This window comes from Amaranthus tricolor, chromosome 9 (genome assembly GCF_026212465.1).
Source record: "Amaranthus tricolor cultivar Red isolate AtriRed21 chromosome 9, ASM2621246v1, whole genome shotgun sequence".
NCBI lineage: Eukaryota > Viridiplantae > Streptophyta > Magnoliopsida > Caryophyllales > Amaranthaceae > Amaranthus > Amaranthus tricolor.
The window spans coordinates 18,948,029-19,020,117 of record NC_080055.1 but is presented as its reverse complement, the minus strand read 5'-3'; the positions used below and the strand labels follow the sequence as shown (position 1 = coordinate 19,020,117).

At 33.1% G+C, this 72,089-nt stretch overlaps 4 protein-coding genes and 1 non-coding gene across 5 annotated transcripts; 3 read left to right on the top strand and 2 right to left on the bottom strand.

Moving 5' to 3' along the window:
* The first annotated feature begins 12,912 nt into the window (after positions 1-12,912).
* Positions 12,913-14,373, top strand: LOC130824589 (uncharacterized). Its single transcript, XM_057689651.1, has 2 exons — positions 12,913-13,637; positions 13,949-14,373. The coding sequence occupies exons 1-2, from the start codon at positions 13,584-13,586 to the stop codon at positions 14,264-14,266; spliced, it is 372 nt and encodes a 123-aa protein (XP_057545634.1). The 5' UTR covers positions 12,913-13,583; the 3' UTR covers positions 14,267-14,373.
* Positions 14,374-19,618: 5,245 nt separating this feature from the next.
* Positions 19,619-20,708, top strand: LOC130824588 (uncharacterized). Its single transcript, XM_057689650.1, has one exon. The coding sequence runs from the start codon at positions 19,813-19,815 to the stop codon at positions 20,512-20,514; it is 702 nt and encodes a 233-aa protein (XP_057545633.1). The 5' UTR covers positions 19,619-19,812; the 3' UTR covers positions 20,515-20,708.
* Positions 20,709-41,581: 20,873 nt separating this feature from the next.
* LOC130824587 (indole-3-pyruvate monooxygenase YUCCA2-like) lies at positions 41,582-52,763 on the bottom strand. Its single transcript, XM_057689649.1, has 4 exons — positions 51,827-52,763; positions 48,773-49,021; positions 43,901-44,023; positions 41,582-42,054 (listed from the first exon to the last, which is right to left on the bottom strand). Exons 1-4 carry the CDS (start codon positions 52,505-52,507, stop codon positions 41,809-41,811), a joined length of 1,299 nt encoding a protein of 432 aa, XP_057545632.1. The 5' UTR covers positions 52,508-52,763; the 3' UTR covers positions 41,582-41,808.
* A 6,563-nt stretch (positions 52,764-59,326) lies between these two features.
* LOC130823343 (uncharacterized) lies at positions 59,327-63,043 on the top strand. The gene is made up of 4 exons (XM_057687962.1): positions 59,327-60,623; positions 60,786-61,774; positions 62,753-62,815; positions 62,966-63,043. The coding sequence occupies exons 1-4, from the start codon at positions 59,327-59,329 to the stop codon at positions 63,041-63,043; spliced, it is 2,427 nt and encodes an 808-aa protein (XP_057543945.1).
* On the bottom strand, positions 59,829-59,934 carry LOC130824692 (small nucleolar RNA R71). The gene has a single exon (XR_009046783.1). It is a non-coding gene; the product is annotated as a small nucleolar RNA R71 (small nucleolar RNA).
* Positions 63,044-72,089: the final 9,046 nt, after the last annotated feature.

Below are 72,089 nucleotides of genomic sequence, written 5' to 3'. Positions count from 1 at the left end.
AAGTACTCTTCTCATAGCTTTTTGATGAGAAGGACCCGAGTTATGAGTAAACTTACTCAATTGTCCCAGTGCAAAAAGCGATATCTGGCCTTGTACAGGTCATTCCACACATCAAAGATTCCAATTGAAAAAAGCATCATTTATAATAAGGTACTAATTTCTCACATTGATCCATAGGAATGGAAACCGAAGGTTTCTCAAACATATGAAACCGTTTGAGAATCGTTTCCATATAATGAGATTGGTCTAGCATAAGTCCTCCATTGTGTTTTATTATCTTAATGCCTAAGATAACATCAGTCTCCCCGAAATCCTTCATAGAAAAGGATGATGACAAAAATATCTTAATCATCACTACTTGCTTTATACTGTACCAAATATGACCATTTCATCAACATAAAACAAATAATAACCCCATTCTCTTTATCATCGAAGTTGTTATCAACACACTTATCGACCTCATTCATTTTAAAACCAAAAGACAACACTGTGTCATCAAACTTATGATACCATTGCTTTGGTGCTTGTTTAAGTCCATAAAGGGACTTAACTAATTTACATACCTTCTTTGCTTTTCCTTTAACGACAAACCCTTTAGGTTTTTTTCTGTAAATTTCCTCTTTCGAATCACTATATAAAGGAATGTCGTTTTGACGTCTATTTGGTGAATCAACAAATTATGGATGGAAGCTAATGAAATCAAGAGCCGAATAGTTGTAGTATTGCAACCGGTGCATAAGTATCAAAATAATCAATACCTTTCTTTTGTCTTGATCCTTGCATTACTAATCTTGCTTTAAACTGAATAACAGACCCATTTGATCTAAGTCTGACAGTAAAATTCCATTTACACCCAAGAGGAGTGCAACTTGGAGGCAGGTCGAATAAGACCCAAGTGTTATTCCCCATGATTGAATCCATTTCATCATTAATGGCTTCTTCCCAAAAAGCCTTATCACGAGAAGTCATTGGTTCTTCAAATGTCGATAGGTTATCCTCCACATTTAAAAATAAAGTGTGGATGTATAAAGAGGATCTCTTACACCCTCTACTAAGTAGATTTTGAAATATGGACCAAAAGATTTGGCGATCCTTCTTCTCTTACTTTTCCTTAAAGAAGTCTCTGGTTGTTCATCATTTGATGGAACATCTTGAGATTCAAGATGATCATTTTCAACTTCTTGAATATTGGTATTAACTTGTAGATCATTAGGCCTGCCAATTGATGAAAAACAAGTTTCATCAAAAATCGCATCTCTAAACTCAATTATCGAATTGATTAATATATAGTCATTAATTCTATTAAATAAAACCTATTAACCATGACTATTATGTGCATAGCCAACAAAAATGCAATCGAAACCTATTTCACCAATTTTCTTCCTTTTAATACCGGACACTATTAAATTTGCCCTACATTCCCAAACTCAAAGATAATTCATTGGTTTTCTCTTGTAGAAAAGATTTTAAGGAATAATCTTTTTCCTTCTAGTGGAAACCCAGTTAAGGATGTGACGTGTGGGCAACATCGCTTCACCCCAAAATCCTTCAGTCAATCCCGAGTAGGATAACATGGAGTTAACCATTTCTTATAATGTCCTATTTTTCCTTTCGGCAACACCATTTGATTGTGGTGAATAACCCGTCGTAGTTTCATGGACAATTCCCATTTCTTAGAAATAACAAGTTATAATATTCCCCTCCTTTATCTGTTTTAAGAATTTGAATATTTAGTTCCCATATAGAGTAACACTTCACCATCACACTTACTAAAAGTCTTGAATCATCTCTTATCCATGCAAACGTGCCTAGAGGCACCTGAATTGATGTAATATGAGAGATCATCTTGCAAACAATAAATTTCATTATTTGTTCTATTTAAATCCAAACTACAATTAATTTAAACAGCTGTGAGGAAATACCTTCAATCATGGGGTCTTGGCTATTAGAAGCCTCCCCTTTGTTAGCATTCTTCTTCTTGAAGAGAAAATAATCCTTCTTGCGATGTCCCGGTTTTCGAAAAAATCAACACCCATCTATTGTAGGTTTCTTGGAAAAATTAGAAGATTTCCCTTTGAAATAACTAGAGCTATAACACCCCGACCCCTTGGACCGCTGGTGACTACTCATGGAGACTCTAGATTAGTCCCACAGACCAACACAAGTCTTTTTAGCGCACTTTGACCTCACTCGTGCGCACCTAGGAAAATCTCCTAGGAGGTCACCCATCCTAAAATTGCTCTCCACTAAGCACGCTTAACTATGGAGTTCTTAGTAAATGGGCTCCATGAAAATAAGATGCACCTTATCGATATGAGTAGTCTATCAATCCTTATTAAAGCTAAATCTGGGGTATCACACTCACCCCTACTTAGGAACACAACGTCCTTGTTGGACCATAGTTTCAAGATCTTTTCCTCGTTAGATGCAGTTAACACACAATCAGCCACAGTTGCAGGGCTGCTTTGGAACCATTTGTAAACATCCCCGCCCAATGGACCGCTGGTGACTACTCATAAAGACTGTAACTGGCCCCACAAATCAAAACAAGTCTTTCTAACACACTTTAGCCTCAGTCGTGCGCGCTCAAGAAAACTTCCCTAGAGGTCACCATCCTAAAATTACTCCTCACTAAGCACACTTAACTGTGGAGTTCTTAGTAGACGGGCTCCTATGAAAAGAAGATGCACCTTATTGATATGAGTAGTCAATCAATGATTATTAAAGCTAAATCTGGGGTTCACAAGAGCTCCTTTTCTTATTTTTCATAAACATAAGCTTGTTTGAGTTCTCTCCAACCATGTTAATGCACTAGTGGAAAAAACCTTATTTGCTGTGTTTTTTTGGCCATAATATACTGCGCTTTTGGCCCGCAGCAATAATGATAGCAGCAAATGGCCTATTTTTCATAAACTTAAGCTATTTGCTACGGTCTTCTTAAAAAACCGCAGCAAATAGTGTATAACTATTTGCTGCGGTTTTTAAGAAGCCCGCAACAAATAATAGACTTTTTTTTTTTTTTTTTGCTTTTTACGTTTAATAGTATTAAATAATCTAATAATCTACAATGTAATAAACATGATTAATCCAATGATAATCACCAATTAACACCAATAATCACCAATAATCTCTTTGTAAACTCTCGATCGTATATATAATATAATAATATGTACATATACAAATTAAAGTCCTAATAAATCAAAATGTGCTTTTAAACTTGACACAATTACTTTTAAACTTACTCTAGTCATAAAAATAATGAATACTTGACTCCAAAAAGAGTGACACATCAAAAGCTCTCGATTTTTGAGATTCAATCCTACATGTTTCACATAGAAAGCAGCTAGCGAAAGTGAATAGTGGATTCGAGTTGAGAATTTTTGTCCTTCGAATAAACATTGACATGGCAAACTATCAATCTGCAAATCCAACGAAACACAAATAAGCATTAAACTCATCCAAATAACATAATTAATTAACATCATAGAAGTACATTAGAATACCAACTTAATCCTAAAAATAGAAAATGAATAATACATTATCAACAATCAATCACCAAGGAACTTGATCATTCACAAACATCGCGTTCAATCTTAAATCTTTATAAACATAAAGATAATGACACAAAAGCAACAAACCTTTTGAACCTGATTGAAGCTAAAAGAATTTTTCATTAGCTAAAAGATATCTTCTTGTATTTTATAAGTAATGTATATAAATCTCATTTCATTCTGAGGTTCTTTAAATCTCTTCAGTTTCTTAGCCGATTTTCGATAAGCAAAATCCACTATCCTACTTCCAAATTTCTACTTCACACAGATAATAAGGCAAAGCAGGTTTAATACCAGCAAAAATTATCATCACCAAATAAAGATTGATAATTAAATCACATGATTATAATCTTACATGATGTCGTTTACAAGAAAAACTACCCATTGAACCCTTGATACCACAAACATAAGTAATTATTCACATTCAAATATACAACTACATATATACATAAGTAAATTATTCACATTCAATCTACCCTAAAAATCCTAATTAATTAAAATTATTAACATTCAAATATTTAAGTACATACATAAGTAAATTATTCACATTCAAATATAAAATACATACCTTGGTAATGAGATATGATAATTTTATTTCTACAATAAGATTATGTAACCTACAATGAAAAAAAAAATCAAAATTAGTATTAAAAAAGACTAAATCCTTATTAGAACACAATGACTTGAAAAAGAACAAGACTAGCCCTAATTTCGTGGCTTTTGAAAGAAAAGCAACAATGGTGGGTTGAAGAACTTAAACAAAAATGGAGAAGGAAATTCGTGCAATGGGTGGTTATTGAAGCAACAAATTTCAACAACACAGGAACTTGCAGAACTTAAACAAAGTCGTGGGGTTTGGAAGATGATGAACGAAATGAAGAGAAAACATAGTAGAGTCGTATGATTTGAAAAACTTGAAGAACTTGAAGAGATTTTTCGTGGGTTTTTGAAGAAATTTTCTGAAATTGAAGAGCTCGAAGAAGAAGACAGTTGTCGTCGTGGGTTTTTGAAGAAAGTTATTTTAGGGTTTTAAGCAATTGAACGTCAAAACGCGTTTTTATATTTTTTGAACTGACTATTTGCTGCGGGTTTCTTAAAACTACAGCAAATAAGTGCTTATTAAACGAAAAAAAAAATGACTATTTGCTGCGGTTTAGGAAGCCCGCAGCAAATAAAAAAAACAATTATTATTTGTTGCGCAGCAAATAGTCATTTATTTCGTTTAATAAGCACTTATTTGTTGCGGACTTAATAAAACCGCAGCAAATAATGCTTATTTGCTGCGGCCATCAGGTAGCCCGCAGCATTTGTACTATATATTTTTTTTTCTTTTTTTTTTTATTTAATGCTGCGTCTAAGGAAAACCGCAGCAAATGAGGTTTTTTCATGCTTCCCTTTCTCTTGTACCATGTTGGTAGAGACCAAGTATGGATCCTTCCCTTTCTCTTGCTCACGAATCCCAACTTAATAAGAAAATGGGTAGCATGTTGGGTAAGATCAATCTCCTCCTTACCTGCTTGAGGTTGCTCCTTACATCTATCCAAGTTTGGGCCAATTTATTAATAATACTAGAGACAAAAAAGAGTTCATTCATTTTTATGTCATGACGTTTCAAGCTATCATACATCCTTTATATTTCATGAAATTGTTCCATTATTGGTTGATTGTCATCAAACATAAAATTATTGAAATTATTTAAAAGAAACTTCCTACTAGACGCATCTTCCACCATATATATAGTTCAAATAATGACCACATCTCTTGAGTAGATTCAATGTTTTAATAAACATCAAAAAGAGTATTAGACATACCATTGAGAATATGATCCCTGCTGTAGACTGTTATAGAGATGGGAACGGCAACAAGAGGAGGGGTGAATTGTTGTTTTAATAAGATTAAGTATTTAAGCCCTTTTTTGCGGAATTAGATAAAAGAATTAAAACTTAAACTTAGAGCGAAATAATGAAAGAGACAACACAATTTACTAGGCCAACTTCTCCTTTCAATTACTTTACTCAAAGCAACTCTCTTAGCTTTACTCAAAGCTAATCTCTTCTCTAGCTTCACTAGAAGCTTTCTAATTCTTCCCTAGACTCACCGAAGTCTAGTTACAACAATTCACTCAAAAACCCTTTTACAAGGATAAATTCTCTAAACATAAAATCAACGAGTTGCACAAGAAAATATTATAAGCTAATTTGGCAAATTTTTAAACAAAATACTTCTTGTTGATTTTCCAAAAATAACGTATGAAATTAATTGCTCATACAAATACATGATTTGAGGAACAACCGAATCCTCTATTTATAGAGTTAAATTCCTTATTAAAAAGGAGATAACTACCCACTTTCCCTTATCCCTAATAATAAGGAGAATAATATGGATCTCAATTAGTAAGGTCATAACCCACGGTTATTGCCTTAACAAAAGGTAAAATAGGTGTACATTTGATTAAATCAAAGCCATAGTTTCCTTAACATTAGCTACCGTTCCCTTTTACTAACAATAGAAAAATTAGTTATCGTTTCCCTATACTAATAATAGCTTACGGTACCCTTTAACTAAAATTAGCTATGGTTTCCTTTTCCAATAATAGGCACGGTTCCTTTTTACTAATATTAGGGACACTAATAATACCTAAGGATCCCTTTACTAATATAAGCAGTTGTTCCCTTCACCATATTTATCCAATTTAGTTATTCACTAAATATAGATCCGAAACAAAAGCCTAAAAAAAAGGATTTAGAAAATCATACGTTAGGTGGTTATAAAAACATTTTGCCAATTAACGTAATAATTAAAGTTTGCAACAAATTAATTTTAACTAATACATCAACTAAAAAATCAAAAAATATAATAATCAGAATTTCAGCAAACGTATTCTCTTCAGACTCCAGTATGGAAACACTGCACTGTTTCCAAATTCCAGTAGCGTTAGACCATCAAACTTAGGAACAGTAGACCTCTTGTCTACATTTGACATCCTAAGCGATATACCTTTTCTAAGTTCTTTTGGATTCCTTTGACGAGTACATGTTCATAGACTAAGTCATAGGTATCATCAACGATCTTAATCACGACCGGATATGGACCTGCAAACAATCTCTAAAAATACATTTGTTCATATAAATTGTAGTTATCATCAAAACTTAAGAGAGTCAACAAATTCTCCCTTTTTGATGATGACAAACTTTTAAATAAACTTAAATAAAATAGAGTAAAACCAATATCATAGAGCATGCCAGAGATTTAAGCAACTCTACATAACTTAGTAAATTAACTCGTTACAATATAATTTACCAAGTATATATTAAAAACAGAACACTCTAACAATTAGAATTATTTAAAATATCCTAAGCATAATCAGAGCTTTGGAAGTAGTTTATCGCTTAAGGCTTTAAGTAAATCTAAAATAACATAACATAGCTTACAAGGAACCTTAATCCAAGCATTATCAGAACATTATCATATTACTGAGTACCAGAGTATAAGTAATCAAAGCATAAGTTATGATAACACTAAGTACTAGAGTAGATATTCAAAACATGTGTTAATCATTCAAATAAGCCTCAGTATATCCAGAATATTTAGAATAATATCAGAGCAAGCTTTTCATTTTTCAAATAACAACCATAATAATCAAAGTTTCAACTAATTACCCAATATCAATGATTAGAGCTAATACAAATTAGAATAGCTTAATTAGAGCCTTACTAATTAGTATATCAGAGTTCAGAGCATAGCTTAACTATTTAGAACATATTCATCAGATATTCATCAAAGCATATAACTACATCAGAACATATTCATTAGAGCATATATATGATATTCATCACAACATCAGAGTATATATATGATATTCATCACAACATCAGAGCATATAGCATATATTATAGCACATATGAGCATTCATGAGCATACTCATTATTATCCTAAGGTAAAACAAATAAGAGTATTGAACTAAGTCATAAACCAAGCATACTTTTAAGTTTGTGCCAAATATTCCCCTTTTTGACATCAATCAAAAAGAATTAGGATAATCAAACCACAGTAATAATCATGTAGATATAGTCAAAGAGAGAAACAAGAGGCAGTAATTGAAAGCAAATACCAAAAGATGCAATCAAGATATGCAATGTTAAAATGTCACAGACTTTGTTAAGCATAAAAGAAAACAATATGTTCATTAAACTAAGATTATATAAATTGTACCCCAGCTAGTACATAAAGACCTAAGAAAAATATTGTTTGAATAATAGAGAAACAGATGGTCGAGCCAATTAAAATGTAAATTTTTAGTAGGAGGAGGGATCAGGGTGCAGTCTCTTCTTCATCAACATATTCAGTCTGCACCTCTACCGTATCAAGCTTTGCACCAAGACGGGCTTCCATCTAGGTCAGTTGATCAGTAATTGATGCCAGGGAGACATGAATTTCATCCTGAAATGCAAAGAATTGAGACTGCAAATCATTTAGCTTCAAGAGGATAGAGTATAGAGGAGTTGTAAGAACAGAAGTATTAGCAAAGCCATGGTTGGGTGAAGTGTGTGTTGGAACTGGTGGTGGTGTAAATGGTATAGGTGATGGTGGTGATGATGGAATTTGATGGGATGGTGGTGTGGCTTGCTTTGGTGAGAGAGGTGTGTCATTGGTAGGTTCAAAGGTGTTGTGTCAGGTAGAGTCATCCTCCAAATCCACAACTGGACTTTTTCCCTTAGAAGCTAGCCTTCAACTTTTCCTTGGTGTTATAGGCTTCTTCTAAACCGGAAATTGAACCTCCTCATCACTATCATCATTATCATCCTTATCCTCCTCCACGTCCTTACCTAGTTCTTCAGCTTCCCTCTTACTTGTTTCTTCCTCCTATTTCCTTTTTGAACAATCTTTTGCCCTTTTCGCATTGGCAGAGGGAACAGGCTCCTGATCCTCTTTCTCCAGTACCTCCTACTCCTTTTCTTTCTTTTCCTCCTCATTTTTCTGTGCCTCCTCTTCTTTGTCAGAATCAACAACATTAACCTGCTCATTTGCATCCTCTAGAATCCCATTGTCATTTAATTTCAAATGCAAATTGTTCAGACACTTTGCACCTATTTTATTATTAGGACCCATGGGAAAATGCAATCACTTAAATGAGAGATCATAAGAGAAGGAAAATTAATTTTTATGTGATTAGCCAAACCGTAAATCAAGGTAGCATCACGTAGATTTACCTCACTACGCTTAGAGTTGCGTGGTAGGATAAATTTACGGGCTATATTGTAAAGCAGTTTGTGAAGTGCAGACAGTACGTTGTGACTAATTTTTCCTTTCTTTTCATGAATCCCCAAGAACTTCAGTACAGTCTTCTCGTTTATACCAGAAAAAACAATTTTAGTACATGATAAGTATCAAAACCAATAGCTGGTACTCCAAACTATTCTCCTAACATTAAACTGTTAAATTCTATTTTTATCTCCTTGACCACACTCGAACATACACCATTATCAATAAAAAATTCGAAATAAATTCTCGCATTAAGTTAGGGTAAATGGGGTTACAACAGTAATCAGCCATTAGAGTTTCCCAGTATTGATTTTGTAATATAGCGTGAAGTTAAGGGAAAGGAGTGGATTCATACCAGTACTTGTCAAGCCCGAATCCCACTGTCATTTCCTTTGTTATTTCCTCAGCGCTGTTGGGATCACTTTTCTTGGCCTTTTTTGTAGATTTTGATAATGATTTTTTAGTAGGAGTGTCGATGGGGCGTTTATTTCCAACATGCATCGTAGATGCACTTGGTGTACCGGATTGTTCTTGTGATGGAGATGGAGCAGCAGTGATTTGGGGTGAAGGATGAACAACCTTTAACGGTTTTGATTGAGTTGGTTTGGGTGTTTTGTTGCTTTCCTTCTTGCTTGAAGTGGATTTTGGGGTTTTCATGGTGAATTTCTGGTTTGAAGAAGAGGAAATGAGATTAAATGAGAGAGATTGACGGTTTGAGTGAAGGTAATGTTTAAGTTATGATGTGATTTGTGACGTGAGGGTAAGCGTATATATTGTTGATGAAAGGACGGGTAAAAAAAGGTTGCACTACACATTATTTAATTTTGCATGTGTACACAATGTGTTTGAGAGGGTGGGTTCATGGAATGGGTAGTTAATAACGGTTTTTCGAAGCATTACGATGACCCGGCTCCCACTATTTAATTAATTTGTATTAACCATCTATTAAAAGAAATTGCTGGAATAGAAAAATATAGAAATTGAAAATACAGTGAAGCAACTTGATGGCAAATTCTCTAAACATATACTCACCCAAGTCTCCCTTAAACTCACCCAAGTCTAGTTACAACAATTCACTCAAAAACTCTTTTACAAGGATAAATCTCTAAACATAAAATCAAAGAGTTGCACAAGAAAATATTATAAGCTAATTGGCAAATTTTTAAACAAAATACTTCTTGTTGATTTTCCAAAAATAACGTATAAAATTAATTGCTCATACGAATACATGATTTGAGGAACAACCGAATCCTCTATTTATAGAGTTAAATTCCCTAATAAAAAGGAGGTAACTACCCACTATTCCCTTATCCCTAATAATAAGGAGAATAATATGGTTCTCAATTAGTAAGGTCAAAACCCACGGTTATTGCCTTAACAAAAGGTAAAATAGGTGTACATTTGATTAAATCAAAGCCTTGATTTCCTTAACACTAGCTACCGTTCCTTTTACTAACAATAGACAAATTAGTTATAGTTTCCCTATACTGATAATAGCTTACGGTTCCCTTTAACTAAAATTAGCAATGGTTCCCTTTTCCAATAATAAGCACGGTTCCTTTTTACTAATATTATGGACGGTTACCTTTAACTAATAATAGCTAAGGATCCCTTTACTAGTATAAGTAGTTGTACCCTTCACCATATTTAGCCAATTTAGTTATTCACTAAATATAAATCCGAAACAAAAGCCTAACAAAAAGGATTTAGAAAATCATTCGTTAGGTAGTTATAAAAACATTTTGCCAACTAACTTAATAATTAAATTTTTCAACAAATTAATTTTAACTAATACATCAACTAAAAAATAAGAAAATATAATAATCTGAATTTCAGCAGACATATTCTCTTCAGACTCCAGTCTGGGAACACTGCACTGTTTCCAAATTCCAGTTGCGTTAGACCATCAAACTTAGAAACTATAGACCTCTTGTCTACATTTGACATCCTAAGCGATAAAACTAATCTAACTTCTTTTGGATTCCTTTGACGAGTACATGTTCATAGACTAAATCATAGGTACCATCAACGATCTTAATCACGAGCGGATATGGACCTGCAAACAATCTCTAAAAATACATTTGTTTATATAAAGTGTAGTTATCATCAAAATCTAAGAGAGACAACACCTGCAGATGAAATTATCATTTTCGAAATTACTCCTTGCACGGATGTCTTCCGGAGCCTCATCTTCTTTTTCACTGGGCCTTGGTGTACTTATCACATAAGTAACTTTTAGAGTGGTTAAGAGAAAGAGCATTTTCCTTAGCCATCTCCTAAATTCATTTCCTACAAACTTGTCAAGTTTGATAAACTTATTAGTCAAATCCTTGAGACTTGCTATTGTAATTCAAAAAATGATGTTTTTGATTGTAGTAAAATGTGACTTTAAGCAATTAATAAAACTTCACTAAGAAAAGTCACAAAATACTTAGCAGCTACAAATTACTTAGGAAAATTCAAGATCTTTGCTTATGTACACCACAAAGATCTCCGTTAACACCGATCTTTCAAACATACATGAACAAAGTAACAAAGAAGGTTTTGTATATGACTTGATATAAATTCTAGCAGAGACTCTCTTTCCTAGAACATCGTTTTTTCCTACTCAGGTGCTCGGGAATGCATGCCGGAAATATGTTCTTAGATACAATAAATTTTACTAGAATCCTAGCACATGGAAACTAGAACGATAGAAGAAAACTCAAATGGAAGAAGAAAACAAAAAATTACAATCGAGAATCGCAAGTTCTCTATGTAAAGTGTCAGATTGGAAGATAAATTCAGAATTTTTATGTAGGAAATAACACACACATGCCTTCTATATTCATAGAAGAGCGCACAATCATTCATGAAGTAAAATATCGTTTCATGAAATGCAACATCAATACACAAACCAATGTATCATAAATTTCATATATAAATGATTGCGGAGTCTACCACACGAGTGGTTTGGTCATTTTTGGCCAATTTTTTTTGCCAGCTTGTAAACTCGACCCCACTCGACTCCTTTGCAATTTTTGGGATATTTAACATTAACTAATTTAATTAATATTTTAATTTGATTTATTTAATTTAATTAATTTCCAATACAATTATAAGCTCTAAATGACAACACCTCAGTTACTACTAGTAGATTAATTGTGGTGAAGACTCAAACAAAACTGTTTTTTCTTATAGGTATATCATAAATTTGATATATGAATGATTGTTTAGATCATTATTGTTAGAATATGGTATATGTGTTCCTAATCAGATGGTATGCTGCTGTGCAAGTGCAAGGGTGTTAGCTTCAGTGTTCAACTATCTAAATCAAAAGTGTGCAGCAAGTGCAGTGCAAGGTGTGCAACAAGTATAATGCATGTGCAACAAGTGTAATGGCAAGTGTTGATTAACAAGTGCAACAATGTGTAGTTGTAGTCCTTGTCTATTGCTAGTATATGACACGTGTTGTATTGTTTAGATAGGTATTTTTATGTTATTACAGTATGTAAAAGTTTGTTATAACTAACTCTTAGTTTAAGGATTCTTTATTTCTCTCTAATTGTTCAAGGCTATATATAGATAGCCTATCTCTTTGTAAACTTAAGATTTTCATTTTAATACAATTACATTTTGTTAAGTTTGTATCCTTGGCTCACCTTTTATGATGGTATCAGAGTAATTCTTGCCCTGATCTATTTTCTTCCATCATTGTTTTTTTCTTCTGTGATTTTTTTAAAAAAAATATACCCTTTTCTTGTATGTTCACAAGAAACATTTTGATGGGTAACAACAAAGAAAAGAATCAAGATCCAACCATGAATTCATCCTCAGTCTACTACTTACACCCTACAGATATGGGTTTGAAGTTAATCACTAATATTTTCACAGGGGTAGGTTTTAAGGGCAGGAAGAGGGCTATGTCTATAGCCTTATGTGGAAAAAATAAAATGGGGTTTGTGGATGCAACTGTTAAGAGACCAACAAGCACCTCACATGGAAAATCTTGGGACCGTGTAAACGATATTATCATAAGTTGGATAATGAATGCAGTTGATGAAAAATATAGCAAAAAGCATATTATGACTGAAAACTACCAAGTTTGGGCAATCTTCCTCAGCCTAATGGTTTCATATTGAGAAAGAGTTAAGCAAGATTACTCAAACACAAGATATGAGTATACAAGATTTTTACACCAAATTGAAAGGGATTGGGATGAGCTAGATGTTCTTAATCTTGTGGTGACCTGCAACTGTACTAGTTGTGAGTGCGACCTTTCTTTGAAAGTTTCTAAAAGCCAAAACAACAGAAGGCTAATAAAATTTTTGATGAAACTCAACAATATGTATCATCAAACAAGGAGCAACATATTGATGATAAAGCCTATCCCCACAGCAGCAGAAGCATATGGGATTCTCCTACAAAAGCAAGTTCATCAAGAAATTAGTAAGAGTATTGTTCTTGATGATCAAGATTATGTGACTTGTAGAGTTGAAAAAACAAAGTCTTATGATAATAAAATTAAAGGGAGAGTAAAACACTCAGGAACCAAGAGATAAAACAATTTCTACTTTGACCATTACAAGATCTCTGGACACACTCAAGATTGATGCAGGAAAATTCATGGGTATCACCCAAAATTCAAGAACACATGAACAAAGGATGGCAAGATTGCATCAAATGTATCTAATTCTGAACATATCAGCATTGATAATACTAATACTGTTGGTGAATCAAGACTTAATGATGAGCAAGTAGCTCAAATTCTTTCTTTATTAAACAAGTCCAATGTACAAAATGAAAGCAAGGAGCCTTCAATTCACACCTCTGCACATTTGGCTGGTAAGTTCTATTTTAATGTGCAAAATAATGAAACATGGATTGTTGATAATGGAGCGTTTGATCACATTTACTCAAAGTTGCAATTGTTTGCTAAATGTAATATGACAGAAGGGAAACTTCCTTTGATAATTATACCTGATGGAACTCAGCTAAAGGTTGAGATTCTAGGGACAGCAAAACTACCAAATGGTCTTGTCCTTAAAAATGTGTTGTATGTGCCAAAATTTTGTTTCAACTTGATCTCTATTAGTAAACTCATTAAAGATTTAAAATGTCACATAAGCTTTGATTCTAATGGGGGCTTTATACAGGAATCTTTCATGAAGAAGCCTTTGCTTCTTGGTAGGGCAAAGAATGCACTCTACTTCCTTCAAGACTTCACTGTCACAGAATGTTCTAACAAAGGAACCAATTACAAACATCATAATCAAGTAGCAACAACCTACAATGTTGATCCTCCAAATAGTAATGATGCAAGACTTTGGCATCTAAGAATGGGACATTTGCCATTCCAACAATTGTATTTTTTGTTTCCTGATCTAAAGATCAAGGCCATTCATAAAGAATGTTTCTGTACTATTTTTCCTTTAGCCAAGGATAGGCTAGGGACCGTTTCCCCAAAAGCATAATAAGAACAGTTGAGATTTTCAATTGCTACACATTGATATATGGGGGCCTTTAAGGCATAACTCTAGAATAAATTGTAAAAGTTTCATCACAATTGTTGATGATTACTCAAGGTTTACTTGAAGTAATCTTTATTCAAGAAAGTTCTGATTTTTTGTTACATTTCAAGCAATTTTATGAGCTAGCTCTTACTAGTGGAATGAAAAAATAGACATTTGTTAGAAGTCACCAGAGCATTATGATTTCAATCAAAATTGCCCATAAATTTTTGGGTTGATAGTTTGATGTGTGTTGTTCTTTTAATCAATAGGACGCCCTTACAAACATTAGCAAAGAAAATCCCCTATGAACTCATGTTTGGTTTTAAGCTGAATTATAATACTCTTAGAACCTTTGGATGCTTGTGTGTTGCTTCTACATCTAGCAGAAACAGAACCAAGCTTGATCCAAAAGCTTCTTCTTGTGTGTTTATAGGGTATGCTCCTTACAAAAAGAGATATAAGTTGTATGACCTAAAAACTAAATCATCATTCATATCCAGGGATGTAAGATTTTAAGAGAAATATTTTCCATATCAAACTAATTCTAATAGTCCAATACACACACAAAAATTCTTTCTTCCCTCCTCTAGTGACACTGAATTAGATCCTGATTTTGATTTTCCTAGCAGTAGCTTACCAACTACAAAAACTACCGATCATCAAGTGTTTAATCCAGTATCAAATTCAAATGATTGTGTTTCTGATGATCTACCAACTTTTAGAAATAAATCCACAAGATCAGTATATAAACCATCTTATTTGCAAGATTATATATGCAACAACATCTATACTCAGCATTGGTGCAATCTAGTTTCTTATCATAACCAAGATAAAAATCACCATTGCATAGCAGCAGCTTACAATGCTCATAATGAACAAAAAAGTTATGAAGAGGCTAGCAAAGATCCAAATTGGACAACAGCTATGAATAAGGAAATCCAAGCTCTGATTGACAACCAAACATGGGCAGTTGTTGACCTTCTTAAAGGCAACAAGGCTATAGGATCCAAATGGGTTTATAAAATTAAACTAAAGTCAGATGGATCATTAGAGAGATTAGAAATATGGCATAGACTACGAAGAGACTATTTCACCTGTCATGAAGATGATAACTGTTAGGTGTGTCCTTGCAATTAGATATCAATAATGCTTTCCTTCATGGTGATTTACATGAAGATGTATATATGAAAATGCCAAAGGGATTTCCTAATCCCCACAATCAAGTATGTCTTTTGAAAAAATCCTTATATGGTCTAAAACAAGCCTCGAGGCAATGGCATGCAAAATTAGTTAGTGCTTTGAAAGAGCTAGATTTTTTTAAGTCAAAGAATGATTATTCTTTGTTCACTAATGTGGGTGAACACATTACCATACTAGTTGTTTATGTAGATGATATTCTCATCACAGGAAGTGATGAACATGAGGTTATTGTTGTTAAACAGGATTTACACAATTCCTTTACTATTAAGGATTTAGGTGCCTTTCATTACTGTTTGGGCATAGAAATTAGCTACTCAGACAAAGCTATGAATCTTACTCAACATAAATATTCCAAGGAACTTCTTCAAGAAAGTGGAATTACATCTTTTCATATAGTAGTCACACCTCTACCAATAAATCTGAAGTTGTTAAAAAATGAGGGTAAATTATTCTCTGATCCTACTCTTTATAAGAAACTCATTGGTAAGCTAAATTTTTTGACACATACAACGCCAAATTTATCATACACCATTCAAACTCTAAGTCAATTCATGCAGACACCAAGAGTTCCTCACTGGCAGGCCCTAAAACACACCTTAAATTACATATATTCTACTTATGGACAGGGCATCATTTTACAAGGGAATAGTAAGCTTAGTTTGCAAGCTTTTAGTTATTCAGATTGGGCAGCATGCCCTAACACTCGAAGATCTGTTACCGACTACATTCTTATGTTAGGAAATTCACCTATAAGTTGGAAATCCAAAAAGCAATAAACTGTTTCCAGATCCAATTCTAAGGCTGAGCATAGAGCAATTGCCAATGCAGCTTCTGAAGTGGTTTGGATTGTTCGTTTATTGGAAGATCTTGGCTTAACTAAACTACATCCTGTTACTATACATTGTGATAACTAATCAGCAATTCACATTGCCAAGAATCCTATCCTCCATGACGGCACCAAGCATATTGAGGTGGACTACCATTTTATTAGGGAGAAAATTGTTGAAGGATTACTCAATCTAACATATCTACCTATAAAGAACCAACTGGCTGACGTTCTCACAAAAATTCTCCCATCCTCACAGTTCAATAGTTTACTTGGCAAACTAGGAGTTTCTTATAACAGCTCCTAGTTTGAGGGGGAGGTGTTAGAATATGGTATTTGTGTTTCTAAACAGATGGTATGCTACTGTGCAAGTGCAAGGGTGTTAGCTTCAGTGTTCAACTATCTAAATCAAAAGTGTGCAGCAAGTGCAATGCAAAGTGTGCAACAAGTGTAGTGCATGTGCAACAGGTGTGTAATGGAAAGTGTTGATTAACAAGTACAACAATGTGCAGTTGTAATCCTTCTCTATTGTTATTAGACATGTGTTGTATTGTTTAGATAGGTATTTTTATGTTATAACAGTATGTAAAAGTTTGTTATAACTAACTCTTAGTTTAAGGATTCTTTATTTCATTCTGATTGTTGAAGGCTATATATATAGATAGCCTATCTCTTTGTAAACTTAAGATTTTCATTTTAGTATGTCTCTGATATTTCAGTTATTTATATTTTTATTGAATCTAAAAATTAATAGAGTTACAAACCCCTTATGAATGCATAAATGAAAATTTTAAGTGAATTTTGATTGAAAAAAAAATATTTGTATGCTTTTTATTGACATGATATTTCAATAGAAGTATCGGAGGGAGTATTTTGGTGAATAGTTTCAAGTTGCCATTGTTAATGGCGCCAAAACCAAATTATTTTTCATGAAGGTTTCATTCCTCTAAAAAGGAAGTAGAAAAAGAAGAGGGATAAGATAAAAGAGAAAGCAAGTCTAAAAACAACAAAAATAAGATTCTCTTATTCTTTGTCAATAAACAAGAAAAATAATTTCATAGCTACTCAAATTCGAAACGGCAATTGCTAAGCATAAAAGTGGTGTCTACAGTAATATAAGACGGTGTTTGGTTGATAGTAGTATAATTTTGATTAGAAGGTGTGGAAAGATGAAAGCATGGAAGCATAGACTTACTTTGGGAACACAATTCCATTTCTCTTTCTTAGCTTGTGCGGCAATCACGGTGACCTAATACAACATAGGAATTACGGACCCTTGCTTTCCATCCAAAATTTATCTGATCTTGTAGACGAATTTAATTTGATCTGACTTTAAAAATGAATTATAATTATGTAAATATTAATATGAATGCAAATTCAATTTTAAATCGACCCAGAACACCTAACTCAAAATCTACTCGATGACTCCAATGAATATTTCTACTTTCTATATTTTGTTTGATTTTTATTTACATAATTTCTCTATCGTCATTGTCTTCTTTACAATTATTTCTGACTACTTAATTTAATATTCTCATTTTCTAAATATTTATGTACTAAAAATATTATGGGACATATAGAGTATTATAAATGTCTTAATATTGGCAAAATATAATTTTTATGAGCAATTTTAAATATAAAAATAATTCCAATTTATTCGAAGTTTAAGCCACAGCCTCTTCGCGGTAAAAGTAGTACTGAATTTGTTTTCATTTTCACTCTTTGAGATAACAAGCGTGTTGTCCTCCTATAGTCTCTGCTAATCACTGATGATACATATCAAACGTTCAATAATAACGGTTTAATAATAATGGTTCGATTCACTATCGACATTTAATAGTAAGAATGATACTGAAAAATAAGCGTAATCTTGGTAGAAAAATCACTCAGCGTGTTAATTATATTCTTTATTCTAATTGAACGTCTTAATTTCTTCACAAAATTCATGCTAAGCATTACCATTTAAAGGATAGTATAAAGTGATGATGAAAAATTGTGAAAAAATTAGAATGACATAATACATTTAGCACTAGTAAGTAGTATCTTTTTGTCCCATGTAATAATTCTAATAATTCAATTCTAGTTGAGCGTGTCGTAATTTGACGAAGTTTGACTTGTCAGGACTTGATGTTACTTATATATCCCTGTGTAGAGCGCTCTTGGTTATTATTGACCATATTCCTAATCTTTATCCTCACTCTAGGTTGAGTACGGATATAAATTATTCGTTATATTCCTTCATTCAGATCCAATTTTCAAGTAGAATATTGAGATGATAAGTAAAGCTATGGCTAATAACTATGATTATATTCTATAATCGAATGGGCTATGAGGGAAACATTTATCAATAAACCAGCTGGTCACATCCAAAAACATTGATTTGGTTAACAGAAGTAGTTGACATATGACTATCTCCAAAGATGTGTTTGTCAAATAATAGTAATGGTAGTCTTCATAAACACGAACCGTGAGTCTAAATATAGCTACCTCTCTTTGTCCGAGTATGACATTTCTCCAAATCTATGTGCTCAAATGTCATAGGTCATAATTTTTCAGGTTGTTTTTATGGCTAGTTAGTTCGAGCAACTTACCACTTTTAACCTATATTACTCGATCAAAAGCTTATTGTAGTAATGTTTAACTGTCATGACAATGTCTAGAAAATAAATGAAAAGTAATTAGAGGTGCTCGAAACATAAACACTAGAACTATTATTTTGTTTCTATTTCACCTTGGTCAATTGAGAAAAACAAGAAAATGTGGACAAAAAAACTATTTAAGTAAAAAATAGGACTCATCAAAATTGTAAAATTTTTGGGAGTTGTTCTGTTCTAATATTGAAAACTAATTGTGTGAAAAACAAAAGAATAAATACTTTGATAGATCATGGGATAGGGCGAGAGAAGGGGAAATCGTTACATTAAAATCGAATTCAGAATCATACCTGTAAAACTGATACTTACTCTCAAATTGATATGGATCCGACTCACATGTCGAGTTATTTTTTAGAAACAAAGTACATTATAAAATGTTTCACAAGTACAAATTATTAATCCAAGGGAGCACTCATTAATGGAAGAACAAGAAGGATAAAAAGATACATAATTAAAGCAAGAAAGAGATTAGAATGTAATCAAGATTAAGGAGCTTGTCATTTCCCTAAAGTGCATACACACCAACCAAAATGTACCATCAAAAAAGGTACATAAATCTAAAGTGCACTTTAAATTAACAATTTAATTACACTATAATATACTCTCCATTTTCCCCCAATAAGGCTTTCAAAAAACTTTGGATCCAAACACTTCCTTATTACAATAAAGTTTTATGACTCATATTTTTGACCACCCACCATTTTTTTTCTTTTATTTACCAAAATAAAAAGAAAAAAACATAATTTTTGTTCATGATCTTTTCTTAAAGTATATGTTTATGAAGGGCTCTCAAAACCAACATCATTTATCTTTAGAAAACAGAAAAAATGTTGCTAAGAAACTCCATAACCAATACTAAGAAGTTTTTTCAGAAAACATTAGAAAATTTCAAGTCATTTCTTTCAACAGGAAACACATATCAGAAACTACCTAAAACACCTCCATTTCACCCATTCTCTTGTGGGCCCAATCCAAATGATCAATTGGATCATAACAATGATTTGGATAATTTCTACAATGAGTTCACAAATCAATGGGATTTATCCAAGAAAAAGATGAAAAAAAAGGCTCAAAAAAAGAATCACAAGTTTTTCTTACAAGACTGTCAGAGAGAAAGCATCAATTTTTCTGCAATAACTGAAGAAAATGTGAAAAACCCAGAAAAAAATGGTGATTTTGAGACTAAAAAAAGTTATATTAATGCAGAAAATGGAGATATTTTGAAGAAGAAGAGGTTTAATATAATAAACCCAGGGATTATGAGGAAGGCTGAATTGTGTTCAAGAAGTGTAAGAGAAAAAAGGGTGTGTTTTGTAGAAGAGAAATTAAAGGAATTAGAGATGATGGATAAGGGAAATGTTGATTATAATAAGGTTGATTTTGAAGAGTTTCTGCATTATTATTCAAGGCTTACATGTCCAGCTTATCTTGATATAGTTGATAAGTTCTTGATGGAGATGTATACCGAGTTTTTCAATCCTCAGGTGTGTCTGAATGTTAAGAATTTGAGACCTATTCTTCAGGATTAGAGAAGTTACAGGTAGTTTTGGTTTGATTATTTGTTGATCGTTGATCGCTGATTGTTGATTGTTGTTGATCGATGATGATGATGATTATTGCTAGGTTTCTAATAATGATTGAGTGTGCTTTATGCTTTGTAACAATGAAAAATTTGACAGTTTTTATGTAATTACGTTGTACTGTACTTGCTATATTTGACTTTTTACAGATTCTAATATATTATTTTGATCATTTATATATTGAATTATAAACATCCAAAAATTTTAAAAAATTAACAAAATAAATGTATGCGATTACAGGACTCAAATAAAATCTCACTTGACTATATTTTTCTTACACATTAGTCGTTATATAATACAAGCTTGAACGATGAATAGTGTCAAAAAACGTAATGTAGCGAGTATTTCGGAATGAAGGAAGTATGTAATGACTCATGAGTGAGGCAGTGTGATGCATTTTCCGGTCTAGGAAAGTGCATACTTCCTCAATTCTAAATTACTTGCAAAGTTGCAATATTATAAATATTGTACTATTCACTCAACGATCTTAATTATTGATTAATTCTTAATCTATAAGTTAAAATATGGTCAAGTCGAATCTGGTTTGATGTGTCTCAATACAAAAATTATTAATATCAAGTTTTTATAATTTTTTATTATACATAATTAGAGATATTAAGGATTAAATTAGTACGTTGAAATGCATGAAAAAGTAAATGTTGCAAATATTTTAGAACGGAGGAAGTAATAATCTACATTGCCAAACAATGAAGTTTTGGTTAATCTGATGATTGAAGTTCTATGTTATGTTATAAAGTATATATTGTATGTTTAGTTACACGGTCTTTATGAATGGCACTAAACTTTTCACCTAAAACAAAGAATGGAGGGAATTTGGACCCCTAAGTCCATAACCATCCCTTAGATCGGTTCCTAGTATCAAATTAAAAATCACTCTAACCAAAAGTTTTCACTTGGTGATTTGAGCTTGTTAGCGCAAAGTTTTTATTTATAATGTATCATTTTCAATCTGAAACATGTTCGTTGGGTTCATGCAGAACAATTTGTGTATGAATGCACATACTAATTCAGCAACTAGAAGAATGACAAAGTTTTAATCGCAAAAAATTGGAGTCGGCTTTATATATACTTCGTATAATTATAACATGAAAGTGAAAAAGAATGTGAAATTGCTGAGATTGAATTTGCTTGTAGTTCTAGTATATCCAAATAGTAGCAGGGAACTAGAAATGTACTTTAATTACCCAATAATTATTGTTTTTCATATCTGCTTTGATCATATATTTTTCTTTTTCATAATTTTAAGAAGTTTCATTTCCTCTGTGTTGAAACATATTTATGTCAACCAAACAAGCAGAATTTTCCTATATTTGTGAAACATCTAATTTAAGTCATTAACAAAAGTTCAAATGTGATGATAAATTAAAGACTTATAGGATGCACTTTGGAAAAACGGGAAGAAAGTAGAGAAAAACTATGGAAATAAGGAAGAAAAAAGATAAAGTGAGAAAATTGTTTACTTGTTTTCTTGCTAGAAAATGAGTTCAAAGCATCTTTTACAGGGGAAGAAAGATGTCAAATAATAATTGCAACAATTAACGAGTCACAACCTTTGGCATTTCATCTACTCATAACTCCTAAGCTATTTGTCAGATTTAGAAAGACAATGAACAGTACAAGTAGAATGGTATTCTATTGATTCATACACCTTCATGGAGAATATATATACAAGAATGGGAATAAATCATATCCCATAAAATAAGCCTAAAAATACTATGTCCATATTTTTCCTATAAATAAAGCTAAATATAAGGAAGTGATATTTGCCTAAAGATAAATTAATATTCTTGAAGACATTTAGCTTAATACACCCCCTCAAGTTGGAGCGTAAGGATCATAAATGCCCAACTTGCAGAGTAAGAATTCGTAGTGAGTTTTCCCAAGTGTTTTGGTAAAGATATCAGCCAATTGATTAGTAGTAGACACATAAGAAGGATCAATGAGTTCTTCTTGAACAGCATCCCGGATAAAATGACAATCAACCTCGATATGTTTAATTCGTTCATGAAGGACTCGATTCCTGGCCATATGAAGAGCGGACTGACTATCACACAATAAAGGAATAGCTTTAGGTTGATGTACCCCTAAGCTTAAAAGTAAACCTTTTAACCATTTTAGCTCACATGTGATAGAAGCCATAGAATGGTATTCAGCCTCGGCAGAAGAACGAGCCATAGTGGGTTGTTTCTTTGTTTTCCAAGAAATCGGAGAATCACCAAGAAAAATTAGTCATCCAGAAAGAGAACGACGAGTCAAAGGACAAGCAGCCCAATCAGAGTCACACCATCCTTTTAAGGAAAGGTCAGTGTTAGAAGACAATAAAATTCCTTGACCGAGATACTTCTTCAAATATTTAACAACTCGCAAAATTACATCCCAATGACCTTGGCGAGGTTCATGCATGAACTGGGAGAGAACATGAACAGAGTACGCCAAATTTGGGCGAGTAACAACCAAATAAATCAAATGACACACAAGGCGTCGATAAGGATCTGGGTTAGAGAGTAGAGGACTAGTAGAATGGGCTAACTAATGATTCTGCTCAATTAGAGTACTAGCAGGTTTGAAACCAAGAAGACCTGTATCAGAAATAATATCAAGTGTGTGTTTTCTTTTACTGGGGAAAATACCTGATAAACTACGTGCAACCTCTATACCTAAGAAGTATTTAAGACGACCGAAATCCTTCATATGGAAACACGAACTCAAATATTTTTTGAAGGAGATTAATGTAGTAGGATCATTTCCAGAGATAAGAAGGTCATCGACATATACAAGAACATTTATTTGAATAGAGGCTTTATAGTAAGTAAAAAGAGAATAGTCAGAATAAGAGTGCAAAAAACCATATGATTTTAAGGCGGTAACTAATTTAGAAAACCAACATCAAGGTGCCTATTTAAGACCATATAAGGACCCTTTCAAACGACAAACCATGCCTGGGTTATCAGAAGTAAAGCCAAAAGCAAGCTTCATGTAAACTTCTTCATCAAGATTATCGTGAAGAAAAGCATTATGCACATCCATTTGATGTGGATCCCAATTCTTAGAAGCAGCTATAGCAAGGAAAACACGAACATTTACCATTTTGCTACTGGGGCAAATGTTTCATTGTAACTAAGACCTTCGATATGATGATTCCCAAAAACAACAAGACGAGCTTTAAGACGCTCAATGTTATCGTCAGAATTATATTTTATCTTGTATACCCATTTGGTACCAAGAGCTTTCTTCCCTTCAGGTAAATTAGTCTTATACCAAATGTTATAGTCCTCCAATGCCTTAATTTCTTTTTGCATAGCCTCTCTCCAACCAACGTCTTTAATGGCTTCTTTAAAAGATCAAGGCTCAACCCTAGCGGTCACAGCTGCTAAGAAATTTCTATGTGGAATAGTAAATTTATCAAATTAATATAATGTGCTATAGGATAAGGAGTACCTAAGGAAGACATAGATGTAGGTGTAGAGTGAGATGGACTTTTGGCGGTTACAGAATTAGCGACGTAGTCACGAAGCCGAAAAGACGATAGTTTCTCACGGTGGCCACAACCCAAGTTTTTGTTATCAGTAGCACTATGACTAACATTATCAGAGATAGATATATCAACAGAATCAGTAGAAGGAACATTATTAGAACTAGTGGGATTAGATGTAGTAGAATCTTCTAAAGAAGATGAGAAGGTAGAGGAATGAGTTTGAGATATGTGAGTATTATCAGGAGTACGTATACTCGTAGAATGGGGAACAGGATTATACTCGAACATATCATAGTCAGTAATAAGAATACCATATTTTCAGTGATGAAAGTATCAGAGGCGAAGTGACATGATTTGAACACCCCGTATCTAGCCATGGCCACGGTTCGGGTTGGGCCGGTTCCATCCGGTTCCGGCTCCACCCGGTTCCAGTTTCATTTGGAACCTGTCGCGACCAGTTTCGGTTCCGGGCGGTTTCAAACGGTTCCTTGGCGGTTTCGGCGGATCCAATTCACGGGACGGGCGGGTCGGACCATCGGTTCCATTTTTATTTTTTCTTTAAATATTTATATAATATAAAAATACTATAATATTGCGGACGTACCTTTGATGATTACTTGATTATTAGCCAAATTCATTGCTTGTTAATAAAAAAAAGAGGGAAAAAATGGACTTGAACCTAGTACCCAAAGGAATACTAAGCTGCCTACGTATCCCGAAGGAATCAAAGTCCACCTAGTTCTTTGTCATACCTTTTATTTTTAGTTTTTGAATATTGATTTATCGTTGTCCGATTGATCCTATTCGTCTTCGTCATCATCATCTGGTTGGTTAGATGCTTCCACTGACTTTCCTCCTGACGATGATGCAGATGTATCCATCATCATCGAAAGATCATCATCATCATCTTGATCATCATCATTCCTTAGTCCTTGTGTTCGAATCTCCGCTTGATCCCAATCTTTCTTGCAAACACATATTTGAGTACTATGTGGAGCAAGACGAGATCTCTTTTCGTCTAAAACTCTTCTACCTGCACTAAAAGCAGACTCCGACGCAATTGTAGAAACAGGAATTGCAAGGATATCCTTTGCAATTCTCGATAATATGGAAAATTTTACAGATTTTTCTTTCCATCACTCTAAAATATCATAGCTACCTTGGTCACTTTCAAAGTGGTGTTTAAGATAACTATCTAATTCTATATATGAAGTGGAGGATGAAGAAGAAGATGATCCTACAAAACTATCATCTTGGCTCATAATATTAGCTATTACGGAATTATAATAAGAGGGACGTGCCGAAACGCTTGCACGCCTAGACGTATCGCGTTTTTGGTTATATACACTAGCATAATAAACATAAAGTTCTGCTAAAAGTTTTTTACAACTTCCAACATAATTATGTACATCACTAGGCGGGCGATCTAATGATTGGTAGTAAAATCCAATTACTTTAGTAAGGACTTCTGTTTTAAAACATGGGTCTAAAATGGTTGCAATTCCATAAATATAAGGAAAATCGATAAAATATGCCTTCCATTTATCCATCATATTTACAAGAATCGACTTTAAATATGGGTTAGTATCATCATGCGTATGTTTAAGAAGATGATAAAAAATAGTAATACACTCACTTATTACTAAGTGGACGTTCGGTTCATAAACATATGAAAAAATCTTAGTTGCGTGGTCATACGCTTCTAATATTTTATGTACACCTATAGCTAATTCTCATGTGTCATCAGTTATATAGCTATCTGTACACTCACTATATAGTTGTGTTATAAGCTTATCGCCTTTCTTAATAAATCGTTGGTTGAACCCCAACGTGTAGGAGTATCTAATGACCAATACACTTTTTTAGTTGATATTGGTCACATAATTGTTTATATCGTCTCTTTATCTTTCCAATTCTAAGCCACTTCACTATATCTCTAATTGGATCTAATAAATCGCTTAATTTTTTTATACCTGCTTGGCAAGATAAGTTAATTATATGAGCACAACAACGTATGTGTAATAAGCTACCCCCAAGGATAAAACTAAAAGCACGCTCATTATACAAAAGTTTCATACATTTAATGTTAGCGGTTGCATTATCGGTAGAACAACAAAATATCTTATCTAATAAGTTCCATTCTCTACATATCTCTACTAATCTATATTTTATGTTTTCACCCGTATGTCTTTCTAGCATTGTCTCAAAAGCAATTATTCTTTTTGGAATTATCCAATTTTGATCTATCCAATGTGCTGTTACATACATATAAGATTCTAAATGTGGGGGAGCAGACCAAATATCAGTTGTTATGCTAACCCTACCATTAAAAGATTTAAACATTTCAATTAATTCATAGCGCATTGATTCATATAATTTAATTGTGCGTCTTTTAAGAGTGCTCTTAGGGATTGCTCTATATTGTGGTTGCAAAGTTTTTCTAGTGAAACGCTCGTGTGCCCTACTTTCACCGTGGTTAAAAGGCGATTCATCACAAATTACATACTTAGAAAATTCATCAATCATATCGTTACGATTATATTTAAAAGGCGTACCTGTGCTGGGAATGTCCCACTGTCGGCTTCCACTTGTGGTCCCGCTGCCGCTTGCTGCATAAGTTTCTTTTGTGATTCTATGCTTCTTTGCCAAATGTTTGTTAAAAGATCTCGTACCACCACCTAACACGTATTCACAAAACACAATAAATAAATTTTTATAAAATATGAATATATAATGTATGTATAAAAACTGAAAAAGTATTTACCTTTGGCGAAATTGTATGAAATTAAGGGCTTTACTCCTTGACTTTCACAAATTTGACAAGTGCATAAGAAAACATCTGGATTGTCGGTTGGTTCTTTTGTAAAATACGACCACACATGTGAAACAGCACTACCACTAGGAGGTGGCATTGCCGGAAAAGGTTGTCTTACTGGTTCATCTTCATCTAAATTTAAGTATAAAGACATACTCAGATATATACCACAATATATAAATAAATAATAATTTAAAATTTAATCAATTTGAAGAATAAAATTATAAAACTAACCGATAGTTTGGAAATTGACTCGTTTACCACGAGCTTGTCTTTGTTGTTGTTGTAGTTGTTCTTCATGTGATCTTGTTGATGACTGTCGAGAATTATGTATCCCAATAGGGGTCGTTGGTTCCTCTTCTTGTTCTTCTTCTTCATCAATTTGTATTTCTCTTTCCCCTTCTTCTGCATAATTGTGTAATTCTTGGTCGTATCCTTCTGGATAATTTGGTTCAAAATTATAATTACTAATCGAAGGTGTTGTTGATACCGACGAAGTTGAAGTGACCTTTCTTTTGGAGCTAGAACCTCCCAATAATTTTGCCACTTTAGTAACTTTTTTAGAGGCTTTTTTCAAAAAGAAGACATGATAATATTGAAATAATAATAGAATTAAAAAATAAATAAATAATTAATTAATAAACTAATTATGTAATTAACTAAATTAAAAAATAATTAAAAAACTAATTATGTAATTAAGAGAATAATTGCGTAATTAAGTAATTAAGTAGAGAGAGTAAGTAGAGAGAGTAAGAGAAGAGATGAGTTGTGAATGAAAATGATTGAAAGTGATGGGTATTTATAGGAAAAATGGCAACGGCTATATAACGGCTAGTTTCACGGCTCCGGTTCCATGGAACCGCTGGGCCGGTTCACCCGGACCGAACCCGGTTCCGGTTCCATGGAACCGTTGAGCCGGTTCACCCGGAATGGTCCCGGTTCCGGTTCCATGGAACCGTTGGACCGGTTCCGGTTCCAACCCGCGGTTCTTAGGTTCGGTTCATGCATTTTTTTTCGGCGGTTTCACGGTTCCGGCAGTTTCACGGTTCCGCGGATCGGGCCGGTTCAGAACCTGTCGCGAACTGTTCCGGTTCCAAGCGGTTCGGGACCGGTTTGGTTCCGGGTAACCCGTTCCGTGGCCATCCCTACCCGTATCAATAAGCCAAGAGAGATAGGTCTTACCATGAAGACGCGAAGTGACATTAAAGTTACCAAATAAAGTAAGAAGAGATGTCCATTGATCAGTTGTAAATCCTGGAAGAGGCGATCCCCCTGGTCGAGGTGTGTGACTGATGGAATGAGCAGATGAAAGTTCCACGGAGCTGTTGTTCACAACAGCATTATTTGCACACACAACAGGTACTGAATTTGTGTGTGTAACTTGAGATGAATGAGCAATTTGTGACTTCCCTTTATAGTTATTTTTTGAGTTAGACTTCTCAAAGTTTTCAATGTACCAATCGGGAAAACCGTGCAATATGAAACATCCAGCATTGTCATACCCTTTCCGGTTGCAATGTGTACAATATAACTTGGAACGATCAAGTTTATAACGTTCTAGTCCACGGACAGCAAAGCCAACCACCGGAACAGACTGCTCACGACCTTGAGTGATACCACGAACACGCTCTTCTTGAATTACTTATTGTAATGTCCGATTCAATGATGGCAAAGGAACTTGAGAGAGCAAAGTGGAGCGAAGATTGCCATAATATTCACTACAAAGCCCAAGTAAAAACTGCTGCAAGCGATCATTGTCTCGTCCCTTTTCATATGCTTGACCTACATTACAGTTACAGTGTCCGCAAGTACATGATATTATAGGATCGTGATGATCCAACTCATCCCATAGCACACCCAACTTACTGTAATAAACATTAACTGCCATAGTTTTGGTTTGTTCACATTTAGTTAGTTCAGTTTTCAATTGATGTATGCGTGGTCTATTTACTACAGAAAAACATTCATGTAAATCATCCCAAAGACGCTTTGCATTATCATATTTAGAGAGGATGGATAATACCTCGGGATGGAATGTATTGGTGATCCATGAGACAAGCATACAATGAATAGTTCTCCAATCTTCCTCGGTACACGGTGAAACAAAGGAATTGATAGTCCCGTTGAGAAATCTGAATTTACGGCGTGAAGTGAGGGATACACGAATGGCATACGACCAATCATCAAAGTTGTCAAGTTTTAAACGTACCAGAGTAATATGATCACCGGGTTTATCTTGAGGACCGAGGAAGAACGAAGAGTTAGGTGTAATTGTGGGAAGAGGTGGTATTCTCTCACCATCAACCATGGTGATGTTGAGAAAGAAAGAAGAAGACAGGAAAAAAAACTTATTTACCTGCTCAATACCATGTAAAAATTAGAAAGACAATGAACAGTACAAGTAGAATGGTTTTGTATAGATTCATATACCTTAATGGAGAATATATACAACAATGGGAATAAATCATATCCCATAAAATAAGCCTAAAAATATTATGTCCATATTTTTCTTATAAATAAAGCTAAATATAAGGAAGTGATATTTTCCTAAAGATAGATTAATATTCTTAAAGATATTTAGCTTAATACTATTCATGTACACCAATTAATCTAGACTTAATGATGAACTTATTAAATAAGGCAGACTAAAACTCTCATTTACTAACAGGTGCAACAATAGTAACCTTACGCAATAATAGAAAACATCCCCAGATTGTATCATTCTCTTCATTGAACTCAATTCATTTATTCCTTTCATCTACTTATATATGTTCTCTTATTGTAAAAATTAATGTTACAACTAATAAAAGGTGCAATGTAATAAAAAAAAGTTGTAATTTCATAACGACAAGTAATGCTATCACCCTTAGTCTTGACATGATATTCACACTGTGTGTTTGTCAGTATTAAATAGTGAGAATGGTAATAAAATATTGAAACATTGGTATAAATTGAGTTGAAAGCTCTCTTGGCAAGTTTAAGTGTATTTTACTTTAATCATCTTATTTTCATCACAAAAATTTATTCCAATGCAATACCAATGAAATGACATGGTATATTTCATGAAAATATACACGACAAATAATTCTCATTGTCTCCGTTTAGTACAATCAACCAAACGAGCCATTATCGACACCGATAATTATATTTACCAAACTCAGCTCTAGCTCAATGGGTCAGTTCATCCAAGCCTATGCCAAATGGGCCTTTGAATTCAATAGACTTGATACAAACGATTTTTTTAAAAAAAATTTCTCCAATGAGACCACCACACTTATGCGACCTCTGGTCCAAATTATTATATTTTATAATTTTTACTCCCTTCTATTCTTCCTACTTGTCCATTTACTTTTTGATACTATTCATTAATCAATCTTAATTTGTATTTTGTTCTTAATTTATAAGTTAATTATAGTCATGTGGGATCTTATTTTATTCCTCTTAATAAAAATATTATTAATATCGAATTTTTAAAATTTTTAATCATGCACTATTAAAGATATTAAAGGTTAAAAATATTGCCTCAACATGTGTAAAATAAGGTAAATAGGACACGTACGGTGAATAGGAGAGAGAGAATTTTTTACTTTTACCCACCAATTTCAAGACTTAAAACATTCATTTAGGATTTAAAATGACTATTTTAAGGCTTAAAACTCTCTCCAAGCCTTAACGTTCCCCCTACATGGTTTAAATTTATATTTTAACTAACTACTCTATGTGTTAAATGTCTATTTCAAAGTTTAAAATTTTATTTCAATAAATAAAGTCTCTACTCTAAGCCTTAACCTTCCTTCACCAAGTGCTCAAATTGCCTACTGTAAAATTAAAAATGACTACTCTTTGGTTTTAAAATTGGTAATTTTAGGTTTAAAATATCTATTTCAATGTCTAAAATGCCCATTTTCAGCCTTAAAGTGCAACTCTAAGTAAATATTTTTTAAAGTTAGTACAAATTTTTCCTTAAAAGTTGTTTATTTTAATTTGTTTATTGTGGGTTGGGCCGGTTGGCTGACCTGGTTGCCTATGTAAGGTGATCTCACATGAGACTTGCTATTAAGTCGTAATGGAAAGCTAAAAACAAAAACATTTTAATGAGCAACATTATTAATCAAATAACATGGTACATTACATAAAAATTTACACAATAAATAATTATCATTATCACTATTTAGTATAATTAACCAAATGAGCCATTATACACCGATAATTGTATCTACCACACCAAGCCTATGTCAACTAGGCCTTAAAAGTCAATAGACTTGATGCAGAAGGTTTTAAAAACACATATTATCCAATTTGAACACCACACTTATGCGACCGAGCCATCCTATTAATTAATTTTTTTTACCTACCACCTTAAAGACATAAAAACTTATTTTACACTTAAAATATTAATTTTAAAGTTTAAAACCCCTTCTTTAAGCTTTAATTTTTCTTCTTCAAGATTAAAATTTAATTTTGGGAAATTTTACAAGGTACCATCAAACTTTCATGAAATGTCAGTAGTAGCACTTTTGTAAGAATTTTTCACATGGTAACATTCAATTTATGCCTTATCTAACTGCCGTAGTATTTTCTGTTAAATTCTTGTCAGTTTCCGTTTAATTTACCATTTTGACGTTTCTACCCTTACTAAGTGTTGGTTGTTGTCTTTATAATTTCCCCTAAATCATTTTTATGCTCTCAAATGTTTAATTAACCATTTTAATGTTTAATTCACCGTTTAATTCATCAACACTCTCAAATGTTTAGCGAAAATTATGAAGACAACAACCAACACTTAATAAGGGTAGAAAAGTCAAAATGGTGAGTTAAACGAAAATTGATAAGAATTTAACGAAAAATGCTACGATAGTTAGATAAGGCATAAATTGGATGTTACCATGTGGAAAAATCTTGCAAAAGTGCTACCACTGGCGTTTCATGAAAGTTCGATGCTACCATGTGGAATTTCCCTTTAATTTTTAACTAACCAATCTTACAATTAAAATATCTATTTCAAAGCTTAAAATCTCTAACTCCAAAGCTTAAAATCTCTACCTAAAATTTCGACATTCCTTTACCAAAGGCTCAAATTGCCTATTTCAAGACTTAAAAAGACTAATCATTAGCTTTAAAATTTTCTGTTTCAAAACTTAAATTGCCTATTTCTAAACACCCATCCTAACCCTTAACGTGGCAACAACAAATAACTATTTTTGAAACGGCCCGTCTTGTATGAGACCATCTCACGGTGAGACGATTTCAAAACAAGAAGCCCATAAGCAAAAAGTTTTTATTATTAAGCTATTTAACTTAAGTATGAGGCATGTCTCACAGTGAGACCGTCTCGTACAAGAATTTGTGTTTTTGAAAATTTACAAATTTTTCGATTTTTAATTATGGGCTTGGCTAACCTTGTCACCCATATAAGGCGATCTCACATGACATTTGTTGTTTATAAGAAAACGGCTAATCTCTTGAGAGACCATCTCTTTGAGAGACGTCTCTCAGAACCAGTCCATTAAAACTTAATGCCTACTTATACTATTCTCAATGCCTACTTACCGTATCCTTAATGCCTACTTACAATATTTCAAAAAATATTCATTAGGCCGACCCAATTAAAAATGATCTCTCAAACAATGTCTCACAAGAATTTTGTGATTAGAAAATCGAATAAGCCAAGAATGCAGGGAGAATACGTTTGGGCTCAGTTATAAAAGGGGCGGAAAGCTTATAAAGAAGAGGACTAAAGTTGATTAATAATGAGGGAAGCCCAACCTTGTTATTGGGCACGAATCAAGAGTACTTAACCGGCCAGTCTTATAGAAGACCATCTCATCATGAGACGAGTCTATATAAAACTTATTTTTCTAAGTGATCACTTTAAAATTGTAAGTGATCACTTTAAGGTTATAGGTGATAACTTTAAGACTGTAAAAAGTCATCATTTTAAAAATAAATGTAAATTGGGTTAACCAATTAAAATGGTCTCACCGTAAAACCGTCTCATATAAATTTGTGATACTTAACTGGGGTAGGTCAAGGAAACTAATAGAGGTGATCAAACACCGGGCCGGGCCGAGAGGCAAAAATCTGTCCATTTATGCGGGCCGGGCCGGGCCAAAAAGTTATTGCCCAAACCCGCACTTTGCGGACTTGCGGGCTTTTGCGGGCCTATGTTACATATTATTTATATATATTATGTAAAATTTAAATAACTTTATAATTTTTAAATTTTTATGTAAAATTTGTTTATCCAATCTAAAAGATACTATTATAAAGTATTGAAAATCTAAAGAGATTGAAGTAGCCAATATAAATGACAAACTCATGGTCCCTGCCTCCCTCCTGCTGCTTGCAGTGTTGTACCAAACAATTTCTTCTATTTTTTATTTTAAATTAATTTTAAGATAACCATGATTATTTCACCATAACTTAAAGCACTCATCAATAATGCTTTAAATTAAAAACTCTCACTTTTTTATTTAATAATTTCTAATCAATCACCGTGATTTGTAAATAAGCAAAAAAATAAAAATATAAAACTAAAATAAATAAAACCAAAAAAGACAAAGAAATTCACAAAACTACAAATACAATTATTGCATATTATACATAATTTAAAACACAAATTAAAAATAATTGAAATAATCAAATACAATTGTTACATATTATACATAATATAAAACAAATTTAAAATGCAAATCATGAACACACACTATTTCGGGCCGGGCCAGACCGGCCCGCGGGCCAAACACCAAATCCCAAACCTGTCCCAAAAAAAATCGGGCACTTATTTTCTACCCAAACCCGCCCATCGGGCCATATTTTGACACCCAAACCCTCACTTTTTCGGGCCGGGCCGCCCATGATCACCTCTAGAAACTAACGTTATTTTAGTTGGCTTTTCCTCCTCATTCTTCTTTTTCTCATATTTTTGTTAATAAATAGAAAATATTTTAAATAGTTTTTATTATTTTTATTTAATTAATTAATTTAATTTCATATATTATATTAATGAGAAGAGAACGACGAAAAAACCATATTTTTTCTCTTTTGCAATATCAAAATATACCATGAGACCTTTATACTTGAAAGATATTTACTATTCATCCACCTATGTCTTTTACACTCCTCTGCAATCTGCATCACTTATTTAGATTTATATGCTTTTGGTAGAAAGAGTAAGAAATTGGACATAGTGCTTTACAGTAGTGGGTTATTTCGAAATAAGAAAAAGTATAGAAAATAAAAATGGTTATATTTAAAAATAATTTATTCACACGAATTAAAATGAAATATGAGGAAAATTGGGTTGGACATAAAACTAAGCATTTTTAATGATACAAAGTTATATATATAGTTATATGAGATATTGATTTATGTGTACTTAATTGATATTAGATTTTTAAAACTTTTAGTTAACGCCCAATTGAAAGTATTAAGGATAAAAATAGTGTGTGCTTTGTATATTATATTGGGAGAAAATGTGGTCACTAAAAGACCAATTGAAGTAACTTTAGTCACTTAAAGATTGACATGAGGGGAGTTTATCATATAATTAATTTGCAGTTGGAGAATAAAATAAAAAATATAAAGCGAACAAAAAAAATAAAAGAGATAAAAGGAGATGATGAATTTAATGGTCAAACTAAAAGAGAGAAGGTGACACCAAAATCAAAAAGTATAAATCACTAGTAATACAGAATTAAAGAGATTAATCAAAATCGAAAGGGTGTCACGTACAATGAGGCAAAAAGTGTTCAAAAGAATTTTACTTTTTTCAGTATAATTTAAAACGTTGATTATTGAAAATATTACTCATAATAAATCCATTTTTTATTAATTTTTCTATAATTATCTCAACTTTTGATTAAACATAAATGATCTTAAATTTACGATTAATTATCCAAAAACATTGTTACACAAATGGTAATCAATTACTCCGGAGTTATTGCTATTAAAAACAGAAAAAATAAAATAAAATATCATAATTATTAAAACTTAAAAGTTAAAATAAAAAAATAAATTTACTTGATTTTTCTTTTATATTTTTTTATTTTTCAATTTAAATAATTTAATTTTATATTTAATTTTTTATGTGAAATGATTTACCTTGGTGCATTCTTTGCAAGCACCCCTAATATTTAGAATTATTCATATTTAATCAAAAGTTGAAATTATTATACGAAAATCAATAAAATGTTTGAGGTCAATCCGTTTTAGGATTTCATTTGATTGAAAATAAGAAATTTTTTACATAATACTTTTCTTTTTCACTGGCTCGGACACGTTGGGAAATTTGCTAATTCCGTGTGTGAATTGATCTTCGAGGTAAACAACTCAGGTATTCTTCTAGTCTTGGAAAATATTTGGGAGATTATTTTGGTTAATTTTTCCTTGATTATTTTAATATTAGTATAAAACTCGTGCAATGCACAGAGTTGTTAATATAAAGATAAATATAGAACACGAGCAATTTTTAAGATTTCTAATAATATCTCTAATTCACTAATTCAATACTTAATATCTCTAATTATGTATAGTAAAAATTTGTAAAAGTTTTATATTAATAATCTTTGCAATGAGACGAATCAAACAAGATCTCACTTGACTATGTTTTAACTTATAGATAAAAACAAATCACAAATTAAAAGTGATGAATGAATAGTGTTATTTTGTATAATGTTGCAATTAATTTGGAACGGAGAAAGTACTAAAATGATAAATAAATTTTTAAAAGATAATGCTACGGTTTTTATTAACTACAATAAACATAGTTTGCAAAAAATATTGTCTAAATAATTTGGAAAATTCTTTTCTAAACAAAGATACAATTAATTAAGCATATTATTTGCAAAAAGTTTTGAAATAAGTTCACATAATAGTAGTGATAGCATCTATCTAATTAAATTTCTTTAATTTAGAAAATCCTTAAATCACGAATTATGTCATTTATAAAGTCAAAAATTATGCTTTGATATTAATTACATGATTGACATTGTTCTAATAAATTTTTTAAATAAACTATCGTTTTTAGATGTAATTTTAAAGAAGTATCCATATCAAAATTTAACATCCCAATATAATTTTAATCTATTTGGCAAATGACTATGAGACTGTCATTTGTCATTTTACAGTAAAATTATTAAATTATATGATTATGATTGACACATACATTCATTTTATCCTAATTATAAAGTAAAAAATTAATTAAAATAAATTATTCTAAAATAACAAATTTATTGTCCACTAATGATAATGTCAATTTGAAATTAAAAGTTGAAAATTCATGTTTGGCTTGCTTTGAATTACATTGAGAATTCCTCTAATGTAAACGACTAATATATACCCACGCTACAAAAATCATTGCCTTGATTTCACTTGTTGAGATCCTACACAAACATAAAATCTAATAATATTTAGGAAAAATTAATCTAATATTTGAGATATTTGCGGTGAGCCGAGAATAATCTCATATTTAGATTATTTTTTAATATAATAATCTAACTTTTGTCAAACATTGCACACAATATACCATATTACTAATAATAAGTAATCATAGAATATGTTACTCACAAACTTAGGCAAAGGTTGAATTATTCACAACGAATTAAGGAAAAATATTGGATTGATAGAAAATAATCTAAAGGTGGGATAAGGCCTAGCGAACGAGCAAAATGTTGGATTATAAATATCAATTTTTCTAACATTTGTTCGACTAGACATCTTTTATTGTATGAAAATTCTTTTTCCACGCATACAGAAAAAATTTCACATATCAAATTATATAAGATATTCTTACTGCCCGTACCAAACAACCTGGTCTTTCAAACAATACATACATTTTATATTAAAAAAAACAAATAAAAACCTTAAATTAGTCCCAAGCCTTCATGATATTTTTTTAAATTTCATCCAAATCGACAAAAAATGGGGGACCTAAATTCTAATTGCAAGAAATTATAGTAGTCAAGCACATTTCAGTGTAAGCTAAAAATTTTCTTATGATGGACCAGCAGCACATGAGCCATGCCATAGTATTCAATTTTTTGGTCCTGGTTCGTATAGCTACCTATAACCTATGTTGCTAGGTAGTTCTTTCTACGGGCTGGTTGGTGGGTGGGTGGGGCTAAAGTGTAGCATTCGGGTCATATTTTGCTAAGTAAACATAATAATGTTCACACATAAACTCCATGCTGTTCCCAGGTTTAATACTTGGTTTATCCTTGTGGTTATCACGTTCACTTGGACCACCCCCTTAAGTATCAAAATCTAAAGGCATAAATCACCAAATTCTCATATTTGTGACACTCAAAGTACATATTTTTTTGGTATTAAGTGGTATTTTGATTGTAGTTTCAGGAATAATTGCACTTATTTAGCTCGTTTGTCCACTTTCTGAGCAAAAACATAAATAATAAAATAATTTGCATCGATATCCGGTCAATAACGAAATTCTTCTATTATCACGTGTATGAAACATGCTATTATGAGAATATCGTTGAAATTTGTTGTAAATAACTCCAACAAATATGACTTATGAATACAAACAGAATCATTCACTTCCTAATTATTTATTTTTCAAATAAATTTTTTTGAGAAATCTTGACTAACTTGAGAATCAGAGGGTTATTCTAGGAATCGGTTCATACTAACTAAGATTTGCCAGTGCTTTCAAATCAAAGTTCAATTGGTATTTTAAGATCATGAAGAACATTCAACAAAACTCATCAACACTCATCTCACCTTCAACAATTTCATACTCAAGCACAATCATTTTAGACGTATTTCGTGTTTTTATATAACATTAGAATAGTTTTTTATTAATCAAATCAGCTTTCAAATATAGAAATAAAACAAAATTATATACGTTGATCTTAAATAATTGAAATTTTAGACTAGCTAGTATTAATAACTATTTGGATATATTTATTATCCTATTAGGGTTTGTATACATGATTATGGTACTTAGTTGATAGTCATGGTATTGGTAGGTAGTACATTGTACTATACTAGTCTCAATGTCTCATTAAAGGATCCAACTATTCTTTCAAGGATGCCCTTATAGTCTATCCGCTATAGTAGTCCTAATGGCAACCACAAAATCAAATTAAATTTATTCAACTTTAGTAGTCTTGCTTAATGTAAGTCAATCATTCAAAACACACAAATCTTCAATTTTTCTAATCTAATGTACATTAACTCAATTCTTGCTCATTACCAAATCAAAAATCAAAATCAACTAATTTTTTAATAATAATAATAATAATAATAATAATAATAATAATAATAATAATAATAATAATAATAATAATAATAATAATAATGATAATAATAATAGCTATTTATCTAAAAAAAAAAGATGATAAGTCATATTTTTCTAAAACTATTGATTGTAGCGGGTAAACGAACCAGAAAAATCCTTTAAAAATAAAATGAAAAAAGTAATGTTTTTTTTAAGAAAAAAACAATATTGTGACAACATGGTGAGTATGGATGATTGATTGCAAAACAAAAACTATAATGCAGACTATATACAATAGCAAGCAACTGATATAGAAAATCTTCCAATTATATTTATAGTTCACGAATATATCAGCCATAAAGAAAATAAGAAAATTATACCTTATTATTTCCTAAAATTAAGAATTGAAATTATATAGTTAGCTTAATCATAGTGATTGTGTCTTTAGCTAATTCTTATTTATTAATTATTATTATTATTATGGCTTAGTCCCTTTGTTCAGCTCTTATTGTGATTTGTACCTAATTTTTCTTAAGTGGTCATGGTTTCACTCGTCTCTCTTTCTTTGCAGGACTTTTTTTATATAGAGGTTTAATTCAGAGCATGTATTTGTCTTTACCCTATCTTTCCAAAATGAGTTTCTAATACGGGTTTCTGCAACTTTCTTAATTGAATTTTTTTCTAACAATTATTTTAGTTGGAAATTGGAAGAAAAAATGGATGGGAATTTTTTTAAAAATAATTTAGGCTTTTTGGGCTTAATTCAATTCAAAGCATTTTCACTAATTTATCTGAGTAGATGATTTTTTTTTCTATTTTTTTTGTAGTGATTTGATAAAATGGAATATATATATATATATATATATATATATATATATATATATATATATATATATATATATATATATATATATATATATATATATATATATATATATATATATATATATATATATATATATATATATATATATATATATATATATATATATATATATATATATATATATATATAGATTTGTTTATTATAACTCTTCGATTGTGATGATTGGTGAATTTAGGGTGATTATATGTTAATTTCAATTGTGTATATTAGTGATGATTATTCTACATTGGTTTATTAATAAACGGAAAAAAAAATACCAACCTTTATGTTGCGGTTCTTGGAGAACCTTAGCATATAGTGTGCTTTTATATATAAAAAAAAAGTACACTATATGCTGCAGTTTTCTAGGAACCGCAGTATATAGCTTGGTTTTGTATTGTTGTTTTAAATCATAGCATTTTTTAATGTCCATCTGTTGCTAGTACAATTATTTGAGGTCAAAATCGCAACATATGATGGGCAAAAAATCGCAACATGATTTTCCCACTAGTATTCTATCATCTCACATCTATTCTATTTTCTCCTAATTTTAAGTTTTCATAAAATATAGTTGATACTTTGAGTGTCTTTAAATATCTCAGGTATAGGTTACTAATTTGAAGAAAAGTCTTTAGTTTTTGGTTATATTTGATTTAAATTTTTATGGTTATTGATTTATTTTTGGCTTTTCACTAGTTCTTATTAAAACTTGGAAAAATTACTTAGAATAATTCAATCATTTATTGATATTCCTACAATAATCTCTATGATTAACCATATGAATTATGTTAAGAGTCATTTATCCAAGAACATTGTTGCCTAAATTGTGATTGATTTTTGCAGGTTAAGTGCTAAAAAAAGAAAATTAAATAAAAATCAAAAATATTTAAATTTTTAAAAGTTAAATAAAAAAATAAACTTACTTAATTTCTCTTTTTATTTTATTTTTTAATTTTTCAATTATTTATAATTTAATTTTGTATTTATTTTTTTTATGTAAAATGACTTTTTGTATAGGTAAAAGGTTATCTTGGTGCATTCTTAGCAAGCACGCCTTATAGTATTCATATTTAATTAAAAGTTGGGATAATTATAGTAATATCAGTAAATGTTGAATTATCCTTGATAATTTTACCTTTAAACTGTAGGGTACTCTTCTATTTAATTTGCGTTGTATCTTCAAATCTTCTATTTAACTATGGAAGAAAAGTTGATTTTTACTTAACTTGCGCATTAAAATTAGGGTTTAAAAAATGTCTTTAGTGTTTGAATTTTCAGGATTAGAATGAAACAAAATTATTTTGTTCTCACAAATTGAAAGTATTTTGAAAGAAGTTGCAACTTGTGCTTACTTTAACTTGCTTTGTTATTGATTTTGGTGTTTTTCTAATTTATTGATATCTTGTTATCCCATACTTAATTTGACAAGAATTTTGTGTTTGGATGAAGAAGTTATGTGATATTATGTTTTTATGGGATGAGTGTGAGTTAGTATTAGTGGGCGATTTACAACTTAACAAAGTTTAAAATTTATAGTCACCATACATTGTAAAGAAACTGTAAAGTAAAAAAATTCAGTATATTGGTTTATGTATAATGCCGTTTGATATGGAAGTTGGGATGCAAAAATTAAAAGTTTGATGGTTTTAGGGTTAGAAGAAATTTTGGAAGTAGGTGGGGTTTAATTTATTTTGATGGAGATAGAAATGAATGGTAAATTAGATTACATACAAAGAAAGGTGATTACAATAGTCAACATCCAAGAGTAGCTTTCATAAGGTATTTTCTTTTTCTACTACTTATAAAAAAATATTTTTAAACATCGAGGACAGGTCCATCTTCAAAGGTTTGGGACCCAACAAATAATTGGCCTAATCCCACATAAATTCCCTCTCTCTATCAAATCCTTCTGGCCCTTACTTGACTCTTCATCCCACTGCCGACTTTTGCTTTCCTTCCTTCGTTCCTTTTTCTTATTTTTTTCTCTACTAGTAGCACTATTATTATATTTATTTTTAATAATTTCTTATATGAATTTGATCTATATCGTTTTGATATGTACCAATTTTAAAATATGAAAGAAATTAAATATTTTTACTTAACAAGTACAATCAATACAATCAGTACAATTATTGGAAAAATACTTACTATCAAGTCCATGAAAAACTTAATATTTATATTATTGTTTCTGAAAAAGAAAATTCATTGTTTTTCTTATACTTTTGTACTTCTTCCTTAACATGCACTAGGCTTTTTCTTTTAACTAAAGAATTTTAGAGGATTCCAAGTAAGTTTATTTATTAACTCACGAATTTGAGTTTAGTAATTTTATTTATATTGCAAAACATTTTTTGATGCAACTTTGAATAAATATTTCTTGAATTGAATTGAATTAATCTTAATATTGTTGAACTAAACTCAAATTATTTATAGATTAAAGATATACATAATTAAAAATAACCTTTTTATTAGTGATGATAAGTTTGGTTACAATCTAACAAATATACATTAAAACGAATCGATTTTAATTGAGTTTATTTTTATTTATATATTACAAAAAAAAATATTAATTAAGAGCGATTGATGAATAATACTTAGATCATACTAACTGAAGAGAATCATTCAATACAAAATTTGATTGCATTACACTAAGTCATATGTTCAAATTAAGCTACTAAATGCTAATTGAAACCTAAGAACAATTGGCTTAGATATCTTATCCTATCAACAAAGTTCCTAAAAATTTTGCCTATCTAGCAAAAAACATCCTGAATTGTATACACAAAAATATACATAAAATTAAAATCTTAGTGAGCATTAAATAATTCTACCTAAATATAATTATCTTCAATGTCATTTGATTGTTTACTTAAACGATTGATTTTTGTAGAAATCAAATGCTTTGCTTGAGTGATCCAATCTCGTTCAATATCTTGTGCAATTTTGATAGCATCATGAGTTATACCAAGCAACCCACGTTTTGTAAACCCTACTGCATATAGCCCTTTCTCTCCTTTCCATCCATCTGGAAATTGTTTCACCGGATATCCATCATTCTCTAAGAACATCTTAGTGTCCTGAAGTGATTAAAAGTTGTTAAAAATGAGTGAAAATTTGTTGCGGTTTAATTCAATAATAATAAGTTAAGTAATATAATGACCCGTTTGATCGGTGGTAGAAATAGGTAGTAATATAAATGATATATAGTGTAAATAGACCTTTGATCATTTTCTATTATCACCTAACTAATACAATATTTTTAAATATGAATGCATATGAATTGATTTTAAAAAAAAAATGAGATGATTGAAGTAAAACAAGTATGACCATTAAAATTCTTAATGCTTTATTTGGAAATGAGAATTTCATTTGAAACTATAGATTCGACTCAAATTTAGTGTTTAGGAAATACAAAAATTTCAAATTTGAATTTGAGTCAAATTCACAATTGTTATAAAAATGGTTAATGATGAAGATTTGGGATTGAACCTTCTAACCTTATATTTTCAAATTCTACATTGATGATTTCACAATTAAAATCTACAATTTGAAATGAAATGTTTGTTCCCAAATGCAACCTAAGAGAATTTGCTACTAAAATTACACTAATTTTTAATTACTATTGCATTTAATACCGGTTACCAAACAAGCGGTAGCCGGCAGACCTAGAACTCACACTCATTGAGAGCACAACTGAATACATTAAAAATATATGTGTGATCACTTTCTCCCACTTTATGTTATAAAAAATTATTTTTTGTGAAAATATATTTTTTTAGATTAGTTTTTTCACGTATAACGCTTTGATTGCTAAATAAAAAATAATAGTGGTATATTAAAAGAAAAACCCCCTACTGGGCCCATGTATTAGTCGAAGGTTTCTTAATTGTGTCCATTTCTCTTTACTTTCTTCTTAGTGGAATGAGTATAATTTTATCCGCATCTAAACCCCTCATCAAATTCTGCCTTGTACAAAATATCGGAAGTGTCCTTTTTAAAAAAACCATAGACGAAAAAGAATTATAAGAATGAGTTATACTTCAAGGTCTTCGCACAACTAGGGAATTGTTCCACGCTCCAAGGGTCCCAAGGAAAATTAGCGGTATATTCTAAAAACACAAAAACTTAAAAAAAAGTTAATACTTTAAATCACTTAATTTAAGTTTTTAGCTATCAGCTTTAACCCTTAAAATACCATTATATCACTTAAAATGCCAATTCTAACTCTTAAAACCTCTACTCTAACCCTTAAGTTTTATATTTACTTACCTACTCCAACTGTAAAATATCAATTTCAAGACTTAGAATGTTTATTTTAATGGTTTAAAGTTTGTCAAATCCAAGACTTAAAATGCCTATTTAAGATTCAAAATGTCTAATTCTAGCTTTAAAATGGTAACTTTAAAATTACGGGTTGAACATGTGAGCGGTCACATGCATGTGGCCGTCTCACAAGAGATTTGTTGTTCTAAAAATCATTGGGAGCATAGCGGTGTAGATTCCATTTAATTAGTGGGAAGACCTGCTTTCGATTCCTTGTTAAGGAAATTTTGTAAACCTTTAAGTTTTTTTAAAGTCAAGTGCCCTTGCGGGTATGGGACCCGTCCAGGTCCCGCAGGGTATCTTCTAAATGGTTTGCTTTGAATCAAACCTCTAAAAATTGTAACTAATAGTGTGTAGCAAATAATAATTTGTAATATCTTCTAGCGATTTAAGTATATTTACGTAGTATCTTGCAAAATTCTTATAATTATCATTTGATAGTTTAAATTATCATTAAATTTTTATGATTTAACTCATTAATTTAATAATATACCGCAAATTAAGTTGAACATTTTTTGAAAAGTGTTAGGAAGTTAAATGTATCTTTAAGTCTTAACCCATTGCATTGATAGGTAGAAGCAAGAATAGGAAAATTCATACTTGTAGCCAAGATGGTACGTTGCTTTTATAACCAGTTGCAAGGATAATAACATCAAAATTCTTAGTTCTTCCATCAACAAACTCTACCCCTTGATGTGTAAATTTTTTAATTCCTGGAAAAACCTGTACATAACAGATTTAATACGTTGGTACTAGCTTGGACCATAACTATAAATATATAAAACCAAAAGAATGTTAGGAATAGCCAATACCCAATTGGATTTAGGCAATAGATTCGATATTGGATATAGCAATAGCGAAAACCTTGTTTTATAAATGTCTATCTAATTTTTCCCATGCATATTTAAAGATTTTCCTTAAGGGTGTCTAGGCATGGCCACGGGGCGGGTTACCCGGAACCGAACCGGTCCCGAACCGCTTGGAACCGGAACCGGAACCGTTTGCGACAGGTTCCGAACCGCCCCGAACCGCAAAACCGTGAAACCGCCGGAAAAAAGTTGCCGGAACCGTGAAACCGCCGGGAAAAACCGTCGTGAACCGGGTAAAAAACCCGCAGTTTGGAACCAGAACTGGTCCGGGAGAACCGGTCCAACGGTTCCATGGAACCGGTTCTGGAACCGGAACCGGAACCGGTCCGGTTGGACCGGCTCAACGGTTTCGTGGAACCGGAACCGGGACCGGTCCGGTTGAACCGGCCCACCGGTTCCATGGAACCGGTTCGCCATAAGTTACCGTTTATGACCGTTGAACTAGCCGTTGCATTTTTCATTATAAATACTCATCAATTTCAATCATTTTCATTCACAACTCATCTCTTCTCCTACTCTCTCTACTTACTCTCTCTACTTAATTCTTTAATTACGCAATTATTCTCTTAATTAAATAATTAGTCTTTTAATTATTTCTTAATTTAGTTAGTTACATAATTAATTATTTATTTATTTCTTAATTCTATATTTCTATTATTACTTCAATATTATCAATCATGTCTTCATTTTTGAAAAAAGCCACAAAAAAAGTTACTAAAGTGGCAAAATCATTGGGAGGTTCCAGTTCGTCCAAAAGAAAGGCCACTTCTACTCCGTCGGTATCAACAACACCTTCCATTAGTAATTATAATTATGAACATAATTATCCGGAAGGGTACGACCCGGAGTTACATAATTATGCAGAAGAAATGGAAAGAGAAATACAAATTGATGAAGAAGAAGAACAAGAAGAGGAACCAACGACCCCAATTGGGATAAATATATCTCGACAGTCATCAACAAGATCACATGAAGAACAAGGAGAACAACAACAACAAAGACAAGCTCGTGGTAAACGAGTCAATTTCCAAACTATCAGTTAGTTTTATAATTTTATTTTTCAAATTAATTAAACTTTAAATTATTTATTTATTTAATTATAGTTTTATAATTTTAAATTATTTATTTAGATGAAGATGAACCAGTAAGACAACCTGTTCCGGCAATGCCACCTCCTAGTGGTAGAGCTGTTTCACATGTGTGGTCGTATTTCACAAAAGAACCAACCGAGAATCCAGATATTTTCTTATGCACTTGTCAAATTTGTGAAGGTCAAGGAGTAAAGCCCTTAGTTTCATACAGTTTCGCCAGAGGTAAATACTTTTTAAGTTTTTTATACATACTGACATATATAATACATTGATACATTATATATTCATATTTTATAAACATTTATTTATAGTGTTTTGTGAATACGTGTTAGGTGGTGGTACGGGATCTTTTAACAAACATTTGGCAAAGAAGCATGGAATCACAAAAGAAACTCATGCAGCAAGCGGGAGCGGGACCACAAGTGGAAGCCGACAGACACAATGGGACATTCCCATCACAGGTATGCCTTTTAGATACAATCGTAATGACATGATTGATGAATTTTTTAGGTATGTAATTTGTGATGAATTGCCTTTTAACCACGGTGAAAGTAGGGCATACGAGCGTCTCAATAGAAAAACTTTGCAACCACAATATAGAGCAATCCCTAGGAGCACTCTTAAAAGACGCACAATTAAATTATACGAATCAATGCGCTATGAATTAGTTGAAATGTTTAAATCATTTAATGGTAGGGTTAGCATAACAACTGACATTTGGTCTGCTACCCCACATTTAGAACCTTATATGTGTGTAACAGCACACTGGATAGATCGAAATTGGATTATGCAAAAAAGAATAATTGCTTTTGAGACAATGCCAGAAAGACATACCGGTGAAAATATAAAATATAGATTAGTAGAGATATGTAGAGAATGAAACTTATTAGATAACATATTTTGTTGTTCAACTGATAATGCAACCGTGAACATTAAATGTATAGAACTTTTGTTTAACGAACCTGCTTTTAGTTTAATCCTTGGGGGTAGCTTATTACACATACGTTGTTGTGCGCATATAATTAACTTATCTTGCCAAGCAGGCATAAAACAATTAAGTGATTTATTAGAACCAATTAGGGATATAGTGAAATGGCTTAGGATCGGAAAGATAAAAAGACGATATAAACAATTATGTGACCAATACCAACTTAAAAAAGTGTATTGGTCATTAGATACTCCTACACGTTGGGCTTCAACCAACGATTTATTAAGAAAGGCGATTGCTTATCGCCCAGTAATAACACAACTATATAGTGAGTGTACAGATAGTTTCATAGCTGATGACACTTGGGAATTAGCTATAGGTGTACATAACATATTAGAAGCGTATGACCACGCGACTAAGATTTTTTCTTATGTTTATGAACCGAACGTTCACTTAGTAATAAGTGAATGTATTACTATTTTTTATCATCTTCTTAAATATACACATGAAGATACTAACCCAAAATTGAGGCCGATTCTTGCAGATATGATGGAAAAATGGCAAGCATATTTTACCGATTTTCCTTATATTTATGGAATCGCAACCATTTTGGACCCACGTTTTAAAACTGAGGTCCTTACTAAAGTAATAGGATTTTATTACCAATCGTTAGATCGCCCGTCTACTGATGTACATAATTATGTAGGAACATGTAAAAAATATTTAGCAGAACTCTATGATTTTTACGCTAGTGTATATAACCCGAAACGCGATATGTCTAGGCGTGCTAGCGTTTCGGCACGTCCCTCTTACTATAATTCGGTAATAGCTAACATAATGACTCAAGATGATAGTTTTGTAGGATCATCTTCTTCTTCCTCGACCTCATATTTAGAACTAGATAGTTATCTTAAACACCACTTTGAAATAGACCAAAGTATCTATGAAATTTTGGAGTGGTGGAAAGAAAAATCTATTAAATTTCCCATTTTATCGAGAATTGCAAAGGATATCCTTGCAATTCCCGCGTCAACAATTGCGTCGGAGTCTGCTTTTAGTGCAGGTAGAAGAGTTTTGGACGAAAAGCGATCTCGTCTTGCTCCACATAGTATTCAAATATGTGTTTGCAAGAAAGATTGGGATCAAGCGGAGATTCGAACACAAGGACTAAGGAATGATGATGATCAAGACGACGATGATGATCCATGGATGATGATGGATACATCTGCATCATCGTCAGGAGGAGAGTCAGCGGAAGCATCTAATAAACCACATGATGATGACGAAGACGAATAGGATCAATCCGACAAACGACAACAATAAATCAACATTCAACAACTATAAATAAAAGGTATGACAAAGAGCTACGTGGGCTTTGATTCCTTCGGGATACGTAGGCAGCTTAGTATTCATTTGGGTACTAGGTTCAAGTCCATTTTCTCCCTCTTTTTTTATTAATCATCTTTATCGACATTATCATTGATTCGTTTCTTATTAATTTATTCATTCTTTTTAGTAAATATTTCAATAACGATGACAACTTGACATGCAATGAATTTCGCTAATAATCAAGTAATCATCAAAGGTACGTCCGCGATATTATAGTATTTTTTTTTATATAAATATTTAAAGAAAAAATAAAAATGGAACCGATGGTCCGACCCGCCCGTCCCGTGAGTTGAAACCGCCGGAACCGCCTCATGAACCGCCAAGGAACCGTTTGGAACCGCCCGGAATCGGAACCGGAACCGGAACCGTTCGCGACAGGTTCCAAATGGAACCGGAACCGGATGGAACCGGACCGTGGCCATGCCTAAGGGTGTCCTCTCTTTAACTGTCTATCTAATTCCTATTAGTTGATCAGTTTAGGTCGTCTATGTATAATGACGCTATATATGTACTACTCGAATACGTGTTTAAGTGTCTTATTTAACTATTATATGAAATTTTTTGAATATTTTAAGGCAAAATAAAGTGTTCAAAAGTTAAGAATTCAACACAGTTATTTGAGGTAAAATAAAGCATCTGAGTGATAACATAATTAATGATAAAAAGAAAAACTGAATTGGGGTAGATTGAACTCTCTAATTTTTCTTTGGATGTTCCATTACTTTTTTTTTAATCTTTATTTACATTATCATCTCGTTTATTTAAAAAAAATTAAAATAAGTTGAAGAATAATAGAATTTATGTTATTTATAATTTTGCACACTATTATAATAGTTGAAAAATATAACCATGCATGAGATTAACATGCGCTCCCGATTAACAAGGGTAAAGTGCAAATTTTTTAGCGCTCAAAACATATATTTTCACTTATAAGGTTGATATTAACTTTAATTAAATATAGGTATATTTTTTGTATTTGGTATGACCGTATGAGTTATTAAGGCATTTTAATAAAAAATTTTATAATATCAACAATACAAAACAAAAATAGTATTATATAATTCATTACAGTTTATGTTTGTAAGAGTGTTTTGCATTGGGGCTAAAAATAAACGAAACAACAAGTATCTTTAATTTAGCTAGTAATTCATTGTTATAGATAAATGTTTAATGATAAAATGAGATAATGTCAAACCTTAATGTTTCCAGCTTTGACTTCGGCAAGTGTCCCAACATCCAACACAGGAGTTTTTCCAGAGATGTTCTTGTATTGAAGGGGACCAATTGTCGGCCTATCTATCCCTAATTGGGACGTATCACCAAGCATTAGACGAGAGATTAGGAGCAATATTTGATCCACTACCTTAAGTGGAAACCACTTTAACAACCACATTGACATTCCAAAAGTTGAAACACCTAGTATTTCTTGTGGCAATATATGTACCTAAAAAAAAATAAGGATTATTTCACAAAGATTACATAAAACTGGATTTTAAATTTCTTAACGGCCTCCTATATATTAAGACTCGTCTAAGAGGTGAGTTTACAACATATAAAACTAACAATGTTTTAATTACAAACTATGTCAAAAGTGGAATATTGTTGCATTGAAGATTTTTGCTTACACAACACTATTTTAATCTAACAATTTAGATTTTAAGATTATAAGACATACGTTATGTGTTGATAATTCTTAATCCTAATTAATAATTAGATTTTGAGACTATCATCTTAAGGGTGTTATCATAATCTTAACCTTTTATACAAATCTTTTATGTTCTTAAAGTACATTCTATCACATGATCATAGGCACCATATACACTTGAAATTAGAAAAATGAATAAGGACAATGACAAATAATTCAAGAAATATAAATTTATAGTTAACAAAGTGAAAAGTAGATTCGATCAAGTACATGTATTACAAGCATGCAAATGGAAGTGCAATAAAGTCAATTAATTATGTACTCCCTCCGTTCCGGTCTAGGCTTTCTATTTCTCTTTTAAATATTCATTAATTATTGTTAATTTGTATTTTACTTTTAATCTTTAAGTTAAAATATAGTCAAATTAAATTTTATTTAATTCGTCTCAATATAAAACTTATATTGTATCAATTTTTATTATTTTTATTATATTAAATTAGAGAAATTAAGATTACAATAACAATATCGACACCTACAATAAAAAGGATACCTAGGGTGGAAAAGTGGGAGAATATATAATTGCAAAAAGGATCTAGAATAATATTACAAAAGTAGTAACATTAGAACCTAAAATTTAATTTTAATAATTTCAAGTTGTTAATTAAATTAGGGTGTCTTTATCAATGGACAATATGTGGTGTATAAAGGCGTCATCCAAATAAAAAGAGAAAATGAACTCATCAATCCACAATAACCAAAAAATTTTTTGTTTAAGATGATTTTAATGGAGATCTAATTCCTCTAACACATGGATAAATCATCAACAAACTTTCAACCTATTGGTACATTTGGACTAAAATCTATTCCTAACTAGGTAAAGTTTTTAGTTTAAATTCCCATTTAGAATTTAAATTTGGGTTCATAAAAAGTATTGCTAAATCATTCTGATAAATAATTCAAAGTGATGTTTCTTTTATCTCTTGATTAATTTTTTAATATAACATTCAATCAATTGGTACATTTGGACCAAATTCTATTCTTAGCTAGATATATTCTCAAGTTTGTATCCATATAAATTTATATTTTGGTGCATAAATAATAAAGATAATTTATTAGAACTAAAAATTTAAAATATATAGCTTTCCATTCTCTCTTGTATAAATATTACACACTAGCAAATATCTAATATTAGAATGATGTAAAGATAAAGAAAAACGGGAAATTAGAATAGAAAAAGAAAAAAAAATACTAAACCACAAATATTCAATTAAAAAAAAAGAAAAGGTATAACTAATTATTAGAGAGAATAGCGTGTAATATTATTTTTCATAAAATTATAAATAAACAATTTTTTTTAAAGGCTATTAAAATCATATCATATGGGCCGGGTGTGAATACGAGTCACAATAATCTAGTAAATACGAGATACATTAACTCCTCTTTTCAAGAGATTTCAACACTAATAATTGCTGAATAATTGCAGAACTATTAAGAAATTGATGTGAACTATTAGCTTGTGTCGGTAGGAGTAAAAGTAAAAATCTGAGAGAATTTATATGAATAAGAACTAAAGAAAAGGAGTAAAAGTAAAAATCTGAGAGAATTTGTATGGATAAGAGCTAAAGAAAATGATAATGACACCATCTAACATAGAAATTTTTCTAAATATATATATACATACTAGAATAAAAATAATGCCAATAAGTTATATAATAAGAAGGGGTGTGAAAATAGGAAGGATAGGAAAGAATAGCTACCGTTAATTAATTAAGATCTAACGGTTTAAAAAAAGTTGTCTTAGCAAAAGATCTAGTAACACATGTTTATAAAGAAAGCATCACATATTAATTTAGAAAACAACACAATTTCAAGTGACACATGTTTATACAGAAACTATCACATATTAATTAAGAAAACATGCACAATTTATTTTCTATTCTGAACAGCGTGCAAGATGTACCATTGATCTAAGATCTGACGAATGAAATTCCTTCATATATATATATATATATATATATATATATATATATATATATATATATATATATATATATATATATATATATATATATATATATATATATATATATATATATATATATATATATATATATATATATATATATATATATATATATATATATATATATATATATATATATATATATATATATATATATATATATATATATATATATGCTTTTTAGATTGTTAATTGCCTAATAAAATTACACAACAAATCCCTGGTATATGTATAAAGAATACTTTAAATTTAATTAAAACTCCCTAATATATCACAAAATTCAAAACTATATAATTTTTTAACCACCAATATTCACAACAATTATTTTATCAATGAATTTTCGTTTGAAAGAATTATTCACAACAATCATTATTGTTGGAGGTTATTCAAGGAATATATTATAGTTTCGCAATATATATGATTTTAAAAATTAAATTGCCATTAAAATTTGTGCAATACAATTATTATTCTTTTGTTTAAATTTATTAAATTGCATAAGGTAAAGATTTAAAGAGACAATGATGATATTAGATTCACAAAAAAATATTTAAAAGGAATGAAAAATAAAGTTGTATACTTACAGAATCCCTAACAACCATGGAAGGATAAGCATTATGATTACAAAGATCCAAGCAAAGTTCCATACCAGAATTTCCACACCCAACTACCAAAACCTTCTTTCCATTAAACTCATGCCCACTCTTATACTCAGTTGAATGTATTATGGGCCCTACAAAATTATCTCTTCCTTCAAACTCAGGCTCATAAGCTTCTGCATTCTCTCCTGTTGCTACTATCAACCATTTACATACATACTCAATCATCTCCTTCTTTGGCCCGCAGGCCCGAACTCGCCATAGCTTGAGCCTAGTATCGTACTCAGCCTTAACAACAGCCTGTCCGAAAACGGGCTTTAGGTTAAAGTGCTGAGCGTAGGAGTCTAGGTAAGTGCTAAACTGCTCCTTGGAAGGGTAAGTAGGGTAGTGATCTGGGAATGGGAGGTACGGAAGCTGACAGAATTGCTTCGGAAGGTGGAGTCTAAGCCGATCATAGGTTCGAAATTTCCAGAGCGAGCCCAGACAATGGGCTCGCTCTAGAATAACCCTAGGGATCCCCCTCTCCTTTAAGCATGCAGCCACTGCAAGGCCTGATGGGCCTGCCCCGACTATTAAGGGGCCAGGGAGAAACACTTGCCGTACTGACGGAGTTTGTTGATGTGGGTCATGAGCTAGCTTTGCTGCCATTTCTTTGACGGGCTCCATCCACCCGGCCCGCCCTAAACGACCTTAAGGTGATGAATATGAGGTAAATACACTAATTCACTACTAAACAAATTCTCCCATTATAGCTAGGATAGAATTATGAATATACTCTACTTAATTTGAAAATTTCAATTAATTTGTTATAATTTATAATAGTATAATTCAAATAATATTAACGGGTAATGAGTTTTTAGCGTATATTTTTTTAGAAATGTGATTATTCTTATTATTTTATTCGAAAATTAAAGGATTATTTTTTTGGAGTTGATTAATTAAACTCTAAATAATATTTTAATTTAGAAATTTGGATGATGAGTGGATTAAAAGGAGAAGAAACTAAAGGAGTTTGGGATTTGGTTAAACTATTAATATGGGAGTTTGGAGGGAGAGGAAAAAATGATTGAAGTGAAATAGTTTAGGAAGAAGCAGAATGGAGTGTGAATTTATATGGTGGTGACAAGGTCAAAAGGAGTAACTTTATAGGAGTATAAGGTTATTATGTGGGACATGTTTCTAGCTAGAGTGGAGTAGTGGACTAATTAAAGTACCTTACAAATTCTTGTGAGATCTCTAATTGGTCATCTCATTATATATTATTTAAAATATAAATATGTATTAAGAATAATGTAAATAGAAATTTAAGATATTAAAAGTATACAATAAGGATACGTAAGTAGCATTAAGGATAATGTAAGTAAGCATTAAAAATATAATAAGTAGGCATTAATCTTTTAATAGGCTGAACTTAAAATATGTCTTTTAAAGAGACGGTCTCTCAAGAGACTAGCTGGTATATGTTAAACTATCAACTTAATTGATATGTTTATTCTTCCATTGAATAAGCAAGCATGTATTGGATTTATTCGTCTAGAACGTTATTAGTATTTATTACCACTCTATTTTATATTTTCATTTTTAATTTTATTCAATTGACTCATTACGAGAACTAATATTTTTTGATTATTTTTAATTTTATTCATGAATAACAATCAATGTAACCATACATAAAAACAATTACAAATTCTAATTCTAAATCATAATTATCATTATTTAAAGCAAATAAAATTAATATTAACATAATTTAAAGCAAATAAAATTGAAATAATCATAATGTGAAGCAAATTAAATTTCTAATTCCTGAACAAATAACACTGAAATCATACTCAAATAAATTAAAATTATCTTAATTTAAATCATATTAAAATTATACTCAAATCAAATTATACTCAAATTTACAATAAAAAAAACTTAATTCATTACTAAATTCTAATTCAATGTTAATGATTTTATAATTTTAATTCAATGTTAATGATTTTACCTCACTTTATATCGGGAGGATTAGAGTGTGTAGAAGAGGGCAAGAGGCCAAGACCAAGTCGGCCAGCGACAATGGTACATCAGGCAGGCAACAGCAATGGTTTGGGGTTGTGGTGCAGGCTCTCGAATTCCGAAACAGAGAATGGAGAGGAAGACATAGTCAAAAACTGAGAGGATTAAGGAAATTGAATAGTTATTATTTTCCTATCTTTAATAATTGTAATTGCTCTGGTAAAGTATTAATAATGTTAAAGGTATATATTATCAAATATGAATGATGTAGCTAGCTTGCTGGTATTGAAGTGAGATTAATTTCATATTTGGCAGCAAGTCACGAATTCGAACCCTAGGTGCAACTTTCTTGAAAATTTATTTAATGGAATTGCATATGCAACATCATCACCTTAACTTGGTTTGCGGTTGTATTTTTTTCACTAATTTTATTTTTTTTGTTTTTTTAATGCTTATGATCCCATTTTTATTCATTAACTTTATTACACAATAAAACAATACTTTTACTATTTAAAACATTTAGTTTTTCTTAATTACGGAAATAATTTTTATGGGAATATCAAATAAAATTATTGATGGAGTACTAGGATAACATAAAAAAAAAATGAGAATAATCATCTGAGGTAACAAAAATTAGTTGACAGCCTTCAAAAATTCTAATACGAATGGGACCATATAGATTAATATGGATTAACTCAATAGGATGGATAATAATTTCTTTGTTTTGGATTTAATACTATGTTTGTATAATCACTTTGGAGGAAAAAAAGAAAGGAAAGAAAGGAGAAGGAAGGGAGGAAGAAGAAGGAAAGAGAAATGTTAAAGAATTAATTCTTGTTTGTTTAGGAGGAAAGGGAATTGAAGGGAAGATCTAGCAGTTGACTTTTTTAGTTGGCTCGTTTGACCAGCTGAAAATGTTTATCGTTTTTGTAGGCTTTTAAACTAGCTAAACAAGTCAGCTATTTGTGGAGATGTTTGGTAAATTTGAGTATTGGTTGTTGACTGTTTATTAGAGAAAAAATGAACCAATAAGTCAAAAGCCAACCGTAAAAGCTAGCTGGAGTACCCTTTTCAATTTGGCTTAAAAGTCAGTTTTTCAGCTGCTTTAAATGTCATATATCAAACACTTTTTTTTTTGCTATTTGATCAATCAACAAGCAAAAACCAAAAAGTCAATCAAGAAGCTAAGCCAAAAACCACGAACCAAACATCCCTCTAACTTATGGCATACTCAATCAAAATCATAGGTTATATGTGTGACCCCAAATTCAATTTCTCTCTGATTAGCTTCAATGTTTTAAAAAGTGAAACAAGTATAAGTACAAAGTTCAACAAAGAAATTCCTCATTTCTCAATGCCGACTATTGCGGTTCTTTATAAGGATTCAAGGAAAATGGGAAGCCACTACGATGCAAATAGAGAAGATTCCAAGAATCTTTCTAGTATAGGAAAGCTAAGCCTTTTTCTTTAAAGATTCTCTGTCTAAATTTTGGATTTGGTACCTGGTGATGCTCCACTGAAAGGAACATGTCATAAACTTAAGGTTCTTTACTCTTTACTGTCACCAAATGTTCTTCACCCCATGAATCGTCTAAATGAACTTGACAAGATATCCACTAACTACTAACTAGTATATACCTTTCATGGAACTTAGATTCTATTTAGTTGGCATATAGAGTTAGTTTGTACGGATGGGACTCCAAGTTATAGTTAAACATAAGTCATAATGTTGACATTATATGATCATTTTGTTTCATAATCTATGCAAATAAGTCAGAGTTATCAACCTCATATTCGGGGATGAGGGTAATTTTGATACCTTATATTTTGCTTTATAAGGATTGATAAACTATTCAAAATAACAAGGTGTATCTTCTTTTCATGGGAACCCATTTGCTAAGAACTCCACAGATAAGCATGCTTGGTAGGAAGCAATCATAGGATGGAAGTATTGGGGGGAGAGGGAGAAGTGAAAACAATAGAAAAGGTCACAATACTCACGAAATAGTAAGACAATTTAATATTTATAAGGCTTCGGGTCCGGGTCTACGGGGCGGGTCCAAGGCCCGAGGCCATAGGTCGGGTAAAGGCCCGGGTCCGGGTCCAAACCCTCGTACCCGGACCAGGACCTATCAATTGTTTTTTAGATCCCGATCCGACCCAAATCCGATAGGTCTCAAAAATAGGAAAATTATACATGGTAGCACTGAACTTTCATGAATCGCAAGTGTAACATTTTTGTAAGATTTTTTTTACATGGTAGCATCCAGTTTATACACTATCGACCTAATGTGGTATCATTAGTTAAATTCTTGCCTATTTTCATTTAATTTATCATTTTGACGTTTCTAACCTTATTAAGTGTTGATTGTTGTCTTCGAAAATTTACCTAAACTTCCTTAAACGATTTTTCCACCATTTTCACCATCTTCAAGCACCATGTTGATTGGAACTAGGGCCTTTTTTAGCATTTCTTGATTTGATTCGAAACAATTTGTCAATGAACTTAGAGGTTGAACTCAAAAATAAATTAGGGCCTTTTGTTTTTTTACGTTTCTTCCTTATTTTCTTACAATTCTCATTTTCATATTGCAGAATGCCTAAACATGTAGTCAAGAATATGGTGCTTGAAAATGGTGAAAACGGTGGAAAGTCGTTTAGGGAAGAAAGCCAGTTGTGTTGCTACATGAAAATGGTTTAAGGCAAATTATAAAGACAACAAACAATTATTATGTCATCTTTAATATATAGTACTAGTATATGTGCCCGTGTAATGCACGTTTTTTCTTAGTTTGATGATTTATATAATTTACATTTTAAAACTTTTTAATTATTTATTTTAAATTTATTTTATTCACTTATTAATAGCGAAATAAATAGAAAATGACAACGTAATTGACGAATACATGTATAAATCTTGAACTAACATAATTGAGTAATGAATATGTACATACTCATTATCAAATGCATAGCACTATGTATCATTTTTTCAAACTAAATATAGAATATAATGTATGATATGTTCAGTTACTTGTATCGAGTTCATTGACCTATATTCATTGTCTAAACCCCTGCACCTCCTTAGGTGTCTATATATGATTACACTTGACAATTTAATCGTTTTATATATTATTCTATTAACTTTTCATGTATAATCATAATATATTTATTTTTAATAATTCATTGTATGAATTATAATAGCATAAACTTAATTATCATTCATATAAACATACAAAAAGATATTTATTTGTTGAAGGAATATATTTCAATATTCTTTAAACTTCTTCGATTCATATTTAGGCATAAAGATTTGATGTTATAAAATATTTTGAATAATTAACCAAATTTAGCTTCAAATAAATTTAAGAAAATTAAGTGATAAGTAATAATTCTAAACCTAATTAAATAAATCCACTTGGCAAGACTTTAAAAATTTTCCATTTGTCAGTTTCCAATTCTCTTAGTGTATTGTATGATATTCATAATCACATATATTTGTGTTAGTGCAAGTACCATAACTCTTAACAATGACGTTGAATTTGATCACATAATCGAACATGTTTTATCATGTACTTTGGAGAAGGATGGTAAGAATGTATAGAGTTGTGATGTGTTAAGGTTTAGGACGATCAACGAGGTGATGGATGTGGGATGTTTGAGGCTTTATTAAATGGATGGAACCATGCCTTGAACGAGACAAAACATAGAAAAAAAGGTTGCAGGAACAAGGCAATAAGGCAACAAAGAAACGAAGTCACATGCTCGAACGAGCGACATGCAAACAACCTAATGATTAGTAATTGATGTATGCACTTTGTACTATATTTTTATGCTCCCTTCCCTCGCATTTTATGGCATTTTGATATGTGATTTCGCATTTTCCATGTGGTTTTACGCTTGGTTGGAGTTTTGTGTGTCTTTGATTATTTCAGGACATTTTAGTCCACTCTTGTATTGGAAGCGGATCACTCCTGAGCATTAGAATGCGTGCTTCGAGATTTGGAAGATTTGGAGACCGCATTGCGACACTTTTGTGAGCTCACGGGCCCATTCGGACATGCTTTGAGTTCCGTTGGGTTTCGTTTGTACTTTTGCCGCGTTCTCATGAAGAAAAGTAAGCACAAGATGATAGGCCCGAGCGGGTATTTTCATACCCGGGTGATTTCAAGCAAGAAGTAGGAACGTAAGCATCCAAGCCCAAGACCCGGTCAGGTCTAGCTTAAACCCGGCCGGGTTTGTCTAAAATCACTTGCTTGAATGTTCAATCCACGGACCCGGTCCAGTCTTGCTTAAACCCGGTCGGGTCCTGCGATTTCTGCTCTCTGGAAAACCCTCAGCACACGGACCCGGTCCGGTCTTCAGAAACCCGGTCCGGTCTTCCAGAAACCTGGTCCGGTCCTGCTCTAATAACCGTTTTTCCGCACGGTTTTTATTAAATGATGAGGAATGTAACCGGAGACGAGGGGTTAACATTTTCTCGGTTTTCTTTAGATACTTTTAATTCTTCACTTTGGAAAAGAGATTGGGGAACTTCATTTATTTTTGTTCGTCATTTTGGTATTTGATTTCAAGTACTATTTCATTATCCCTTTTCTTGTTATTATTTTTAATCATGTTTCCTTTAATGAATTCTTGTTTTGTTGCATTTGATATGTGTGAGTAGTTTCTTAATCTAGGGTTAGATGGAACCCTAGCCATGATATTGATGATGAATTATTGAATCCCAATTCCTTTTTGTTATGCATAATCCTTGTTCATGCTTGATCTCTTATGCTAGTTAACTCATGTTTTTCAATAGATTCTTTGGAAATTGTGGTTAACAATTTATTCATCACTAACGAAAGTTAGAGTTGAATGAATTGCCTTTTAGATCAAGGGCTTGATAATCTTCATGAAAATAGATAGATTTGATTGTTGGATTTTATAGAATACTATGCTCAATGTCATTACTATACTTGATTCCATGAAAATAGGTTTGATAATATGGTAGTGAAGCTAATAGTCTCCGAAAGGAGTTATTAGTATCTTTAATGGTGTATTCATCCTATTGAACTTGGTTATGATTGTTGTAAGGGTAGTAGGATCTCATTGTCATCATATCATGCTAGTGGGGAAATTTATCCCTAGATGTTTTAGTATCATCGATTTACCTTTCTAATTTAATTGTTTGCGCTTTAGTCATTTAGTTAGTTTAGACATATATTCTCCAATTTTGTATGTTACTTGGAATCAATTGGCAGCCGGAAATTAATCATTTACTACGTTGTTCCCTGTGGATTCGACCCTAACTGCCGCTGTACTAGTTGCATATTAGGATTTGTTTGATAGTACATAAACGACCTATCAAAATTTGGCGCCGTTGCCGGGGAACAACGGATTAGTTTAGTGTTTATTTTCTGAGTTTAAATTGATTCTTTTTCTCTGATTCTGCTTAGGTTAGGTCTCCCTTCCCTATCTATTTAACCCTTTGCTTTTAGTCTCTTTTGTTGCATGCAAACAAGACGTCAGGGACACGAACTAGTACCTTTTGACCCTGAAATCGAAGCAACAGCAAGAAAACTCAACTCTAAGCAAAGAAGGCGAAGAAATAAGAGAAGAGAAGATTTAATCATGGCTGAAACACCAGAGAAACCCCTCCTGGATTATATCACTCCTGATGCTAGCATTGTCACTACAAGCATTGTGAGGCCAGAGATTTCCGGGAACCAGTATGAGATCCGGTCAGCATTTTTCAACTGGATCGCTCAGGACCAATTTCATGGTATTGAGAATGAGAGCCCAACCGACCACATTAATCTGTTCATCGACAAGTGCATGACACACAAGTACAACAACGTCACCTCCGATCAATTAATGTTAATAGCTTTCCCTTTTTCTCTTGCGGGGGCGGCTAAACAGTGGCTTCGTGAGGAAGAACCCAACTCCATTGCTACTTGGGAGGCTCTGAAAAAGGCATTCTTGCATCGATACGACCCACCCGGAAAAACTTCAAAGTACCGAAATGAGATCTCTACTTTCAAGCAAAAAGACGGGAAATCACTCTATGATGCATGGGAGAGATTTAAAAGTCTAATCAGAAAGTGCCCACATCACGGATTACCGGATTGGATGGTTATTGAGACAGTCTACAATGCTTTGAGGCATGAGATCCAGACTTCTTTGGATGCTGCTGCTGGGGGTAACTTCATGATGAAAACACTGACCCAGGTCAAGAAAATTCTTGATGATATGGCTTCAAATTACCACTGGCGAGAACAATCAACTCCAAGGCGAGGTGGTAGGTCTGAAGTGGATGCTATTGTTGCTTTGACTAATAATGTACAGGCTTTGACAAGGAAGGTTGAGCAATTGGATGTAGCTGCAATAAATAAAGTCTGTGGTGCTTGGGGCTTAAATGGGCATTCTAGTGTCGATTGCCAACTTCAAGCCGAAGGGGTTGCTGCTGTGGAACAAGTCAATGCCATCCAAAATCAGAATGCGAGACAACAATACAACCCCTACTCGAACACCTTCAATCCAGGATGGAGGGATCATCCAAAATTTTCCTACAAAAACAACAATGCGCAGAATCCCTCATCCTCGTACAACATACCATCGGGTTTCCAACAAAGGCCTCCCTTCCCACCTCAACAACAACATCCACCGAAGTCCAACCTTGAGAGCTTGATGGAGAACTTTATTGCTACCCAAAGCAAGCAAAATGAATACTTCAGCACCTCCATTAATCAGATTTTGGCTCACAACAAAATGATCGACACTCAGATGGCTCAGATGGCTCAGCAATTGAGTAACTTATCCATGCAAAAGGGGCAACTTCCGGGAAACACAGAAAGGAACCCAACCACATCCCCACATTAGCAGCTCAATGCAGTAACTACGAGGAGTGGTAGGACACTTCATGATCCAGCCCCTTAGGTAAAGACTTCACCTATTGTTGTTCCAGCTCCAGGTACTAATGATGATGTTTCTGAAGAAAGGAAAGATGAGCCAGTAAATTCAGACAAGTCCATAACCGCCGGTCGAACTTACACACCAACAGTGCCATTTCCGTCTAGATTGGCACAGGCGAAGCTTGAGCAAAAATATGGAAAATTTCTTCAAGTATTGAGCAAATTACAGCTCAACATCCCCTTCTTAGAAGCCATTAAGGAATTGCCCTCTTATGCTAAATTCCTCAAAGACATCATTTCCAACAAACGCAAGCTAGAGGAGAGTGTGGTGGAAACTCTGAATGGGCAATGTAGCGCTATTTTTCAGTGCAAGGTTCCTAAGAAACAAGCTGATCCTGGTAGTTTTACTATCCCACTGAAGTTGGGGAACGATGTGTCTGCTGTAGCCCTTGCTGATTTAGGGGCTAGTGTGAGTGTGATGCCGTTAATATTATGCAAAAAGATTAATGGCGAGATGAAAGCCACTCGGATGTCCATACAATTAGCCGATCGATCTGTGAGATACCCAGTTGGTATTCTTGAGGATTTCCCCGTCCAAGTTGGTAATTACTTCGTACCCTGCGATTTCGTCATTATAGATATGGAAGAGGATGCCTGCATTCCGGTGATTTTGGGTCGTGATTTTTTAAAGACCACAACAGCCAATTTTGATGTGAAGAATGGGAAGTTATCACTTGAGATTTTGGGAGAAGAGCTGCATTTCCATCTCCCCTCATCCATGGCATATCCTGCCATTGGGGAGACTGTTTATCGGATGGATGCGATAGTTGACGCTACTCTAGAGAGGAAGTCCACACCCTCCATTGTTGATCCACTTTATGCAGCTATTGAGGGCAATTACGAGAAGGACAGAGCCGATGTGATTGAGATGGTCCAAGTTTTAGATGTTGCACCTACATTCGTTCTTGCAAAAACTAAGTTTGAGGACATCCCTCCTTGGAAGGTGTCCACCATTGAGGAACGAAAAAAGTGTACTACGCCTCCTCAGGTAGAATTAAAACCCCACTAGATGGGGCGGTCCTTCTAGTTCTGGAGGTGGTGGTTCGGGTCAGTGATCATTCATTTCATCTTGTACCAAACACTGAGGACCGTGCTTGGACTGGCTTGGGGGGACAATCACTTCCCACTCACTCACTCCCTCATGCAACTGCATAATTTTATCATTTTCGGCATATAGAGTTAGGTTTTATTTCTCACATGCATAGGCATATAGAGTTAGGTTTTATTTCTCGCATGCATACAAAAAAAAAATAAAATAAAATAAAAAACGTGTTATGGCTTGATGAGAATTGTTGGAATGCCCTATATATGAGTAACACTGTCTTTTCCCCTAAAATGAATTTTGCAAAATGTTTTGACTGGTATTTTGGCATGTGATACTGTTATTTGGATGTCAGGGGCAAACCGCAGACACTCCTAATTTGAGAACCAGTTAAGTGGCATTTAATTGCCTCATGAGCATGAGTAGGTTAGCTAGTGAGTAAGCCTATTCAAATGTGTGTGCATTATCTACTAGGATGCCCATTAGGGGCTAGACTGATCTTGACTTTGCTTTACTCCTCCTAGAATTTGACTAGATATACCTTGTTGAAAATGATTTTCAGGCTTAGATGTTAACTTGAAACCACATGGACTAAAAAGCCACCTGCACTACTTGACTTTAGGTTTTAGCCCTCTTGAGCTTGAGCCCATTTCCTTTCAACCCGCATTACTAAAGCTCCACAATCCCAAAATTTGCCCCCCTTTACAGCTTAGGGAGTGAATTAGTTATTTAAGTTTGATGTTGGTTGTTGGTGTGGTTACTGATCCATAATTGTAAAATTTCGAGTTTCTTTTAAATTTTCTGTATATAGACACCCCCAAGTACTATTTATTTCTTCAAAAAAAAAAAAAATAAATAAAACTCAACAGAAACAACAAAAAGAAAGTGATCTTTGTTTGTAGTTATGAATTCAGTTAAATAAAGGGGTTATGTCTTGTCCTTCTAGATGCTCGAAATTTCGCTGGTGAAGTTCATTCAAGATTGGTTGTATGTTGTTCATGCTCGAAGTGTGTGTAATTGCGAGAAAAGAGTATTCACTCCCTATTGTCCCTACTGGGTCTCATATTTTTTTTAGCACGACCAATAACCTTAGCCAACGTTACATCCGTTATTAGCCTGATTTGATTCTCTTGGTAGTTGAAGTCTTTTTCGAAGGAGAAGGATAGCAAGGTTAAAGTGAAAGTCTTTAGAATGTTATTTGTATTGGAGAGATAATTTTGTCCTTTTAAACACATGAGTGTAAGAGTTGGGAGGGAAACACTGCTGGGGAATGGAAGTAGTCATTTTTACTACTTTGGTGTGTGTAATGAGTTCTAGACTCATCGACGATGGAGTGGTAAGTCGCCCCGTGAGTACCTCCTTATTTGATTTATGATGTGTTTACGATGGCCTTAACTGGTTACCTTTTGGATGAATTGTGAAAGCCTTATTGCGCTATGATATTCCGGATTGATGTTGAGTGCGCCTAAATGCCGATTCGTTTGAAGTTGCTTTTAAATGAATTTCGAAAACTTTTGGGGAAGAACTTTGTTGACCTATATGATCTCCTCTTTTCTTTGCCGGTTCATTTGCTTGGGGACAAGCAAGGGCTCGGCTTGGGGGAGTTTGATGTATGCACTTTGTACTATATTTTTATGCTCCCTTCCCTCGCATTTTATGGCATTTTGATATGTGATTTCGCATTTTCCATGTGGTTTTACGCTTGGTTGGAGTTTTGTGTGTCTTTGATTATTTCAGGACATTTTAGTCCATTCTTGTATTGGAAGCGGATCACTCCTGAGCATTAGAATGCGTGCTTCGAGATTTGGAAGATTTGGAGACCGCATTGCAACACTTTTGTGAGCTCACGGGCCCATTCGGACATGCTTTGAGTTCCGTTGGGTTTCGTTTGTACTTTTGCCGCGTTCTCATGAAGAAAAGTAAGCACAAGATGATAAGCCCGGGCGGGTATTTTCATACCTGGGTGATTTCAAGCAAGAAGTAGGAACGTAAGCATTCAAGCCCAAGACCCGGTCGGGTCTAGCTTAAACCCGGCCGGGTTTGTCTAAAATCACTTGCTTGAATGTTGAACCCACGGACCCGGTCCAGTCTTGCTTAAACCCGGTGGGGTCCTGCGATTTCTGCTCTCTGGAAAACCCTCAGCACACGGACCCGGTCCGGTCTTCCAGAAACCTGGTCCGGTCCTGCTCTAATAACCGTTTTTCCACACGGTTTTTATTAAATGACGAGGAATGTAACAGGAGACGAGGGGTTAACATTTTCTCAGTTTTCTTTAGATACTTTTAATTCTTCACTTTGGAAAAGAGATTGGGGAACTTCATTTATTTTTGTTCGTCATTTTGGTATTCGATTTCAAGTACTATTTCATTATCCCTTTTCTTGTTATTATTTTTAATCATGTTTCCTTTGATGAATTCTTGTTTTGTTGCATTTGATATGTGTGAGTAGTTTCTTAATCTAGGGTTAGATGGAACCCTAGCCATGATATTGATGATGAATTATTGAATCCCAATTCCTTTTTGTTATGCATAATCCTTGTTCATACTTGATCTCTTATGCTAGTTAACTCATGTTTTTCAATAGATTCTTTGGAAATTGTGGTTAACAATTTATTCATCACTAACGAAAGTTAGAGTTGAATGAATTGCCTTTTAGATAAGGGGCTTGATAATCTTCATGAAAATAGATAGATTTGATTGTTGGATTTTATAGAATACTATGCTCAATGTCATTACTATACTTGATTCCATGAAAATAGGTTTGATAGTATGGTAGTGAAGCTAATAGTCTCCGAAAGGAGTTATTAGTATCTTTAATGGTGTATTCATCCTATTGAACTTGGTTATGATTGTTGTAAGGGTAGTAGGATCTCATTGTCATCATATCATGCTAGTGGGGAAATTTATCCCTAGATGTTTTAGTATCATCGATTTACCTTTCTAATTTAATTGTTTGCGCTTTAGTCATTTAGTTAGTTTAGACATATATTCTCCAATTTTGTATGTTACTTGGAATCAATTGGTAGCCGGAAAATAATCATTTACTACGTTGTTCCCTGTGGTTTCGACCCTAACTGCCGCTGTACTAGTTGCATATTAGGATTTGTTTGATAGTACATAAACGACCTATCAGTAATCTCATGCATTTTGGGCATTGATGGGGGTTTGTATGTTATCGCGTAATGTTTCTTGGCGGTTTTAACAAAAGTATAATAATTACTTAATTAATTTTTAAAAAAAAATTAAAATTATAATGGAAGGGAGGTAGAGGGGCTGCCGGTTTTGAAGGGTATGGGAGGAGTCTTGTAACTCCTCTCATAATGGTGTAATTAGGATTAATTAGGTTGGTCCTTAATTTCCCTATTAATCCTAAACATCATTTGTATTCCTCACATTTCAAAACCTCAAGTGAACAAAGAAAATCAGAAAAATTCTTTCTGTTCCTTGTGCCTTGCTTTCGGCATTCACAAAAAAAATAAAAATTGTTCTCTTGTTTTTGTCATTCAACCTTTTGATCAAAGGGGTAAGTTTAATAGAATTGCTAATTGTAGATTTTATATACAAGGTTTTCTAAGATTAATTATATTTTATGTATGATGATATCCAATGACTTTGAGGAGGATTGAGTATATTTTTATGTAATTTTCTTTAACAATCCTTTAATAAACCTTAATCTTGTTAAAAGGATTAAGTTATGTTCTTGATTTATATTCTTTAACAAAGTTTAAATTTGTTATAATAATTGAGTTTTGTTGATATTCAAATAAATTTCTTTTATGGTTTAAATTTCTCTAATTAAATTTCAATTTGTTAGTAGAAATTAAGTTGGTATGGATTAAGTTATGTAGTCATCCAAGGGTTTAATAATCCTTTATCAAAATTTGATTTGTTAGAAGAATTGTGTTATATTTATATATATATGTGTTTTGATTTTTTTTTAAAAGGGTGATTTGGTTTTATAATTCTCTATAAAATTTAATTTGTTAAGAGAATTAAGTATTTAATTTAGTTATCATAATTTATGAAATTTCAAGTCTCTTAAAGGATTTTGTGGATGAGTTCTTGCTAGAATTATTTTGGTCACGAGATTTAAAAGAAAAGAGGGGGGCGGGATGATGTATAAATAAAATAATAATAATGATGAATAAAAAAATATATGTATATGTATTCGGGCAGCAGCTGATCTGCCTCGTTAAAGGTGCCGACCCGGAAACGTTAGTTGTTTTCCGTTGTTTTGTGCACCGTTGCGTTAAAAACTCGTTAAACGCTTAAAATAATTAAAAATAGTAAATGGATGTTAGAAATTATGAAAATTGGTACCCAAGGTAATTGACGCGTTCCGAACGCAATGGCGAAGTCTGATTTTTCGTTTGAATTTTCTAATCTGTCCGAAATGGCCCTTAAAGTTTCTGGTCAGAATGTGAAATTTGGAACCTTTGGGAATTGGATGTAAACAATTAAAAATTATCTAGTCTTAGTGATATTTTTGCGTATAGAGTGGATTAAATGTGTAAACACGTTCTAATACGTGATCGTTTTGTGTGTGTGTTATTTAGGACCTCGATTCATAAGAGTGCGAAATTTCTGTCGTGCTTGAATTTTGTTGTTGCAGCGCTTAAAGGTACACGCTTAGACCATACTATTTATGTGGTTGTGCAAGTAGTGTTGTTTCATTTCTAATCGAGGCTTTGTAAATCACATAAGGATTAGAAACCTCAAATAATTTGAAGGAAATTAATTGGAAATTGAGAATTTGTGTGATTGTCACCCAAAGAGGTTGACGTTTGGTTATGATACCCAAACGGGTTAAAAGTTTGGTTAGGATTATTACAATTATTGTTCCCATGGCAGTTTTGGATCATTACGGTCACCATGGGGGTATGCATACTTTAGCCTTTGACGACCCGAACAGGACGGGCAACGTCTTAGGTCGGTGGTTGCCTTGTGATTAGCTCCCCCAAGTGTATTCCTCCAAAATATTTGAATTTATACTTGAACGACTTGAACAGGACGGGCAACGTTACAATTTGGAATTATCTAATGATGAATGGTTTATAATTAAACGACCCGAACAGGACGAGCAACGTTACATGTTGGGTTTTATTAATAATAAATGTATTAGAGCCTATGCATGCTAGGATGAACATTTTGCTTGTTTTCAACCTGATTGATAATTGTATGATGTCTCTGACGTGTATTGGTTTGTTTCTTTGGAACCTACTATGTGTTGTCTTACGACGACTAGTAGGTTGATTGCAGGTGGGGCCTGGAGTGAGATCTTGGTTTAGAACCCGTAGTTATCAAGACTATGCTTTTATCTTTTGAATTAGATTATGAGTAGAAAGAAATTATGTATTTCAGAACCAAGCGATTGTGTAGTTTTCTTTTCGCTTCCGCTATTTTCAATTAGTTGGTTTAGAGGCCTTTACGCTCTCAAGTTGTATGTAACAAACTTCCGCTGACTTGTTGTTTTATTTCTTTACGCTTGAGTCTGTTTTTTGTCTTAGTTATATTCCTTTATTGATGGAACGCTGTCGATCAAAGTATTGGTGGTTCTTTAGTGTCCGCTATGTGAACCGGGATCATGTTTTCATATGATTTCCCGGCTCACTTGAACCGGACCGTTACAATTGGCATCAGAGCCAACGTTCCATAGATGATAAAGGAATAAAAGACCTAGTACAGAGTTGAGGAACAGTCCTTAGGACGTATTTTGTTGAATTGTGTTTGTGTTGTAAGTTGTTTTGTGATAGTAATGTTTTGTTTTGTACTTTCGTGTAGAATCAGGATTTATGGATAAGGGAAAAACACCCTTGGACTCACACACCCCCGGGGAGTCTAGTAAGGTACCGATGTTTGACCCAGAGACTGCCTGGAGAGAAGTCTCCAATGCTTATATTTAGAAAGTAAGGGATGGTGAAAGTATCAGAGATTATAGGGAGAGGATGCGTATGGTTAAGGCAAAGGCTGATAGGGTACGTTATGATTTAGATTTGGACCTAAATGAGTTACATCGTTTGTCCGAATATGGGAAAAATGTAGAACCCGAAGAGGAGGACGAACCCCACATATCGGATGACACTGATGTAGTCATGGAACCGTTGAAGGAGCGGAACCTACCCGACCCTATTCTAGTAGAAACCAAGATTCAATAGGACAGTGATATCGAAATGTGAGAGCCTAAGCGGGAACCACCTATTTATCTAGAGATTTCCAGTGAAGATGAGAGTGGTAATTGGGGGTCGCACTATGACCTGTATGACTATGGGACTGGGTATGATAGGGGGTGGTCAGAGGAGGAGGACCCCAAAGAAGAAGTACCAACAAACCACCCTAGGGATAGTGATAGTGAATCAGAAAAAGCATATTCGAATTCCAGCTCGGATTCTGGGGAAGACGGGAATGATGAAGACTTTGATATAGCAAGTTACGACGCGACTGTTGACGTTTGGGACGCTTTGCGTTAAATGTTTTACTTCTCTTCTTAATACGTTTTCTTTCGCTTGCAGAAGATGCCTCCGATTTCTAGGAAAAGACTTTCTAGAAGCAGTGGCAACCGTACACTAAGGAGTTTAGTAAGAGCTCTTGCAGATGTGGGCACTCCACGAGAGAGACCTGTGTCGGAATTAGCCTCTGATATGAGTAAGAGGATCAGTCAGAGCAAATCCTCGACTTTCAATGGTAAGGGGGAACCGTCGGAATTCGAGCTCTGGTTAAGGGAATTGGACAAAATTTTTGATGTGGTTGAATGCCCAGAGGAACTGAAGGTCAACCAGGCTGCGTTTGATTTGGTTGGTGAAGCCGACTATTGGTGGGCAAATAGTAGATCTGGGTTATTAGAACAAACTAATGGAGTCTTTAATTGGGGTTTGTTTAAAAGGGCTATGCGAGAGAAATTCTACCCTTTGCACGTGAGAAAAGATAAGTCAAACGAGTCCGCTCGTTTGGAGATGGGAGACATGACGGTTGATGAATATTACCGAAAGTTTATGGAATCTATTCAGTACTGTCCTGACGATGTTCCCACTAAGGAGAAAAAGATGCAGTGATTTGAACTGTGATTGTCATATGACATTCAAAAACATATTGAGAGCGATCGCTATAACACCCTGGAACAGATGTACAAACGTGCGTCTCAAATAGGGAACATTCTGAGGAAGGAGAACGAAAAAGAGAAGGGTAAGGTCCTTGAGAAGAGGAAGGAGATTGCAGGCCAGACATCAGGGAGTTTGTCGGACTTTTATCAGAAGAAAGCTAGAACTTTCGGAAATTTTCAGGGAAGCAGGTCTAGTACAAATTCTGGGTTTAGGGGAGACGCGAAGCCTGCTAAGCCATTACTGGACTGAGATGGCAATGAAAGGAAGTATTTCATTAGGAGATGCAGGGGAAACCATCCTGAAAAGGATTGTGATGGGAATTTAGTTGAATGTAATTTTTGCCAGAAGAGGGGACACAGGAAGTATGAATGCTACATCAACAAAGGGAGTGGGAGTCAACAGCCGGGTGGGCAGCACCGGCAGTAGAATTTGAATAACTTTGGAAGGCAAGTGAACCTGCAGTACAGAAATGGTAATCATGGAAACAATGCTCAGAGGTTTCACAACCTATTAGTGGGGGACAAGGCCGGGTGGATGGAAACCGGATCGAAGGGTCAGGTATGCAACGTGGGGGTAATCAAGTGGAAGGAAAAAATGCACAGCCGTTTGGTGGACGGGTAACTGCGGTCAGTGCAAGGGAAGCTGACCAAGCAACGGATGTAGTTACAGGTACGTTCACCATTCATTTTGTAGCTGTTAATGTACTTTTGACTAGGGTGCAACATGTTCATTTATTGCAAAGAGTAAAGTAGAGGAGTTGAATTTAAGAACATTTGAAAAAGTTTCTTATATAGTGGCTGTTTCATCGGGAAAATTGTACAATTGTGATAGATTGTATAAGGAAGTGCCCTTAAGAATAGGGAAGGTCATTTTTCCTAGTGACTTGTATGTGTTAGATATGGAAGGCTTAGAGGTAATTTTGGGGATGGACTGGTTAGGAAAATATGAAGCCACTATAGAATTTAGGGAGCAGAGAGTGACGCTAGAAGAACCAAGAGGGGAAAAAGGTTAGATATAGGAAATTTCAAAAAGGACCCCGAACGAATTTGCTGTCGACTTTAGAATTACAAAGACTCATGAGGCAGGGACACCCTGTGTACTTATGTCATATCAGCCAAGTGGGGAAGAAGGAGGATGATTCTAAGAATATTGCGGTTGTGAATGAATTTATAGATGTTTTCCCTGATGAAATTCCCGGCATGCCACCTCAACGGGAAATTAATTTCACAATAGACTTGGTGCCTGGGACTGGACCGATTTCTAAGGCCCCTTATAGTATGGCTCCGAAGGAGATGGAAGAATTAAAGTCTCAGCTGGAAGAATTGTTGGATAAGGGTTATGTTCGACCTAGTGTTTCACCTTGGGGCGCTCTAGTTCTTTTTGTAAGGAAGAAAGATGGCAGTCTGAGATTATGTATTGATTATAGGGAACTAAATAAGGTGACCATTAAGAACAAGTGCCCGTTACCCCTCATTGACGATTTATTTGATCAATTGAGAGGAGTTGGGATCTTTTCAAAAATTGATTTAAGATCGGGTTATCACCAGCTAAGAATAGTTGAAGGGGATATATATAAAACCACTTTTAGAACACGTTATGGGCATTATGAGTTCATTGTGATGCCTTTTGGATTAACAAATGCTCCAGCTGCATTCATGTGTTTGATGAATCAAGTATTAAGTGTGTTTTTGGATAAGTTTTTGGTAGTCTTTATTGATGACATATTGGTCTATTCGAAAGACCGGGATGATCATGAGAAACATCTACGTTTAGTCTTGCAAACCCTGCGAGAAAATAAGTTGTACGCGAAATTGTCGAAGTGTGACTTTTGGTTGGAAAAGGTCTCATTTTTGGGACATTTTGTTTCCAAGGAGGGCGTCTCGGTTGATCCGGCAAAAATAGAGGCAGTTCAAAGTTGGTCGTCACCGATGAATGTCACTGAAGTACGAAGTTTCTTAGGCTTGGCTGGGCATTACCGTCGTTTTGTTAAGGATTTCTCGCGTATTGCCCAGCCTATGACTTCGTTGATGAAGAAAGAGAAGAAGTTCGAGTGGACTGACGAGTGTGAACAGGCCTTCGTGACTTTGAAGGAAAGGTTAACTACGGTCCCCGTTCTTACTCTACCTGACCCAAAGTTGGATTATACTGTTTAAAGTGACACATCGAAGAAAGGATTGGGTTGTGTACTGATGCAGCACCGTAAGGTGATTGCTTACGCATCACGACAATTGAAAGTACATGAAGTTAATTATCCTACCCAGGATCTGGAGTTAGCTGCTATAGTGTTTGCTCTCAAAATATGGCGGCATTACTTGTTTGGCGTCAAATGTAGGATCTACACTGATCATCAGAGTCTGAAGTATCTCTACACTCAGCCCGCTTTAAACATTCGACAACGTCGGTGGCTAGAGTTGATGGCAGATTATGATTTGGAGTTCATATACATGAGGGACGAGCAAATTTAGTAGCCGATGCGTTGAGTAGGAAGTCCAATCGCTCGTTGTCCGCCTTGGACGGAGTTGAAGAGTTGCATCGGGATTTTGCGAGGTTGAGCTTGGAAGTGGTGCGTAAGGGTAAATTACTGGGATGTCTGAATGCTTTGTGTATTCGACTTTCGTTCTTTGAAGAAATTTTGAATTCCCAGGATAAAGACCCGAAACTATTGAAGTTGAAGGAGCAAGCTCGGGAAGGAAAAGCGGAGGGATTCTTTGTTCATGAAGAGGGGAGCTTGAGGTTCAATGGTCGTTGGTGTTTGCCGATAGGGGAAGAATCTTTGAAGGAACGTGTCTTGGATGAGGCCCATTGTACGAAATTTTCAGTCCATCTGGGCGGTGACAAAATGTACCAAGACCTTAAGCTAATGTTTTGGTGGTCTGGGATGAAGAAGGATATTGCAGATTATGTCTCGCGCTGTTTGACTTGTCAAAAGATTAAAATTGAGCATAAAAGACCAGGAGGTTTACTGCAACCTTTGGAGATACCGGTATGGAAGTGAGATGATATCTCTATGGATTTTGTTGTGGGTTTACCCCGAACGAAGGCGAGAAATAATGCGTTATTGGTCATAGTGGATCGTTTGACTAAATCAGCACGTTTTATCCTTATGAACTGTCATTGGGAGATGGAACAATTAGCTCGAGCTTACATTAAGTATGTCGTGCGATT

Bases quoted from the DNA above. Each gene is read 5' to 3' on its own strand.
- LOC130824589 (XM_057689651.1), top strand. From the start codon at position 13,584: ATGTACAAAATGAAAGCAAGGAGCCTTCAATTCACACCTCTGCACATT. The intron at 13,638-13,948 runs GTAAGTTCTATT...GGCTTTATACAG, and splicing joins CACCTCTGCACATTTGGCTG to GAATCTTTCATGAAGAAGCC.
- LOC130824588 (XM_057689650.1), top strand. From the start codon at position 19,813: ATGTTGCTAAGAAACTCCATAACCAATACTAAGAAGTTTTTTCAGAAA.
- LOC130824587 (XM_057689649.1), bottom strand. From the start codon at position 52,507: ATGGAGCCCGTCAAAGAAATGGCAGCAAAGCTAGCTCATGACCCACAT. The intron at 49,022-51,826 runs GTAAGTATACAA...ATTTTTTTTTAG, and splicing joins CCATGGTTGTTAGGGATTCT to GTACATATATTGCCACAAGA. The intron at 42,055-43,900 runs GTATGAATTTTC...TAATCACTTCAG, and splicing joins ACGTACCATCTTGGCTACAA to GACACTAAGATGTTCTTAGA.
- LOC130823343 (XM_057687962.1), top strand. From the start codon at position 59,327: ATGCAAACAAGACGTCAGGGACACGAACTAGTACCTTTTGACCCTGAA. The intron at 60,624-60,785 runs GTAACTTATCCA...TTCCAGCTCCAG, and splicing joins TCAGATGGCTCAGCAATTGA to GTACTAATGATGATGTTTCT. The intron at 62,816-62,965 runs GTATGTTGTTCA...TTCTCTTGGTAG, and splicing joins AAGTTCATTCAAGATTGGTT to TTGAAGTCTTTTTCGAAGGA.